Source organism: Triturus cristatus, chromosome 12, assembly GCF_964204655.1.
Source record: "Triturus cristatus chromosome 12, aTriCri1.1, whole genome shotgun sequence".
NCBI classification, from domain to species: domain Eukaryota; kingdom Metazoa; phylum Chordata; class Amphibia; order Caudata; family Salamandridae; genus Triturus; species Triturus cristatus.
In genome coordinates, this window is record NC_140595.1 from 372,002,487 (window position 1) to 372,074,575 (window position 72,089).

Sequence of the window (72,089 nt, forward strand, 5' to 3'; positions counted from 1 at the left end):
CAGGAAAGGGCCAGCTTGTTTTTTTCAACTGTGATGGATAGCATTGAGCAGAAATCACTATCTCACAAATGAGAGGCAAATGCTAACACATTTGAAATCAGCATGGTAGATTTTACTTCCACTCCCGCAATGGGTGAGGTAGTTTTTACATGTTGAAAATTCCAATTAACCTTTACCACACATGTACTCTTACATACATCTGTCTAGTCTTCATGCAGTTGTGCAAGCGCCCATGCAGATCTGTCTTGCACCAGACAATAATCGGTCTCCAGAAGCACGCTCTTAGCACACAGACAGGTGCTTCTCCTGCACTACCATGCGTACTACTCAGCTCTGTGTGGTATTTTAGATAGCAGTGTGTAATGCTAATACATTCAACGTCACCAAGGCTCATTTCCTTTGCTCTACTCTAATCATTCACCCTGTAACACATGCTGATGGTCTCAAGTACCTGTTAGGACATGTGCTCTTTTATGCCTCTCTAAAATATTAGGAAAATGTGTCAGGCTGCCATAGTAATTATCACTTACTCTACCACAGTAGTAAATGTGCTTTGAAATTGCCAAACAAAAATTGTTGTGTGCCTAGAATCACACCATGAGTCTGTGTGCACACAGGAATTGTTCTCAGAGATTTAATTTGTGTTGCTGTTGTTTTGTAAGATTTGCACTCGCAGGAAAGGGCCAGTTTGTTTTCTTCAACTGTGATGGATAGCATTGAGCAGAAATCATTATCTCACAAATGAGAGGCAAATGCTAACACATTTGAAATCAACATGGTAGATTTTACTTCCACTCCCGCAATGGGTGAGGTAGTTTTTACGTGTTCAAAATTCCAATTAACCTTTACCACACATGTACTCTTACATACATCTCTGCAGACTTCATGCAGTTGTGCAAGCGTCCATGCAGATCTGTCTTGCACCAGACAATAATCGGTCTCCAGAAGCACGCTCTTAGCACACAGACAGGTGCTTCTCCTGCACTCCCATGCTTACTACTCAGCTCTGTGTGGTATTTTAGATAGCAGTGTGTAATGCTAACACATTCAACATCACCAAGGCTCATTTCCTTTGCTGTACTCTAATCACTCACCCTGTAACACATGCTGATGGTCTCAAGTACCTGTTAGGACATGTGCTCTTTTCTGCCTCTCTAAAATATAAGGAAAATGTGTCAGGCTGCCATAGTAATTATCACTTACTCTACCACAGTAGTAAATGTGCTTTGAAATTGCCAAACAAAAATTGTTGTGTGCCTAGAATCACACCATGAGTCTGTGTGCACACAGGAATTGATGTTAGAGATTTAATACATGTTGGTATTGTTCTGTCAGACTTGCAGTTGTAGGAAAGGGACAGCTCATATGATAGGATTTGGAAAGCTCAAATAAAAAATCGTAATGTATTAAAATTACATAAAGGTATTTTTTTTTTAGTTTCTTTCAGGTATTGTTGAACAACAGTGAAATTAATTAAAGATGCCTATAAAGTCAAGAAAGAGAAAAGAACAGCAACAACATCTTCATTTGAAGAAAACTGGACAAAAAAAATTAGTTGAAGAACCTCATGTTGGAAAAAAGAAAAAGCCTTCTGGCAAGCAGACTAAGGATTTTTTTAAAAATATCTTCAAACAAAGAAAAAATGCTAAAAATATATCCACTGCAAATAGTGTTTCAAGTACAAAAGAGCAACAGAGTCGACAGAAAATACTAAAAGCTAATGTCGAATGAGAAGTAAGAAAGAGTGATTTAACACGAAAAATAGATTTTAAAAACATTTGTCAAAAAATGTTTCAGAGAAGAGTGATGTTAAATTTGCTAAAGGATGTGAAAAAATATAAGAAGAAAACCACATTTTATAAAAAAAAGAAATATATTGAAACAATTGTTGCAAAGGCTTTGGAAATAAAAAGAAAACTATTCATTTTAATTTTGAACAGGATGCGTAGATTAAAAAAATTAGTTAAAGCAATGAAGTCACAAAGCAAAAGAAAAAGAGTAGTGAAAAAAAAAAAACTTTTGTAAAGTGTTCTTAGGAGAATGGAAGCATAGTTCAAGCACTGAACCATTTTTTAATGAAGAGAGTTATCTTCAAAGTAATAGTTTGTTGCATGCAGTTGACACCAATGGTCGAGCTTATGAAGTAAAAGATGGTTGTATAATGGAAAAAGAGAAAATGGTTCCAAGAAATAATGAAGAAATGTTAGCTGATGAGGTTATGGGGAGACGTCCTAAAGCCCCAGTGTACACTTGGAATTGTAGTAGTATTTGCACTGTGCGACAGGAATCTATTGATAAATTATGTGACTTTCTAAGAGAATATAGTAAAAAGAGTGTTAAACAGAAGATTAAGGTGCTTCAAAGACTAGACCCATGCAGAGTGAGAGAGAATACTGGTTTGCAAGGACATTCTCTTGCTTGTCTATCTAGGAAAGTTTGCCAAAGTGTTTTTCACCATTTTAGGATGCTGGCTGTTCATCATACTGAAATGAGAAAGTTTGTGAGAACATTGTATTTTGTGAAAAGTCCAGCACTAAAGTTAAATGAGTTGAATAATGCTCTGTTCCGTGGATCTGTATCAGATGTAGTGAAGGTTACTGATGATATTCAGTTTTGTTTGGTCTAGAGCAAGAAAGTACAGGAAATGACACAGTTATGGAGGAAAATGTGGAAGAGAATGTAGAACTCACTGTTAGTAAAAATTTTGAAGATGAAATGACAAAATTTACTATCATCTCTAATGAAAGACCAAATATTACTTGTATTTGTTGCCGGAGAAGCCATTACAAAATTCAAACAAGGAATGTTGATCTCTATAAAAAAAAGTGAAAATGAAGATAATTATAAGTGGAAGGATTTTGCAACATATATATTTCTGGAAAATTGTTTTGATTTGGGTGAAGATCAGCGTATTTGTAAATACTGTTATAACAAGTTAGAAGAACATAGAATGCCAGCAAGAGCTGTACATAATAATTTAGAATTGGTTGATATTCCTGCAGAACTTTCTGATTTAAACACGTATGGGTCTATACTCATTCAATTTGTCCATCCATTTCAGACCATAAAGCGTATGGAGCCCAAAACAGGTAAATTACCTCCTTCGGATTTACAAAGAGGTTTAAAAGGAAGAGTTGTCTATTTGCCATTGGATTTGAAAAAAAATATGGAAACAATTGATGCATATAGATTGGAAACTGAACCATTAGTTATTCTGGTTATTGTTGTACCAACAAAGAATAAGAAAATTTGGCAGGAGATGGTAGATGTACGAAAAGTACAAAGAGCAAATTTATATTTGAAAAGAATTAATAAATGGTATGAAACAATTTATATGGATGAAGATGAAGAAGAATTACTAGCAGACACAGGAATACCAACTGGGCAAATTGAAAAAGTGGATAAGTCAAAAGAAGAAGAAATTTATGAACATTTCAGCATACATCCTCTTTATTCTAAAGAAGTTATGGGAAACACTATTGATCTGTTTCAGATGAAAAAAGCACAAGGAACTCCTGTGAGTGTATGGGAGGAGAGCTTGGAAGCTCGTTGTTTTCCCCAGCTGTTTCCTACAGGAAAAGGTGGATGATATGATGAACATCCAGTACAGATTCTTGCTTCTGAGTATCGGACTACAAGACTATATGCAGAAGATCCGAGATTTCGTCAAAGTATTCCTTATTTGTTCCATCTTTTATTTGAAAGTGACTTGTCTGCACTATCTTATGCAGTAAATCACATTTTGAAAACTGGAGTACATCTACATAATGTGTCTGCAAAGGATTTTATGAACAAAGTGCAACTGCGAGATGATCATTTGGAATCTCAATTGATTAATTTGATGGCTTGTCAGCGTGGGACTAATGAATATTGGTACCGACGCCATGGAGAATTGAAATGTATGTTACGGAATTTAGGAACTCCTACATGGTTCCTTACCCTAAGCTGTGCAGAGTACGCTTGGGATGATTTACTGGATTTTCTTCGAGAGGCAAATGCAAATATTGAAAACATCCAATACAAGACAGCAGGAGAATTGTGCTCATTGGATCCAGTTAATGTTTGCAGATATTTCAATCATAGATTTGAGGCTATGATGTCCTTCATCTGCAATAAAAAAATACACCTCTTGGAGAAGTTGTGGATTTCTTTTGGAGAAAAGAGTACCGAGCAGGAGGTGCTCCACATATTCATATGCTGTTGTGGATCAAGGATGCACCCAAATTTGGAACAGATGCTGATGAAGCAGTTTTATCTTTCATTGAAGGATATGCAACATGTGCTATACCTAAAAGCACAGAAGAAAAAAACTTAAAAGAGCAAGTTTTACGTTTCCAAAGTCATCGGTGTGGAAAATACTGTCGACGAAAGTACAAGAGTAAAGATAAATTCTACACAAAATGTCGATTTGGATTTCCACGACCTGTTCTTTCAAAAGGAAGAGTAAACAGTTTTATGTCAGCTGTGCGACATACTATTACAAGAATATCGCCTAGGAATAGCTACAACCTAAGAAGAAAAGAAGAGTCAAAATATATAAATGACTACAACCCAGTCATTTTATCCATGTGGAATGCTAACATGGATATACAGTATGTTGCTGACAATTCTATTGCTGTTGCTCGGTATGTCACATCTTACATCACTAAATCTGAGAAAACGGAATTGAAAGAAATGTGGGAAGAGATTTCTCACGAGAAGACTGGCAGTAAAAAGCTATACAGTTTCAGTTTAAAGATGTTATCGCATCGAGAAATTGGATCCTACGAATGCTCAGATAGGTTATCATCTGCAAGTCTGTACTCCAAATCCAGAAGAATAATTTGGGTAAGTTTAGGCCTTGCAGGAATGAGAAATCGGGTACTGAAATCTATTCGAGAAATTGAATATTTAGCAGAGTTCGAACCTGAAAGTACAGACATTTTAATAACAAACATGTTGGACACATATTACCCACAAAGAAGTCATCATCTTGAGAACATGTGTCTCTATGAAGTGCTGCAGAACTACATTTATAAACGGAATGCCACAGAAGACATCAACAATGGAAAATATAAAGTCACTGGTGAGGAAGGATGTTTGGTAAAACAAACAAAAGGAAGTTTGATTAATCATCGGAAGCTGAGTTGCGACACTACTGACAAAAAGGAATTTTACTACTTGGCACTTTTACAGCTCTTTAAACCATGGCGTTCAGAGGACAAACTACTTGGAGATTTTCAGAGCTATGAAGATTCCTTTACTGCTTGCAAAGATAGCATAGAATGCAGTACATTCACAAATTATGTTCAAATGTTAAATGAAGAAATTGAACAAGAAGCAACAATTGCAGCTGAAGTAGCTAGAGACAGTTCTCAAGACAGTCAAAGTTCTGGGACATTCAGTCAAGATCCTCTAGGACAACCAATCGTAGAAAATGAAGCTACAATAGCCATGACTGAAGTGGAAACAGCTATGAATCAAGCTCAGGAAGATTTAATAAACTTACCAAATATGGAACAACAACTGAATGATGAACAACAACAAATTTATGAGGAAGTCAGAAAAAAAATTGATCACGGATTACTACATGAAAATAAAGAGTGCTCATGCCTATCTTTTAAACCAATCAGAATGTATGTGAGTGGACAAGCAGGAACTGGAAAAAGTTTCTTAATTAAAATAATTAGAAGCTACCTACAGAACAAAATGGATTCAACTTTGTCTTGTGTTGTTACTGCTCCAACTGGGTTAGCAGCGTATAACATAAAATGAGTTACCTTACATCGTTTGCTAATGTTACCAGTAGAGCATGAGAACAAAATACAATACCACAAGCTAACAGGAGAAGCATGTTTTGAAGTTTCAAGAGTATTGAAGAAAATGAAAGTACTCATTATTGATGAGGTAAGCATGGTATCAAACTTAATGCTTGTCTTTGTGCATTTAAGAATGCAGCAAATTCTAAAGACAGACTATGACGTGTTATTCGGAGGAAAACACGTCATAGTTTTTGGGGATCTTTTGCAGCTCACTCCAGTTAAAGGACAACCAGTATTCCATACACTTACACATGAAGACACGAAAAAGTCGTTAGGAAGTATAGGTAATGTGAATATTTGGACATACTTTGAGTATAAAGAACTCATTACCAATATGAGACAAGCCAATGATGAGGATTATGCAAGTATTCTCAAAGATATCAGAATTGGACTACTCACAGAACATGGCAGAAAAGCTTTACAGAGTCGATTGCTATGTAATGTGTTTCCAACAGAACAAATAGTTCCAGAGAAAATATACAAGAAAATTGCTGAAAAAATTACTGTAATCTGCTTAATGCCAACACTACATGAATGCTCTATATTCAATCAAGAACTTTTGAAATTGGAAAATGAAGAGATTATAAAACTGGAAGCTGTGGATAAAATACAGCATGAAGGAATAACTATTATATTGACAAGCAAATTGACAAGTAAATTGGATTCTCTAGAGAAAAACATATCGAAAACAGCTGGTTTGGAAAAGAATCTTTATGTATGTATGAACTGTCGAGTAATTTTAAGACGTAATTTGGATGTTGAAAAAGGTTTAGTGAACGGAGCTATGGGTAAAGTTGTGGGTTTTGTAAAGTACCAGAAAAAAGATGGAATTGAATTTTTAAAAATAAAATTTGATCAGATTGAAGAGGTTAAAGACATTTGTCGTTGTTCAGTTCGTTTCTTGCTTGTGAAAGACTTATATGTACGTAGGAAGCAGTTTCAGTTTTCTCTAGCATATGCTGTAACTATTCACAAATCTCAAGGATTAACTGTAGATAGTGCTTTTGTAAATATTGGATCTAGTGTGTTTAAAGAAGGTATGGCATATGTTGCTTTGTCACGCGTGAAAAAAATATCTGGTTTATTCATGATAGACTTTGATGACTCAAAAGTTAGTGCTGATGCAAACTGTGTAAAGGAGTATAATAGATTAAGAAGAAGCTATGCTCCTCATTTAGGTCAGTATCCTGTGTTTGAAAAACGTGTTGTTTGTCGGAAAAGGAGAATTGAGAATATCTGTAATGAGGATGTACAGAAGAGAAAACAAAAGGAGAGTGATGTGATTCCAAGCAAAAAGAAAAAGGACAGTGTTGAAGAGGTTGTTGGTTGTCATTTTGAAAATAGCTCTGTGCTGAATGTTGTATTTTCTCTTGAAATTTTGCAAGAGCAGATAATAGTAAATCATGAAAAAAGATTCTGTTCTCTGCTGAGTCTCCTTTATGAGAAGCTGAGTAATGATAACACTAAAATAGAAAGTGCTTCTGATGTTAGAAATCTTTTAGATGTATGTTCAGGATGTACACAGTTTACTCAAAATGTCCAGCAAGATGCACAGGAATTCTTAATGTATATGCTTATGGTACTGGAAGATGAAGGGGTAGAAATAGAAAACATATTTGGTATCTCATATAAATGGGAACATTGTTGTGAAAACTGTATGAACACATGCAGCAGTAATGTTGATTCTGAAAGGTTTATATATTTAACATTACCAGACAGTAAATCAGTGACTTTTAGTAAATTAGTTAAAGATGCTAATCACAATATGGAATGTTCTCAATGTAAATCAGACATGTTATCAACGTTATTTTTTAAGAAATATGGACAGTATATAATTTTAATGATACAACGTTGTAGAGCAGATGGAACTAAAATGCAAACTTTACTAAAGAAGTTTGTAGGAAATCAATTATCAATATCAGGTAAAAAGTTTGTTGCAGTTGCAATAATTTTTCATGATGGACCTTCTATAACTTCTGGTCATTACACAGTTTATCTGAAATGTGAAAAAGGATGGACACTGTGTAATGATTCTCAATTGATTTTCAAGCAACGTTTGCCTTATGATTTACCAAATTGTTACTTAATTTTTCTGAAACCAAAATTTTAGATACAAATTCCAGCATCTGAAGAAACCACTATTTCAATTTTATAGGATTAACATTGGATATTTCATTTAAAAAGGATTTTACAATTACCATTTGGCCTCATGGAAAGGTAAAGGTAACAATTGTGGACTTCTTTGACAGATATTATTTTGGTGTACGTGCTTAAGCAGCAAGATTTTCAGACGTTATTTATTGCAAATAGTTATTGTTGTTAGAAGGTATTTTTAATATATTTGTGACATTTTTATCAAGGTCTGTTTTAGTGAGAAGAGTTTCAGGGCTTTTTTTAAACAATCTTTCAGATTGTTTTTTTTTTTGCCCGCTGTTAAATGATGAAAACAATTGATATCACTATTTTCAGTGAAATTCAATACATTCTGAAAACAGCAAAAAAAGGGCAAAAAATTGTTTTGTTAAATATGAAAAAACATGTACTGTTTAAGAAAATGTATTGTTGAATATTAATACTTTTTTTAGATCTTGAAACAAAATTTAGGAAATGTAATCCATTTTACTTGCAATTAAAAAAAACATTTAAAAATGTGTTTTAATTTAAAACAAAGGTGGAGAACATGGAAAGGGGGCAGGGTAGAGACTTCCTGACCCCCTAGTCTTTGTCAGGGAGTGTCAGGAACCCCTCACAGGGCTCCAATGTCCATCTCAGGAAATGTGTGCGCTTGCCTGCTATTAAATATCCACGCTGGAGAAGACTGACTCCTGGTGGGAGAGCCTCTCTCCGCTTGCTGCTATTGGAATTAAGGCATTCCGCCATTGAGGGACAAAACCGGATTGCGCCCACTTTCTGTGGAGGTGCGCGGTCTAGTTGTTCTCTCCAGGAACGGTGGTGAGCGACTAACGCGCCTGCGTGCCTTTCGCGCGGCGCACTTCAACTGCAGAGCTACTTCTGACAGGACGCGCTGTCCTTGTGCTTCGTGTCAACTTGACAAAATTCTTTGAGGAAATTATTCTTGGGTCACAGTTAATTCCGAGGGAAGCGAGAGAGTGTATTTTAGTAAAGATATTAAGATACAGTATGTTAATGAAGTAACCTTCCTTCAGCAGAAAAGTCTCTCGGCGAGCAGCATGAGGAGAAGTGACACTTACTACTAAGGTTCCTAGTATCCTGGTGAGGTAGTGAAGAAGTGGTATCCTGGGAGTGACTTCTGTCAAGAGAAGAACTCCACCTATTCCCAAGTAAGCGTGTCCAGTTGTTTATTTGCCGTGTTCAACGCTGAGGTTTCGAAAGTGTGCACATGAGACTTTAATTTTGGAAAAGATAGAAACTCTCCTGAAGAAAGTATTTGTCAAATGAACCTGGCTTAAAAGACTAAAGAACAGATTGAGAGTCACATCCTTAATAGAGAGACGATACAATACTTCAATGTTTTTTCTTGAATGGAACTCTTGAACTGCATATCCATGGTGGAGTAGTCTCTCTACTCAAGTTAGTAGTCTGGTAAAAAACCAAACTCTCTGACATTCAACTGAGCAGTGAGTCGGAAGTCCTGGCGAAGTTCTACCGGTCAATCAGATTAATTAGGTAATTACAGACAAGACAATATAGAGAGTAGCTAGCCGCATTCAGGACACAGGTAAAAGGGGAGGAGTTGGGTGAGAGCACATACAGGAAGTTAGTACTGGAAAGAGTAATTGTTGTATTTATCTTGCAGGATTCCTTCCAGAAGAAAAGAGGATTTTGTGTCCAGAGGCCTGTCTCTCTTTGTTTTGTCTTCCAATTCCCCTTTCCCCCTGACTGAAGTTAGTGACAGTTGTTATTCACCTGTCGCGGGCATTGGTTCGAGGGATTTGGGTCTAAGTCATCTGTTCCTGAGGGAATCGCCCCTGAGTCTCAGCTATTCTGACAGATTGAAGTGCCCGCCTCTTCATTGAGGATTGTAGATTCCCTCCTGGACAGCATGGCGGAAGGTTTCGATGTAAAGTCCTTAACCAATATTTTAAATAGTATGCAGGAGCAATTAAACAGCACCCTAGCAGAAAATAAATCTTTGAGAGAGGAGGTTAAAAGATTTAGTCAGGAGTCCATACAAACTAGACAGAGATTAGATGAGTTGGTAGCTTCAGGCTCAGGGTTTAAGGGGACATCATCCTTCTTAGGGAATCCCACCTCGTCTGACATCTCCACTCAGGTCATTCACTCCATTTCACCAATTGTTCCTTTGGCGCCACCAGAAAGATATGGTGGAGACCCTAACAAGGCTCAAATATTTATGACCCAGTGCTCATTGCATTTTTTGTGTCGCCCAGTAATCTTTGCTGAGGATCAAGCAAAAGTGGCATTTATTCTGTCGTATCTGAAGGGTGATGCCGCAGCCTGGTCAATGTCCTTGGTCACCCGAAATGATCCTGTTTTGTGCAATTTTGAAGCCTTTAAAGTGGAGTTTTCACAGATTTTCAATCGACGTTCTGCCTGTCAAGCAACTGATAATGAATTATTAGACATCAAGCAAGGGAATCGAGATTTGGTCGGATATTTGGCTCATTTTAACAAATTAGTGGCAGAAACGAATTGGCCAGAAGAAAAAAGAGGCTCCATTTTTTACAGAGGTTTAAAAGATGAGCTTAAAGATGCCTTAGCTCAAATTCCTCAGAGGCCTACAGAGATATCTGAACTTATTGATTTAGTGTTGCAACTTGATCATCATCTGGGTGAACGACGCAATGAGAGGAGAAAAGATTTTCGACCTCCGCCTCCTCGATTTGATCGCATGAAGACAGAAGGTTCCAAGGTTTCAGAAGGCGCTTCTTCAAAAGAACCTATGCAGATAGGCTCAGTCAGGGGGCCTTTGACCAAGGAGGAAAAAGAGCGTCGAAGAAGTGCTCAGCTTTGCTTATATTGTGGATTGGCTGGACATTTTGTGAAGGAGTGCCCAAAGAAGCCCAAGACTCCCCAGCAGGGAAAAGGACGGCTTCACCCGTAGATGGAGCTGCGCGGGACGAAGCAACGATTAAGACAGCTCAAGAATCACAGCAAATAATGAATACGTTACAGTCTGCAGCCCCTCATTTGGTGGTTTCCCTTACTGTGAAGTTTCGTGGCCAGGAAATTAGGAAGGTTTCTGTGATGATAGATTCTGGGGCCACTGGGAACTTTTGTGACATCAAGTACGCCCAGCGGATTGGAATAAAATTTGTGGAAAAGCAACTTATAGAAGCAGTTCGAGCAGTGGACGGAACCAATTTATCTTCCGGTCCAATCACTCATGAAACAGAATTGGTTCAGTTAACGGGACTAGGAGGCCATTCAGAACTAATAACGTTTAATTTAATCGATGCACCACAATTTCAGTTGATCCTTGGCCTTCCTTGGTTGACGGAACACAACCCCCGAATTGATTGGAGTAGGCGAACTGTGGTAATGGATTCTTCTTATTGTAAGGAAAACTGTTTTGGAGAGCAGACAAGACCAATTGCTGACACGCCAGTTCAAAATCTGGGTCATCATCAACCTGCTCAGATTTGCATGACGAACACCCAGGAAGTTCCCTTGGAATATGAGGATCTGTCTTCAGTTTTTGATAAGAAGGAAGCAGAAAAGTTGCCACCACATCGCCCTTATGATTGCAAGATTGAGATTGAGCCGGGAGCAGTTCTGCCTTGCAGTCGCATCTATGCACTCACGGAAACGGAGAATCAATTCTTAAAGGCTTATTTGGATAAACATCTAGCTAGCGGATTCATACGCCCCTCTCAATCTCCAGTTTCCTCTCCCCTATTTTTCATCCCTAAGAAAGATGGAGATCTCCGAGCTTGCATCGATTACAGGGCCATGAACCAGGTGACTGTCAAGAACCGCTACCCGCTTCCTCTGATTTCCGTGTTGTTGGATCAAGTAAAGGATGCCAAGATCTATACAAAACTGGATTTACGAGGAGCGTATCATTTAATCAGAGTGGCACCTGGTGATGAATGGAAAACTGCATTTCGAACCCGATAAGGATTGTTTGAATACCAGGTAATGCCTTACGGGTTGTGCAACGCTCCCGCTGCCTTTCAGCTTTTTGTAAATGACGTTTTGGGAGAATTCTTGGATAGAATAGCAGTTGTCTACATTGATGACATTTTGATCTTCTCGGACAGCGTGGAAGAACACCCGCTTCATGTGAGAGCTGTTTTGACAAAACTGTTAGAAAATCACTTATATGTTAAGTTGGAGAAATGTGCTTTTCACGTGGAAAAGGTAGAATTTTTGGGTTTTGTGCTATCTCCCGAAGGAGTTAGTATGGATTTTACGAAGGTTAAGGCAGTGGAAGAATGGCCTTTCCCAAGAAATGTGAAGGAGATCCAAAGTTTCATCGATTTCTCAAATTTCTACAGAAGATTTATTCCAGACTTCTCCCACAAGGTGGCACCCATTACTCGATTGTTGAAAAAAGGAGCCAGGTTTGTCTGGGGAGTGGAAGCAGAAGAAGCCTTCCAATTTTTGAAAAAATCCTTCACTCAAGCCCCTGTCCTGTTGCACCCAAGGATAGAAGATCCATTCTATGTTGAAGCAGACGCCTCGGATGTTGCCTTAGGGGGAATCTTTTCTCAGCGCCATCCAAGAACTGGTAAATTGCATCCAGTGGCATATTACTCTAGGAAGCTGACACCCCCTGAGTGCAACTATTCAATCGCTGATAAAGAGCTGTTGGCAGTGAAATGTGCTTTCTTTGAGTGGCGACAATATTTAATGGGGGCCAAACACAAAGTCACGGTGTTTACAGACCATCGGAATTTGCAATTTCTAAAATCTACTCGTACCTTGACTGCTCGCCAGCTAAGATGGTCTTTATTTTTTGCTGATTTTGATTTTGTGATAACCTTTCGTCCTGGAACAAGTAATGCCAAGGTAGATGCGCTTTCTAGAATCAGCTCAGATTCTCAGGAATACATTAGAGAGACACAAGCTATCATTCCGGAGGAAAAGATTGTCTCGGCCACCAACACTAGGGAATTCTCGACGGAGATCAAAAAGGCTATGACAACCTGCGAAATGATCAAGTGGACTCAAGAGGCAGAAGGTAGAGAAATAAAGGAGAACCTTCCTTACCAGGATGGTCGTCTATTTCTTCCTACAGTAGAACTTCAAGAAAAGGCTCTGAGATCTTGCCATGATAATTTACTTGCAGGACATAAAGTTATTCATAAAACAGTGGAACTGGTGGAAAGAAATTTTTGGTGGCCAGGGATGAGACCGCAGATACAACAGTTTGTGTCGACTTGTGAGAGGTGTTTAAGAGGGAAGTCAGATCGGAGGGCGCCTCAGGGACAGTTGATGCCAATGCCGACTCCACCAGATCCATGGCACACGGTCTCTATGGACCTAATAGTTGATCTTCCCTCAAGTCAAGGGTTCACTACCATTTTGGTTATGGTAGATGTGTTTTCCAAAATGGCACATTTTGTCCCCCTAAAAAAGATTCCAACTGCTTCTCAACTGGCTCAGTTGTTTTCCCAGCACATAGTAAGAATACATGGGGTACCGAAAGTCTTGATTTCAGACCGGGGCACTCAATTTGTTTCACATTTTTGGAGGGCCTTCACCAAGAAGTTAGGAATAGGTGCTCGCTATTCCACTAGTTTCCATCCTGAAACTGACGGTCAAACGGAAAGGGTCAACCAAGACTTAGAACAGTACCTTTGTCTCTATCTACTAGATCAAAGGTCAGAGTGGTCAGAGTTAGTTTGGGCAGCTGAATTCGCCTACAATAATGCAAAGCACTCCTCCACAGGGAACACCCCTTTCTACTTGAATTACGGTAGACACCCGAGTTTAATATTAGAGAAAGAGGAAAGTCCAGTCCCTGCGGTAGAAGAGTTTGTGTCGGGAGTGCAGGACTCTATAGCACGAGTTAAAGAGAATTTAACTAAGGCTAAGGCTTCCTATAAATTCCACGCAGATAAGAAAAGAAGAGTGAGTCCAGTGTTTAGTCCAGGAGATCAGGTCTGGTTATCTATTAAGAACCTAAAATTAAAAGAAAATCGTAAGTTTCAATCTCGATTCATTGGTCCTTTCAAGGTTGAAAAGATGTTAAAACCAGTAACAGTGAAGATTCACTTACCCTCCTATCTTAAGGTACATCCACCATTTCATGTCTCTTTGATTAAGAAGAGCCCACCTAATTTAAGAATTCGTCCTGTACCCAAGACAGTTTTAGTAGAGTCTGAAGAAGAATTCGAAGTACATAAAATCTTAGATTCTACCTTTAGGAAGGGTAAATTGTATTATCTGGTTGACTGGAAGAACTTTGGTCCAGAGGAAAGGTCGTGGGAGCCTCATACCAATATTCATGCTCCACGACTTATTCGAGAATTTCATCGAGTCCATCCATCAAAGCCTAGGTTGGAGGGACGTTTTTTGGTGGGGAGTACTGACAGGAACCCCTCACAGGGCTCCAATGGCCATCTCAGGAAATGTGTGAGCTTGCCTGCTATTAAATATCCACGCTGGAGAAGACTGACTCCTGGTGGGAGAGCCTCTCTCCGCTTGCTGCTATTGGAATTAAGGCGTTCCACCATTGAGGGACAAAACCGGATTGCGCCCACTTTCTGTGGAGGTGCGCGGTCTAGTTGTTCTCTCCAGGAACGGTGGTGAGCGACTAACGCACCTGCGCGCCTTTCGCGCGGCGCACTTCAACTGCAAAGCTACTTCTGACAGGACGCGCTGTCCTTGTGCTTCGTGTCAACTTGACAAAATTCTTTGAGGAAATTATTCTTGGGTCACAGTTAATTCCGAGGGAAGCGAGAGAGTGTATTTTAGTAAAGATATTAAGATACAGTATGTTAATGAAGTAACCTTCCTTCAGCAGAAAAGTCTCTCGGCGAGCAGCACGAGGAGGAGTGACACTTACTACAAAGGTTCCTAGTATCCTGGTGAGGTAGTGAAGAAGTGGTATCCTGGGAGTGACTTCTGTCAAGAGAAGAACTCCACCTATTCCCAAGTAAGCGTGTCCAGTTGTTTATTTGCCGTGTTCAACGCTGAGGTTTCGAAGGTGTGCACATGAGACTTTAATTTTGGAAAAGATAGAAACTCTCCTGAAGAAAGTATTTGTAAAATGAACCTGGCTTAAAAGACTAAAGAACAGATTGAGAGTCACATCCTTAATAGAGAGACGATACAATACTTCAATGTTTTTTCTTGAATGGAACTCTTGAACTGCATATCCATGGTGGAGTAGTCTCTCTACTCAAGTTAGTAGTCTGGTAAAAAACCAAACTCTCTGACATTTAACTGAGCAGCGAGTCGGAAGTCCTGGCGAAGTTCTACCGGTCAATCAGATTAATTAAGTAATTACAGACAAGACAATATAGAGAGTAGCTAGCCGCATTCAGGACACAGGTAAAAGGGGAGGAGTTGGGTGAGAGCACATACAGGAAGTTAGTACTGGAAAGAGTAATTGTTGTATTTATCTTGCAGGATTCCTTCCAGAAGAAAATAGGAGTTTGTGTCCAGAGGCCTGTCTCTCTTTGTTTTGTCTTCCAATTCCCCTTTCCCCCTGACTGAAGTTAGTGACAGTTGTTATTCACCTGTCGCGGGCATTGGTTCGAGGGATTTGGGTCTAAGTCATCTGTTCCTGAGGGAATCGCCCCTGAGTCTCAGCTATTCTGACAGGGAGTCCCTGAAGGATCACAAAGGGTGAAAAAAACGATTAATTAAAAAAAATAAAAAAAACGTGTGCGCACGGTGAAAAAAAAACGAAAAATAGATTTTAAAAACAAGTTTTTGTGTTTAGATTTTAGGTGGCTCTAAAAAGAGCCCCTGTGTTAATGTAGGGACAGAGGAACAGAAAAAGTAAAAAATGAAAAAAACTATGGCCGGGTGCATGAGTGCTGCTCTATCTTTCTCCCAATGAGATCAATACTGGTTTCACTAAGAGAAATAAGAGCATGACAGTCAATGCACCGTGTATACATCCTCCAAAAAGCAGGGCGTATATCAAGAGGTGCAGAAGTAGGTGATGGCGCCACCGCAGAAGAAGTGCTCGGCTGAGCTGCCAATGATGTGCTCGGCTGAGCTGCTGCGGATGTGCTCGGCTGAGCTGCTAAAGAGTTTTCACTAGCAGCTCGAGCAAAAGCCACAGGATGTACTCCTTCAACGTGCCTTAACATCGTGTGAATACTAAAAGAGTATTTCTTATTAGCATTTCCACGTGATAACGTCCGTTGACAAATAATGCAGGTGACTTTGGGAGCATTTACCTTCTTCTGCCCCTCAGGAAAAGTGAAAAACTGCCATATGAAAGACTCTTTCTGCTTCCTCTGTCTCTGTGGCACAGGAGTCTCCTGATCACTACTAGAAGATGGCTGCTGCTCTGCCATTGTATCACAAAAACAGATCAGCTCCTTCTCCCAGAGAATCAGAAGTAATAATGAGGGGAGTGGGTGTGGTATTGGAAGAATTTGGAAAGGAAAGTACTATGAACCAATGAAAAGTGTTGTTTCCTAATCACATGACTTGCCTGGGTGTGGTGTTGGAAGAATCTGGAACCGAAAGTACTATGAACCAATGAAAAGTGTTCTTTCTTAATCACATAACTTGCCTGGGTGTGTTATTGGAAGAATCTGAAAGTGAAAGTACTATGAACCAATGAAAAGTGTTCTTTCTTAATCACATGACTTGCCGTGCGCGCACCGTGCGCGCACGGCGCATGCGCGGTGCACAAGCGCATGCGTGGAGCACGCGCGCATGCGCGAACGAACCGCGCATGCGCCAACGTAGTGCGCTGTAGTACGCGCACATGCTCGAACGTGACGCACGGAGCACGCACGACGTGCGCATGCGCACACAAAGAACGTACGCATGCGTACGTAGTGCGTGCTCCGAGCGTGTAAAAAGCACGCGCGCATGCGCACACTCATCCACACAGTCACTCTCACAATCACACACTCTCACATGTACCCACTTATATACTCTTACACGCATATATACTGCCTTTCAAATATGTAGTTAGTCACAAATGTACCACTGAGATATATATTCACTCACTAACACACCCATACATACACTCACTCAACCATACAGTCCGTCAGAGATGTACTCTTAAAACCATGCACCCATAGAATCACCCACTCACACATCTAGTCACAGAGTAACACACACCCTACCCACACAAACACTCAGGAACCCTTACAGATACTGAGACAAGCAATCAATAACTCATATAGTCACTCATATAGCTATTCACAAAACCATGCAGCCACTTATACACCAACATACAGACACATACAGACATTTACACAGTTTAGTCACTAGTCTGCAGTTAGATATATTTAATGACTCACTTAAAGAATCAGTTACGCACCACTGGAAAACATCCATTTACACACTTGTACACCCACTCATTCTTCAACAGGCCTTTCCCTATATATATTAAACATATTAAAATTGTTCAGAAACACATACTCAATGAATGATGTCATCAGTGATGTCATCAGTGATGTCATTTGAGATGTCATCAGTGATGTCATGAGTGATGTCACTGACCATGTCATGAGTGATGTAATATGTGACGTCATCAGCAGTGGATTGCGAGCGCGCAAGTTATAGTTAGCTGAACTAACAATAACGGTGGAATTTCATTGCTTTGTACGAGTGAAATTTCCAGCTAACTATAACGTGTGTTTTTTTCAGTGAATATATATATATATATAAATATGTATGTGTGTGTAAAATATATATTATCTACTGGCAGTCACCAGTAGATAGTTATAGTTATAGATATATATATCAGTGATGTCATTTGAGATGTCATCAGTGATGTCATCAGTGATGTAATATGTGACACCATCACCAGTGTATTGTGGGCGCGTGAGTTATAGTTAGCTCAACTAATTATAACGGGCGAATTTCTCTGGTTTTACATGAGTCAAATGTGCAACTAACTATAACGTCCCTGAAACCTATGGTTTTTTCAGTGAATTTCTAAGGTTTTTTTAAATGCTAATTCCTAACTATAACGTCTGTAAAACCTATGTTTTTTTCTGTGAATTTCAAAGGTTTTTGAAATGTAAATTTCATATTTTAATATTTATAAAACCTATATTTTTTCTATTTTTTTGTAATATTTTGGAACTCTATTATCCTTTTTGTTTATAAATGTGAAAAATAAGTAATTTTTTATGTCTTCAAAAAAAAGTATGTATATGTATTTTTTTTTTATTAGAAAACGAGACTCCCGTACCGGTAGTGTACCAAGCTCCATCACCACGTGAATCCTATGCGCCATGTTGCGAAACTCGTTAAGGATGCGCATTTCGTATCTGACAGCTTCGTAGCACCATGTCCCGCCTAACATCATATATATATATATAAGGTCATGCCAGCTCCTAGTTTGGTATGCGACACCTGCGCGGTACCAATACGCGCGTTACGACATATAGGGTCGCACCGGCTGCACGTTCCGTATGCGACAAGTGCACACTGCCAGGCCCTGTGTTACGTCATAGACGTATGGTATCACGTCGGGTACGCCATTCCCTCATTTATTTTTTTATGTCTCAAAACTATATCTAAATAAGTTTAAAGTGTATATGAGAGTAAGCGATAATCTGTATTAAGCTTATATTATGGTAAATATATTTTCTCAAAATCACGTCGGGTGCGGCCTCCTTGCGCGATTGCCATGTGACCTTAAAAAAGCTTCTGATTGGTTCATAACATTTCCCATTGTAACAGTTGGAGGACCCCACCCATTTTAGTCATTCTCTCAACACCGTTTGATGAGAGACACCTCTTCTGCTTACAGAGCTTTTTTGAAAACTTTTTTGCTGTGTACACATATCTTATAGTACACACAACATTCAACGATCATCTTGATCAATAATCATGCTCTGTACAGTAGCCTTCCACGTGTGATAGCCATACATCTGAAACGTTACATCAAAAAACAAATGTGTGTTACTCGATGTCCCTGGTGTGTGTGTGCGTGCATTATGGTGCTGCCTTTCGGCCTGGGTATTGGTGGCTCGAAGGGGTATCATCAGCCACAGGCAGAGTGCACATCCTAGATCACATGTGACAAACAGTATACAGTAATGTGTACATTTGTATTGCTGTATTCTCTGTTGTCAGGCTTTACCAGTATAGTAGTGTGTCATATGTGAGACTTTCAGATTCACGTTTGACATGCATTGCTTCACTGTAATGAGCGTTATCACTGTGTATGACGTAGCCTCACTGCTGATCCTCCCTCCATCTGAGCACATTCACATGTGTGCACTTCGCGATAGCAACAGTTTCAATAATACCGCTCACCATTGACATGCATGTCTGCGCATATCCACAAGCTTGACAACTACATGTGATGTTGTCCATTCATTGTTTTCGGACAGCATCTCATTAGCGATAGTTGCCCCCCTCCCGGTACATGCTACATTAATGTAAATTGCGGATTGTGCGACATCAAAACTGCAACATGGATACACACATAAGTACACTTCCTAGCCAGGCAGGAACTGAACAACGCCCAGGTCCCCGGAATCATTATTCACACCCCCTATGCTGGCCTGCTGTATGCAAGCCCATCCCACTTTGCGTATAAATAGGATAACGATGACGACACATGTCCGAGTTCTTCCACACTGCTTCAGGTGATATGGCCGCATCCACCTCGCATATCACAATGTGGAATTAAAAAAAGGATCCGTGAGGTTTACATTAGGCCTGGGCGGTAAATTCCGTTCCGTTCGCGGAATTTGCGGAATTTGGGTAATTTCGCGTTCCGCGGAGAACGCGAAATTGCCCAAAAATCTGCGTTCCGCGACTTCGCGAAATTTTTTGCTTGTTCGCGTTCTCAATATGCGTGTTCGCGAGATATTTCACCCCGAGCACGCAAACAGCGATCGCGAACAGGAAAAAAGTATCGCGAACAAGCAATTCCGCGTGTTCGCGAAATTTTTGCGTGTTCGCGGAGATTTTATGCCGTTTCGCGGAGATTTGCGTAACGCGATTACGCAAATTCCGCCCACCCCTAGTTTACATCATCCTGGCAATCAAAACTAAATCTGAATTGTGAACCATGCTAGTCGTCGTGTTTGGACACACACCAATGACAGCAGGTGAGCAGTGGGGCCTGGTTGCACAGGGGCTGCAATTGAGCGCGGTGCGGCGGGAGGGGTGGGGTGCATCAGCCTGGGTGCACAGGTGCAAACAAGCGATGTTGCTGTGCATAATGATGTGATCTCTGGCCTCATTCAGTCACATCTCTGTCTTATTTTAAGGACCTGCTGGACCGTACTGTAGGCCTGAGCTAGCTGGAAGCACTGCCCTACAGACACGTGGCGTTGGCTTTTGGGGCACTGTAGTGAGCTCACTACTAAGTGTACATGCACACAGGCTTGCGCCACAGCATTGCACATGCCCATTATGCTTCTAGCATGCGCTCTGCTCCTTTGTATGTGAACGTTGGCATAGCATATTATTATTTACCCTTGTCTATTCTCGTGCACTCCAACTCCTCTTTGAACCACGATTACCACTAACAGTTGGTAGATCGTACTTCAAGAAGGAAGGATGCACTCAACTGTTGTTCTCTCTTAAGCTTGAAATAAACCTTCATTTACCTTAAGATGTTTCCACCATTATATTATTTCTCCCTTTTCAGACGCGGAGTTTTTTTTTTTTTTTTAAAACCTTTATTGTACCATCAAAGTGTACACCGCTGTTCAGCCAACAACCCGGAGGCAGGCAGTTTATGGTCGCAGCTCCACGCCGCTAGCTCAGATCAAAATCATACACTTGAGCAATGTTCAAACAACATTGTATCTTGGTTTTCCTCATTTTACTATATTAAAATATGAACTGAACAAACTACAACAACGGCTGCCATCAAGGTATGGAGGAGAGCAATCTAGCACCTGGACAATGTGTCTTGTAGGGGACACCCCGCAACCATGCGGTGACACTAGCGCAGCAGTCCAAGGGGTCCCCGCACTCACAGTTCCACGTCACCGCCACCCGCCAACCCCATCACAGTGCCACGCATCCTGCACTCACTCTCAGTCACTGTCAGTCACATCAGACGCTGCCAACCAGTCTACCAGTGGCTGCCAAATGTCCGCGGGCCGCGATCGCAGCGGCATTTGATCCCAGTAAGCATTCAATTGCTCCTTGCAGTATACCGCTGACCCCATCCATCCCGACACCCTCGGCGGAGCCTTTTTCTTCCAATGCAGTGCTATTTGACGCTTAGCAAGCAATAACAGAAGAGCCACCAACCTGCGCGACACACTAGGCACGTTCATCACAAAGCCCAAGAGGGCCACAAGGGGCTCCGGCGCAATTGTTAGTCCCACTATCCTCCCCACGGTGGCGAAGACTGCCTCCCAAAAGCCATATATCGGACCACACCCCCAGACCAGGTGATAGAATGTGGCCTCTCTTTCTCCACATCTCCAGCAATTCGCATCCGCCTGTAACCCCATTTTAAAGAGCTGCATGGGTGTACGATATACCCTATGAAGGAAATTAAAATGGATGAGTCTCAATCTATAGTTAGGAGACAACTGCTCAAGCTGGGCGCAGCAAAATTCCCATTGTTTCTCTGTAATTTTAATGCCTGCCTCCCTCTCCCACAGGGACCGCGAATCCGCATGGGCAATGGGCGTTGCATTTTGCGTAGCCCTATATATACGCGTTATCAGTTTACGCGAGGAGCTATTCGAGAGTACGTCTTCCAGCGCTGCCACCTCCGGTGGGGCCTTTGGGAACATAGGATACCTGTGCTTGCATGCCGCTCTCAGCTGGTAGTATAGTAGCAGCTCCGACGCCGTCGGTTCTGACGCCACAGCCAAATCCTGCATTGTAATGAACGTATCGTCTGGGTAGAGGTCGCCCGCTATTTTCAGGCCACAGTTACGAGCCCGTCGCGCCACCGCCACGTCAGTCAGCGGTCCCAGCAGCGGGTTGCCTTCCAATGGCATGCTCGAGGCATATAAGGCAGCCACTCCCGCTCGCTTCGCAATGTTCGACCAGGCCCAGCGCACCATCTCCACTGTGTTAATGTCGTCCTGGGTCCTCTGATATCTCTGGTAAACCGCCGTCCTGAGAGGGCAAGGTGCCGCCACGTCCATCTCTATTGCTACGTGGGGCTGGAAGGGTATCGGGTGATGCCAGAAATGCAGATATTGGGCTTGAGCACTATAAGCATATAATTCCATGTCCAGGGCCGCCAGGCCCCCTTGACGGAAAGGGAGGGTAAGGAGATTCCACGCCACCCTGGGCTGCCTACCAGCCCAAACCAGCTCTATCATGGCCGAGCGCAGCCGGCGAAAGAAAGCCTTGGTCAAGGGCATGGGGATGTTAATAAACAGATAGAGAAACTTAGGCACCACAACCATTTTGAGTATAGCTATGCGGCCCGTCAATGACAACGGCAGCGTTTTCCATCTTTTCACCTTACTTTCGAACCATTCCATAGCTACACCAAAGTTTGCCAGCCACAGCTCATGAGTAGTGCGCCCTATATTTATACCTGAATACTTGACCTCGTCTGTAGCCCAATCTATGGGGAATTCAGTGTGACATGCGGTTGTGCCATCCGTCAGTGGCAGCATCACCGATTTAGACCAGTTGATCTCTATGCCAGTTAGGCCGCCATAGCGCACCATTTCTCGCATAAGCGGGTCGAAGTTGTCCGATGGGTTAACCATATAGATTGTGATGTCATCGGCGTACATGGAGATTAGCAGCCCGCGCGACGTGAACCCAATGCCACGCTGAGCGTGATGTTGTCTCATGCGGGCCGCTAGTGGTTCTGTTGTGATAGCGAACAGTAACGGAGACAGGGGGCACCCCTGCCGTGTCCCTCTTGTGATGGGGATTGGGTCAGATGTGTGACCATTGACTCGCACCCGAGCCTTCGGGTCATTGTAAAGGATGCCAATGCTTCTGGCAAACAGCGGACTGAAACCCATGCGGGTGAAGAGCGTTAGCAGGAATTTCCACTCCAGTGAGTCGAATGCTTTGGTCGCATCCAACAGTGCAGCCGCAGCCTGCACCCCCGGGTCCAGGTAGTGAAGGAGCCCAAACAGCACTCGCAAGTTGTGCGAAGTGGAACGTCCCATCACAAAACCCGACTGATCAGAGAGCGCTATCTGCGGCATCATGTATTTTAAGCGATCCGCCAGCAACTTGGCATATATTTTGGCGTCGAGGTTTATTAAAGATAGTGGGCGATAGGATTCGGGGTTAGCGGGGTCCTTCCCTGGTTTGAGCAGGGCGATTATCATTGCTTCCCGCAACAATGGTGGGAGGACACCCGTCTCGATGGCCTCCTCGTACACCCCGTGGAGTCGGGGAACCAGGATATCCGCGTATTCTTTATAGAAAGCCACGGTCAATCCGTCAGGACCCGGAGCTTTATTAAGGGGCATACTCGCTATGACAGCCCGTATGTCATCTTTCGTGAATGGTAAGTCCATGTACTGGCGGGCTCTATTGTTAAACCATGCTAAAGCTATGGTGTCAAGGTATGCATTTAGCACCCGGTCTTCCGGAGTCACTCTGGTGGTATATAGGTCTCGATAATAGTCGGTCATGGTTTGAAGTATGGCTTGTGGCTCCCTGACCACCCCGCCCTCTTTCTCTCTAAGTTCCAGAATGTAATCCGACCCTCTGGGAGCCCTCAGCATGGCTGCTAGCGTGCGACCAGCCCGGTCCCCCTCCCCGTACCGTCTGGCCTGACTGTCTTTAGACAGGTAGGCCACTTCTCTGTCCGCTTCCTCTTGATACTCAGTAAGCTTCGCCCTAAATTCAGCTCGTATGCTGTCCGTCGGCGCCTCCAAAAACGCCGATTCCAGGTCAGCAAGTTCAGTTTCGAGCTTGCGCAGTGTGTCACGAATGGACCTCAGCACTCCCGTTTTCAGTGACATACAGTGGCCCCTTATCACCGCCTTGCAAGCCTCCCAGAGTGTGCCCGGCGAGTCCACCGTGCCCTCATTTATTTCAAAATACTCCTCTAACTTCTCGCGCAGCGCCTGTTGAAAGACTTGATCGCGGAGCGCCCTGGAGGGGAATCTCCAACTGAACGGTTGAACGTATTGTGCCGGTGTGGCTAGTGTCAGGCACACCGGGGCATGATCAGACAGTGATCTCGGCAGGTGCGCCACCTCCAGTACCAAAGTCTGCAAGTCACGTGAGAGCAACCAGTAGTCTAACCTAGACCATGCCGCTCTGTGCACCGTGACGCAGGTGCCAGCGCGAGTCCCAGGGTGTAGTCTCCTCCAGGAGTCCACCAAGTCCGCGTCTCATATGATATCGCCTAACGTCTCCGATGCCCTAGGGTGATGCATTCTGGCCGCGCCCTGCCTATTCATTGCATTTGAAAGTACAACGTTGTAGTCTCCTCCCCACATAATCGCTGCCGGGCCGCATGCCTGCACCCTATGCCAGAGATCGCAGTAAAAGCCCGGATTGTCATCATTCAGGCCATAGACATTCAACACCACCATCCTCATACCACATAGCGTGGCCACCAACACGAGGTATCTGCCTCCAGTATCCTTGATTTCTTCATGTGTCGTCCATTGTAGCCCTTTTCTGATCAGTATCGCCACCCCTCTGGAATAGTTAGTATACGCAGAATGCACTATCTCACCCCACCTGCCATGACGGAGCAGTGACTCAGATTTGCCAGTCAAGTGTGTTTCCTGCAGGAGGCAGACATCTACGTCTTTTCTGAGCAAGTATGCCTGAACCAGCCTGGCTTTATGCCTGTCATTCATACCCCGCACATTCCAGGTGAGACATTTAATTTGCTTCACGGCTGCAGTAGTAGCAATAAACCCTTTTCCGGCCAAACGCCGTCAGTTCGCCACCCATCACTCCTCCAACCCCTCAAATATCGCGCAGCATGTCCCGTCAGCCTAGCCCATTCATGTGCAGTTATAAATCCGTACCAATGTGCGCGGTGTCCTAGCCTACTAGGTATTGTATATCGCACAATAGGCGAATCAACACAGTGCCTCCCTCCATCCAACCATTCGACGACAGCCAAACAATCAACCACAAAACCCCTCCCGCTCCAACCCCCCAATCAGGTTGTGCATACATCCACCAGAACCCCCACCCCCTCCCAACGTCTTCAACTTTGCACAAGTGCGGTATCCAGTGACTGGGAAGCATCCCGTGGGGAACGCAGGTCAGCCGCCAACCAACCCTGTACTCTTGACAGGGTGATCGAGCGCCGGCCCAGCATGACAGCTCAAAGACCACCCGCCCCCTACCACCCGCACTCCTCATCGACCCCTCATTCGAGTTCAGTCCTCAACAAATGCCACAGGCAGGTTGTCCATCCTGATCTGGCCCAGGCAGATATATCAACTGGAACTGATAAACCCCCAGCCCCCACAGTCACTCAACGTCGCTCAGTCTGTCACTCGGGACCAACCCCTGCGCGCGGTGTAGTCTTCTGATCTTTTACCAGTTTCTGAGCATACTTCAAAGCCGCCTTTGCGTCCAGAAAAAAGGTTGGTTTTCCTGGGCCCTGCACTCGTAGCTTAGCTGGGTAGATGAGGGAATATTTCGTGCCCGTTTGTTGAAAGACTTTTTTCGCTGGCATAAATTCTCTACGTGTGGCCTGGACCTGCATGGTGAAGTCCGGGTATATGGCGATATGGTTGCCCTTATACTGTACATCCTGCATTTCTCTCGCCATTCGAAGGATCGTGTCTCGGTCTCTGTAATTTAATACCCGTGCAATAATGGGCCGTGGCGGCGCCCCCGGCTTAGGCCTTGGCCCCAGTGTCCTGTGCGCCCTCTCCACCAGGAACATCTGTGACAGTCCCGCACCAAAGAGGTCTCTAAACATCTGCTCGACGTATTGTGCCATGTTGGCGATGTCTGGGGATTCTGCCACCCCTGTTACCCGAACGTTATTTCGCCTCGAGCGAGCTTCCAAGTCCTCATTTTTTTGCTGAATCAGCGCCAGAACCTTTTCCATGCCACTCATTCTTTTGTCTATGTCCGTGTGGCTTTCTTCAATGTCAGAAACACGCGATTCCAACGCCTCTGCTCTGCCCTCTTGCTTATCCATCCGAGCCGTGATGTTATCCATGCGTGCCGCCAGTGCATCCATTTTAGTGTCTATGCCCTGCAGGCCCACCTTCAACTCTTGGAACATCAGTTTAATGTCTGCATCACGGGAGCCGCCCTGCTCCGCCACTTCCGCGCCCGTGTCCCTGTGTTCCTGCTCCGACTGCTTTTGCCTGGTTTTGTCGAAGGTAAGCTTCGGCTGTCTCGTGTCCGGCTTACCCATCGCTGCCGCCTAGCCGCGGGCTGCCGAGGCCCAGAATTAATATGTCCCGTCAGGCCTCCCCCACCGGGTGCCCAGCGCAGATATATGCAGCCGACTCTCCAGGCCAGCGGCTCCAGGACACAACCCGGCAGCAGGTGATCCACACCAGGACCAGACAGACGCAGCGTGATTATCCGGGGCAGCAGCACCCCTTCAGAATCTCCTCTTAAAGCTGCGCGGCTTCTCAGCGCCTCCACGACTGCATCAGCGGTCAAGTATCCCCCGGTGAGTCAATGCGCCCTCATCGGCTTAAGCGCTGCTCCGCAGGTCGTCCCCACAGCCCACGACGGACACGAACGTAGACACGGGGCAGTCCACCCACACCACAGCAGATCGCCTCCTCCAGTGTTCACCACCCTATACCGCCACGGAGCCCGATGGCGCCCCCGGCCAATATGGCCGCCCTCCGTACTCTCTGCCAGGCACGGGCCAACCAGCGCCGATCGTCAGGGGCCACCTGTCCCTCGTGGATGAGGCCGCAGGCGCTCCAGGTGGCACGGGCGTTGTAATCACAGGCGCTACCCCCCAGTGTGATTAGGCGCTTCACTCACCGGCCGCCAAGCTCCGCATCAGCTGCAAACTCGGGTATGCGTCGGGACCTCCAGGCCCCCCGACTCCTCCGAGCAAGCAATCTCCGGCAGTGCCCGAACCTTCTCCAGTGCTCCCAGCCAGCGCCCGACTGAGGGGAAACCAGAGATCCCGCCGCTTCAAATTGGCAAGGCGAGGCAGCAGTCCGCGCACGTCAGCGCCGCACTTCCCCGGGCTCGGCTCTACGCGAGCCCCCGGCTCTCACAGGCGAAGCAGGCCACTCCGTCGCAGTCCGCCCGCCGGTTCTATTGTCAGAGCGGCTCCAGCCACGGGTCTCGGGGTATCGTCCGGCAGCACCCAAGCATTGAATTCTGTGCGGGGGAGGTCGAGTGGTCCGAGTCCAGCACCCGGAATGCAGATTAATGACGGATTGATTCGCTCGATCAGCGGAGCTGCGGTCTCAAGCAGCCATTCCGCTTCGCAGCCAGGCCACGCCCCCAGACGCGGAGTTAGTTGCATGAAAAACCACGCAGCAGGTGCTCAACCAGTGCATATGCACTGGACTTTCTGACGCATTCCATCGTGGTATCAAGACACCATTCCAGACCAGAGACCTGCTGTGCCACCCTGAGAGGCACCCCATGGAGTCGGAGCTCGCACTGGCACGTCGTTGGACACACCGGTTGTGACAGGTGAACAGTGAAGCCTCGGTGCGCAGGAGCTGCATTTGAGCACAGTGCGGGGGAAGGCCCTGGGGTCCAGCAGCCTGAGTGCACAGATGCAGGCAAGCGATGTTGCTGCAGATAATAATATAATCTCTGGCCTCATTCATATCTCTGTTTCATTTTAAAGACATGCTGGACCGCAGTGTTTCTCGCGGACCCCATCATCCCAGACACACGGGAGATGGGAGGTGAAAAGTGAGGGCTGGGTGCAGTAGGCCGACGCTCTGTCTCCTCCTCCCTCTGTTCTTTTGTCTCTCCCTCCCCTTCTCCCTTCCACCCACTCGCTCTCTGTCCCATTCTCACTTTCTTCCTTTCATTCTGACTACCTTTCTTTTTCTCTTGGACATGACACACATACTTATGTTTCTTTTTTCTCTTGCAGGTTTTGTACGCTGCTTCCGGAGGAGTCTCACCCACTTCTTTCATGTTTTACTGTTGTATGCTCGAATAAAATTACGTTTCCATTTATTTGTCTTGTTTTAATAAAAGTTATTTTTCTTACCAATAAATGAGTGAATGTATGGGTCTTCTTTTTCTGACAACACTTGTCTGTAGTTTATTGTGAAAATCGGCGATTGATAGGAGGTTATGAGGGAAAACATTTGCAATTTTGCGGTGCGCCTACCAAATATAAACCAACAGACTGTTACATAAATGAAGCCTGGGTAATTCTACAACAAGGCAAGAGTTCTATGAGTGTATCACTTTATAACACCATAAGTTCTGCCCGTGTGATTACAGAACCAATAAGGCACTGCCTAGGGCCACCGAGGCTTCAAGGACTGCCGAGGCCCACCCTGGATATTTAAGTAAAGACCCGGAGGTTGCCAATCCCCGGTCTTGAGTTGGCCTCGAAGCCTCCGACCAATTCGTAAACAATACCCGGGGAGGTATCGATCCCCTAGTCTGCGAAACGTATCTGTGCCCTCCCGTGCCTAATTTACATATGAGATTAAGGTCCCCAGTGCTGCAGAGACCCTGCAATATAATAATAGGATTGGCCCCAGAACACTACCCACCAGTGGGCTCATTTAAATGAATGGGTGAGACCCCGCTTCATTTTTTTTCTCCATTTTTACCATCCGGATCCGCTTTGTTGAAGCGATACGAGGTTTTACTCCTCTCGATTCAATGAGGCAAACAAGAATTTACTATCACAGGGTGGAAGCAATGCTAGCGCCCTGTAATAGCAAACATAAACGTCCCACGGATGCACACCCTGGGACATTGTATGACCTGCGCATGGGAGGTGGTGCTCCATAGGGCCATGATGCATTGGTAAATGCATAACTACAGAATTAGTATAAACACATACTAACATTATTTGCACACGTGTAGTACAGCAACCAGTGTGAAGTGAAGAGGCAGAGGAAGCCCGAAATAAAAAAATATAAATCCTACCCGAGGTAGGATCACATACTTTGATGAGCCGATGACCCTGGGATGAGTAGAAACAGCTTCACCAAGAAAACGGGTCTTCAGCAGAACACAAGCAAGCTCAAAATCTTGATGAGTGCTGCCTTCTTTTTACCTTCTCCCGCTCGTCGCCAAATGTATGTATTGAAGAGAAAGACAGCAGTGGATCCGATAAGTAGATTTATTGCAGGAAAAGAAGACAGTTTAAACAGCCACCAACAGGACCAGACAGCAAGGCAACCGTCTTCTCCAGCACCGTGTACAAACTCCCCAAGATTCCCCTCATGACAGCACTACATTCTAACATTACATACTTACATTATAGTAGCATTATATACTAACATTCTACCATGACTTACATTGGAATACTACACAGAGCACATGACTTTACAGCAATGGGCTCTGTATTGTATTAACGTAAACTAACACTACTTCCACAGGTATGATACAGCGCCCATAGCACATCACTTTACAGCAATGAGCTCATGATTTAATCCCCGAGTCTTAAGACCAGTAGGGGTGAGTAGTTTGCTTCCCACTCCCTGTGTAGTATAAACACATACTAACACTACTTGCACAGTTATACTACAGCGGCCAGTATGCTACAGCGCTCAGAGCCCATCTCTTTATAACAACCAGCTCGGTTTGATCCCCGAGTCTTCACATCGGTAGGCGTGAGTACTTCGCTTCCCACTTTCGGTATAGTATAAACACACAGTAGAGGTCAGTAGTTTGCTTCCCACTCCCTGTATGGTATAAACGCCTACTAACACTACTTCCACAGGAATACTACAAAGACCAGAGCACGTCACTTTACAGTAATGACCTCATGGTTTAAGCTCTCGGTTTCATACCCGAGTGTTGCAGCATCTCATCTCAGCACCATGTCACTCTAAGCAACACCACACTTTCAGTCCGGTAGGAGTGACTACTTCGCTTCGCATTCCCCCACAGAGGTTACAGTGCTCCTATCCTCCTGTTTCCTACTCTTTTTGCCCTTTTTCCCCCTTACTCATTTCAACAGAATCACAAATTGGCTGCCAACACTTCCTACATGCAACTGCTCGCACCGCTCGCAGCCAATAAGCATCAAGCTTGTGCTCATAACGCCTCAGCCATTCAGATGACAGAATTTCCAAATATCGATATCTGCAAATTTAAATATTTCTCCAAAACTACTGAATGGATTTACACCAAATAAACAAAAATGTGCTTTCTAGACCAAGACCCTTCTCCCTGCCAAATTTGCGGTAATACCGTTCACCCGTTCGACCTGTAGCCTTGTCTAAAGTTTCCTATGGAAATTGCATGGAGAAAACATGTTTTGGGACCCCCCTTTTTTTCTCTGCCCCCCTTGACGAATCACCCCCAAACTTTCAACATAGGAGCTGATATTAACTAGGCCTGGGCGTAGTTCGCGAAGTAGCACTTCACGAAGCTACGCAAAGTGAAGTTCGCACTACGCGAGCTACGTGTAGCACTTCGCGAACTGCGTAGTACCTTGTTCGCACTGTGCCAGATGTCGTTTTCAATGATTGCACAGTGCGGACAAGCAACCGGCACTGTGCAATCATTGAAAATGGCATCTTGCACAGTGCGAGCTGTAGTTTCTGCTGCTCGAGTAGATTTTTACTCGAGCTTCAGCTTTCTCAACGCGAACTGGTAGTTTCTCATCGCGAGCGGTCGCCAGCATACGCGACCACTCGCAATGAGAAACCTGACCTCCTCGCGTTGGGAATCTCGCCGGGAGGTTTATTTTCCATGCTCGCGATCACCAACTTGAAGTTGCTGATCGCGAACAAGGAAAAAGTCTCGCCGGGATGTCATTTTGCTTGCTCGCGGTCGCCAACTTGACGTTGAGGACCGCGAGCAAGCAAAAAATGACCGCAGCACTACGCAACACTACGCTACGCGTGTTCGCACTGTGCTACGTGCAGTTCGCATAGCGCGAACTTCGCAAACTACGTGAGCGTAGCGTAGTGCTTTGCCCAGGCTTAATATTAACAAACAACTAGTTTGGAAAATTTCATGAAGATTCATCAAACGATGCCAAAGTTATAAGCAAAACAATAAATGCTCTTCCTATGGAAACTTGGTCCTAACTATAACTACCTACTGGCGACTGCCAGTAGGTAATATATTTATACATTATCTACTGGCGGTCGCCAGTAGATAGTTATAGTTAGGACCATGTTTCCATAGGAAATCCGCAACATTCTATTCGGAATAACTTTGGCGCCAGTTGACAAATCCTCGCGAAATTTTCAAAATAGGTGGGGCGCTCCGCTCCGCTCCTACCCGAAAGTCTCGGGGGGATTCGTCAAGCGGGGGCTGAGAAAAAAGGGGGGTCCCAAAACGCATTTTCCCCATGCAATTTTCCATAGGGACCTTTAGTCCAAGGTACAGCTCGAACGGCTGAACAGAATTACTTGAAATTTGGCAGAGAGGTAGTCCTCAGCTCAGGGAAGTGCCTTTTGCAGGTCTGGTGTCAATCTGTTCAGTAGTTCCTGAGAAAATCAAAAGTAAAATCATATATATATGTGGGTGGAGCCTAACCGCACATCTCATCCTGAGATCTGATAGGCTGTCAGCACTTCATCCAAGAAGTGTTGGCAGCCATCTTGGGACCAATATACATGATAGCACCTCATTAAAAAGCATTGCAGTTAATAGAAGGTTTTAAGACTTTAGTTACATTATAAATCATTTGTTGATGGTACCATACTCATTTTAGGAATTGTGGTATGTTCTAAGGTGATTTCACCATGTGAAAAAGCCGTCTGCTGGGATATCATGATTGAGAGAAAAATATTTTCTCATGCTTTTCCCACAGAGGTTTGGAAGGTGATCTATAAGCTAAACTGAGAGCTTATTTTCTGTAAATTCACATTATCTTTCTCAGTCATGTGAGAATGAAGTCTGACATTCTCAGTGAAACATGTACATCCAACAAGGGCAGAGACTGTCAGTTGATTCCTTTGTGTTCTACTGCAGCTTCCCAGAGTGTTCCAAAGAACAACTAGAGCGCTAACAGTCCTACTTATGATAAACGTATGGCACACCTGAAGCCATCTTGCTTGGATTAAAGTGGTAACTCTTAAAACATTTAATTTAAAAAGGAACAAAATGAGGGGGTTCATTTTTCCATAACAAGTATGATTAGTGCTGCAGACAGAAAAACTAGGGCACATTTTGACTTCTGAAATCCTCTTTTATTTCATTAAAAAATTCTGACATGCAGACTGAAACATGCACTTTCAATACCAGCAGCAGTTTTCCCTGGTGAGCAGTAGATTACCTACAGTGATCTAATGAGCAAAAGGAGTGCTAACATTCTGAATTTATGGCAAATGTGTGACACATCTGAATGCCTTCTTGATGGAATCAAAGTAAAAAAGTGAAAGCATTTCCTACTGAGGAGACTGCAGTACATGAGGAAATTAGGAAACTTCATAACAAATAAATCTCCCAAGATGGCCACCGGAGACAAAAGAGCCCAAATGTAGCCCAAAATCACCCAGATGTAGCCCAAATATAGCCCAATGACAGAAGTGTGCAAAACACTTATTATTTTGTGTTTTTGCAGTGTTATATAGTGCAGACTTGTCAGGTATTGGAGTGCTTTACATGAGCATTGGTTACATCACACAAGAACAAATTCATTTTGGTTGTAGACATGGGTAGACTAAGTGATTTGACCAGAATCACAGAATGTCGAGCTGAAGCAGAAACTCCAACCTGGTTCCCCAGTTGCAAAGTCTGCAGTTCTGGAAGTAACACCACATCCTCTCCCCTAAGTGCAACATTTAATCAAGTGGTCAACTGGATAAAAAAACAAAGATAACAAATAATTTAAAAGTGCTTTGTCACTATATGAAAACTCAGAAAATATGTCCTTATTTTAGTCTTTTAGAGCACTAACCATAATTTTGATGCCAATAAGACCCTCTCATATATGTAATTTCTAAAGGAAATACTCTAGGTATTACAGTTCTGATTACATCAAGATGACGTCAGGCGTTCCACACTTTTGTAATAAATATAGAATGTTAGCAATCTAGTTGTTCATTAGGATACTGTTGAGAGGCAGAGGCCAGGGGCACGGACTCTGAAAATTGAAGGCAGGTAGGAGGGTGCAAAGGCAACAATTTAACCACACTGAGCAGGCAGGAAGGGCCGTGGCAGCACAACAGACCATGGAGGGCAGTGGAAAGGGGGGCAGGGGCAACAAACCAACAATGCAGGACTGGCAAGAGAGGCTGTGGCAATATAATAGACCATTGTGGGCAGAAAGAAGAGGCAGTGGTAGTACAACCATACATGCCAACAGACCCGTTTTAGCCAGGAAACATCCAATGTTTTTAAGCTCAAATGGGCTTTATTTGATCTGTCTCCTGTCTACAATCTCCTCTTTTTCAATGTAACTCAAAGGGGAAAATCAATACCCCAGTTTTTTTTCAAAATCTCCCTCTTACCAAGTTCAAAATGTTCGTAAGTATGGTACATTGGATCATGGTAGGCAGGAGGAATTGGGGTAGGGACATGGACTTGGATAACAGAGGACAGGAGGGACATGGAGAGGTGCACCAAACTGACCCTGCAGGGCAGGCATCAGGGTTTGCAGCAGCACAATACACCACCCAGGGCATGTGGGACGGGAGTGCAGCACAACAATCCATAGAAAGCAAGAGGGAGGGGACAGGACCATGCACATGGACAACAGAGAACAGAGGGGCAAGTGGCAATGGTAGCTAGCTGACCATAATGGAAAGACAGGAGAGAAAGCTGCAGCATAACAGACCATAAAGGGCAGGAGGGACGGATCAGGGGCATTACAATGGAACAGACAAGCCAGGAGGGAGGGAGTAGGGGTCTGCACATGTAAACAGAGGGCTGGGGGCAAGGGGGCAGGGCAGGAGCAGCAAGATAGCCATGGAAGTCAGGCAGGATGGGCACTAGAAGCAAGACACACCATGAAGAGCAACAGTGAGACTGTGATGGCATACACACAGGCCATGGAGGGAAGGTGGGAGGGGGTCAGGGGCAGCTAACTGACCACACTGGGAAGGTGGGAGGGGCCATGGCAGCACAGAAGACCGTGCATGGCAAGTGGGAGGGTTAGTGGCAGCACAATGGCTATGATGGGCAAGAAGGAGGGTGCAGGGGCATGCACAAAGGACGATGGAGGATAGAAGGGAGGGTCAGGACCTGTGCACAGACAAAAAAGTTCAGGGGAAGGGGCCTCACAACAGACCGCACGGGGCAGGCAGGAGGAGCAGTTGCAGCACAACAGACCAGGGAGGGCAGAAGGGTGTGGCAGTACAATGGACCATGTAGGACAGGAGGAAGAGGATAGGGGCATGGCATGTGGACAGGCAGGGTGGAGGTGGCAGGGACAGGTTACAGTCATCTGACAATGCTAGGCAGGTGGGAGGGGAGTGGCAGCTCAACAGAACACTCAGAGTATATAGGAGTGGCAGGTCCATGGAACATGGTGGGCAAAAAGGATGGAGCAGGGGCATGCACAAAGACATCGGAGGGCAGGGGGAAGGAGAATAGGGGCAGCACGCTAAGCACAGAGTTTAAGCAGGAGGTCAATGATGGGGCATAGAATTGGGCAATGGAGGGCAGGAGGAGGGGACTGGTACATCATACTAAATTGAGGGCAGTGGCAGCACATCAGACCATGCATGGCAGGAGGGAGGAGGCTAGTCCATTGATTCACACAACAGAGGATAGGGAGGAGGGGGATGGGGCAGCAAGCTAACTGTTCAGAGAAGGCAGGTATTAGGAACTTTATTGTTTTTAAAACGTGTGTCTGTGCGAACTACTTAAAATATGAACAAGTATGCAGCATAATCTCACTTTTATTCAGGAAGAAGAGGACGTTTGTGACTGTGACTCCGGGCTCACTTGGCAGAAACACCCCCTGACCCTCCACCCCCTATCGCAAAATGTAATGCCCGTGAAAAGGGTAGGTGAACACAGTGTTATATAGAACATAGTCCTGAGAGCGCGATTGAAAATGAAAACTAGATATAGTGTATGGTATAAAGTATGCACCAAAAAGTGTGATATAAGATGAACCGGGCGTGAAATATAATATGCAATACATTGTGCGCAATGACAGATTCATTGGAGAGCGCGAGATAGCACAGGCACTAGCGCGTGCTATGCGATGTGCGCCTTGGAGTGTAATATGCACAGGGCAGTGTTGTGTAACCTAACTAGTCTCTAAAGTTGCAATATAAAATATGTGCTGGGGAGTGTAACGTTGCATATGCACTGTGACAAAGATATGGATCCCAGATTGTAATATGTATGGCATAGCACTGTGCGTTATAACATAGGCATCGAGGAAGGCACGTTAGATGGGGCAATATAACCCGTGCGAAGACAAGTGTGGCGTGACATATTCAAGGGGTGGTGTTACAGTGCACATGGGCTAGAGAGTGTCATAGCATATGCACTAGCTGGTGGAATACAACACAGGGGTGTGTGGCACTCGGCAGGCAATGGTGGGTGTAACACAGCATTGGGCTCTGCCAGGAGCGCGCTGTGACTCTCAAGTGATGTTCGTCCCCTTTCCAGAGAGTAAAATAAAAAGTATTACACATCCAGCAGTGGATGTGTGTTTTATTTGGTCGAATTTTTGTCGAATCCCCTTTGAATGGCTTGGTGTGCATGTGTATTAAATGTGCCCGTCAATAGCTACCCATGTTTGTATAAATAAACGACAAGGGTGTCTACCAGGATTAGGCACGGTAGGGCATCAGACATGTCAGAGCTTCACTAGTGGTGTAAATACATTCCACGTGGATTCATTGTATGCATAATCTCCTTTTAATGAATATCACGCAAATCGTCATGGTGATAGGTACGTACGGTTTGTCCAGCATGTCCTAGGTGTGTCTATAAATATATATTTTTAAAAAATAATAAAAAACAGTGGCCGGCCCTGGGGATTGGGGTCAAAAAAATATAATTAGGAGACAGGCCCTGGGGGATGGGGTCATCAGGGCCAATAAATTAGAAGAAGAAGGGGAACCACACAGCCCCCCTTCTTAAAAAATTAAAATAAATAAAAGACTGGCATCGTGCCGGAGGCGACGCCCCCTCCTTGCAGCACTCTGCAAACGTGCCCCCTGGCGAGTTGTAAGTTGGGGAATTAATTCCTCTTCAATACTGAGGGTGCCTGAGGGCCAACTAGCCCAACAGGCATCTCCAGTATGCGCCAGGGAGCTGCGCTGCAGACAGGTGTTCTGAGGCCAAGCCCCTTTTTACACCTCTTTGCAACGCAGCTCTGTGGCGCTTACTGGAGGTACCTAGTGGTCTAGTTTGACCCTAGGGACCCTTAGGATTCAAGGGGACTTAATCTCTCAACTTAGAACAGCCACAGGGCGCGTTTACACAGTGGTGAAGGGAGGGGACGGGGCCTGAGGTGACGTGTGCAAACACGCACTATGGCACGTTTTAAATTGGGGATATAATTTCCTTTCAATACTGAGGGCCCCTGGGGGCTAACTAGCCCACCAAGTGCTTCCAGTAAGCGCCACTGAGCTGCATTGCAGAGAGGTGGTCCAGGCCGTGCCACTTTTTACACCTCTCTGCAACGCAGCTCTGTGGCACTTACTGGAGGTACCTAGTGGGCTAGTTGGACCCTAGGGACCCTCAGGATTCAAATGAACTTAATCTCCCAACTAAAATACAGGGCGTGTTTACACAGTGGTGAAGGGAGGGGACGGGGCCTGAGTTAACGTGTGCAAAAACGCCCTGTGGCCTGTTTTAAGAGGTAGTTTTAATCCCCCTGCCCTATTATATACTAGGGGCTCACAGAGGAGGTCATGCTAATCACAGGGGGACCCCAACGCATAATGTTCCCTAGTGTATGTAGGTGTTTTCACTATATTCTAAGTGTCTTTTAACATAGCACTGGCTCTAGGACTGGTTAGTCAGACTCAGTTACCACCAGTATCCGTCTGAAAAAGTTGAGGGTACAGGATGATTTTACAACCAGGCTTCTTTCTGCTCTTCTTTTTGCTCTTTCTGCACGTTATCCTTCTTCCTGCACTTTTCTTCGTCTTTGAGGACTTCTGTTGCTTCTTTATGCACTTCTTTTTTTTCTTTCTGTGTATTTTTTCTTCTTTCTTCACATGTCCTATCTCTGTAGGCATAGTTAGAAATTAGCATTTAAAAAACCTTTGAAATTCACAGAAAAAAACATAGGTTTCAGGCACGTTATAGTTAGGAATTAGCATTTAAAAAACCTCAGAAATCCACTGAAAAAACCATAGGTTTCAGGGGTGTTATAATTAGCTGGACTTTTCACTTGTACAAAACCATTGAAATTCCCCCGTTATAGTTAGTTCAGCTAACTATAACTCGCGCGCCCGCAATGCACTGCTGATGACGTCACATATTACATCACTCATGACATGGTCAGTGACATCACTCATGACATCACTCATGACATCTCAAATGACATCACTGATGACATCTCGGCACTCAGCGGGGCTTCAAATTCACAGGATGTGATGTAATTTCATCAAAGAAAGTATCGGTAAAAGCGCTTAAGCATTTGGGCACAGAACCCTTGTCACTACGCTGACAACATGTTACGGGGCAACATATAAACGTAAAATTCATAGACATAGAAAATGGGTGACTATTCTGATACATTCATGGATATTTACCTATGGCGGTCATCTTATAGTACCAGAGGTTACCAATCTTAGGTTGTTTAAAAAAACATCATTAACAGAGAAGGTAATAAGAAAGTTTATATAAGTTAATTAAAGTGAGTCAATTAAATACAAGAACACAGTTTGCATAGTGTATACAAATGACTCTCGGCTTATTATGTTGGCCCTGCCACAAAGCAACTTATTTTCACAATAAACTCAAGAATAGTATAAGATACCAAATCTTGCCATTCACCAATTGTCGCTAGATATATGTGAATTACCCATTGGAATCACATAGTTGTACAACTGTTTAAATTAAAAAAAGAAATGCAGCAAAAAACTATTTAGGAGAATGCACACTCCATATTTCCATTAAACATAATCAAAACATTTGCACAATTTAGCAACAACTTGGCACTTAAACTTTCAATTCTTTAAAGTGAAACGTGCATGAATATTACAGTACGTACCTTGTTTCTCAGGATATTGTGCAAAGATAGAAATACATACATCATTATCGAAGCTCCATATAACTCAGTAGAATACTGTGTCCAGCTAGGATACTGCCCCATTGGGCAATGACTATTCATCAAAGCAAATGTATACCACAATAACGAAGTTAGAACATAATAGCTTGCTCCCGGCACTAAGTTTGAAACAAAAAACAGAAACAGAAAAACAAGAGAGAGGTCAGCTATTTTGCTCTCCCCTCGATGGACCGGAACTCAGACGCCTGTGGAACAGGAACATCTGATCAGGCCCTGAAAAAAATACATAAAAAGAGAAATGATAAGGAATACAATGATGTATGGAAGAGTATGCCACCTATTTACAAATACTCTCTATACTGAAATCATTCACAGCCATAGTAGCCATGTGAGTTAAAAACCGTTAAAATATCAGGAACATAGAAAACAAGGACCAATATTAATATCTTTACAGGTAGCTATAGATCTCTTCATCAACATTCAACCCTACCGGTTCTTTTGTATTTAGGCGGAGGATATATCTACATTCTAACTGTTGGAGTGCCCTCTCTCTGTCACCACCTCTCTTATTGGTTTCTATCTGATCAATTACCGTCGTAGTGTGGAATTGCAGTTATGTTGTTGTTGAAAATGCCTTGCTACAGGGTATGTTTAATCCACGTTCTTAATTGCCCTGATGTGTTGTAGAATTCTCTTATGCACATGCAAAATAGTGCTGCCAACATACTTTTTGTTGCAAGGGTATATGATAACGTACACCACATATTCTGACCCACAATTCAGAGATTTGTATATGGAAACCTTTTTTCCTAGGTCTGTACATATATCGGTCGCACTCAGACCTTGTGAGCAGGCTTTACTCCTATATATATGAATAAATCATCTGTACCCTGCTGTGTTCTACTTTCAAAACTAAGACAATCGTGCTGTTAGAGTGCACTGCAAGAAGGGGCCATAGCAATCTTTAAACTTAATGAAACTCGTGTTAAGTTAAATACATCACATGGTCCATCAAACTATTTCTAAAGGCAATGTACTTAGAGTTTTGGGCAATTTTTTTGCCCATATAATACAAATGAGCATCCATTCTCCTCTGTGGGCAGGAAAAATACAGCACATTTTGCTTGTTTTAAAATGTGGCCTAATGTTTGCTCAGCCCCACAAGTAGAGGAGTAAACCTAAGAGTGTAAGGTCAAAACTATTTATGTCTTTAAAGACTGTTCACATGAGCACAGAATAGCTTAGGCTTGAGATGCTCAGCTTTACTGTACTTCTCTTGTAAATCAGCAGCCAAGTGTAGCCCCAGCTACTTCGATTTTGGATCGTTGAAGACTTTTTCAAAATAGGTTAATAATAACGATTTTACAAACTTAAAAATGAAGGGATACAATAATACATACATATATAGACATGCTGTCTTTGCAGAAGTAACATGCCCTCTAGGAAATTGTAAGTGAGGCACTTAAATCAATAGATACACATAGAGCAAAGTGTTTCGGACCTGAACTGGGGTAGGAAAGCACCATATAAATAAAAATAGAATACAGTACAAGATACTAATATGGCTTGTCATATACTTGAACATTTGCAATAAATGTAACATGAGCTATCTTCACAGCCTCGGGCTTACACTTTTATTGCATACTTTGTTAAAGCGCATGCTGACAAAAAAAGACAGACTATCTACTTCAAATACCTAGTTACAAGCAGCACTATCTTTTATGTCTATTGCAAGGTTATATGTGTATTGACTTCCCATCCTCAGTTCCTTGTTACACTTTTTTAATGTTTGTAGTAATTAATAAGAGGTGTCACATTCCATAGACAAAGCCATCAAATTGACTGACTTAATAGTTTGCGTGCAGATATCTTTGTTTTGAAGCACGGTGCAGTAAAAGTTCAAATATGAAGACAGTTGTAATAAAACTCAGTAAGAAAAGACAGATTTTGACAGTTAAAATTGAGGTATTCAAGTATGCCACCATTTCAGCAGGTAGGCCTCAGAACTTTTGTATTTCAATCCACAGCAAGGGTGAAAAATTGTATTCGTTAGATAACCTTCAACATACAATTTTGTAATCTGGGGCTTTTTTGCTTGTGACTAGTATGAGGTCCTTTGTTGCTTTCAGCGATTCACCATTTTTTTTCTGGACGAATTTATCTTTTGCTGTGCTGCACCATTTCAAAAGCTATAAAAAGGATACAGAACACAACAATAGTGCACTGGTTGATACACACTAATGGAAAAACTGCTGAAAGAAAACATTATAGCAGCTCAAAATAATTGTAGACTATTTTAAAGTATGGGGCTAGAAAACCTATCCATTCCATAGATGGATGGATGGATGAATGGATGGATGGATTGATGGATGGATTGATATCTTTAGTTAGTGTATTCTTTTGGGAAATTCTTACACTTATTTAAAACATTTATTTTAAAGAAATATATCATTTTGTTGGGTTCATGATTTTTGTATGTTTTTGGGTTGGTGTATTAAAAATATTCTTTATTAAAATATAATTAATTTGAATTTAATTTTTGAACTTAATAATTTGTGTTTAATTTGAAATAGTTTTAATGATGTTTTTTGGTAGTATGGGGTTTTGGGGGTATTGTTTTAAATTTGTTTTTATTATTGTTATTCTTTTATTCGTTTATTGGTTTGTTTGAGTTTTTCTATGGACAGTATATATTTTTGAAAATAATTATATTGACTATGGATATTTTAGTTTATTTGGGGTTTTTGTAGGGATTTTCGGTCAGTAGTTTGTTAAAATATTTGTACGGCTATCAGTTTAACTAATTTTTAAATAGATAAACTTTTTGTAATACAGTAATTCATCTTACTTTTTTGTGTTTTTGTGTTTGATATGTGTTTATGGTAATTTGAGCTGTCATCAGTGATGTCATCAATGATGTCATTGAACTTTATGAGTGATGTAATATTTGAGATTTAAAAGCAGAGAACGGCAGGGGTGCAAGTTATTGTTAGCTTAGTAAACTTCTGTATTTCCGTGTTTTTTTAGTTTTAAAAGGTAATTTTAACATTCATTACCGCCTAATCATAACGTCACTTTTGATTTTTTCAGTGAATTTCTAAGTTTTTGTTTTTTTATGTAAAATAAGCTACTATTACCAGACCTTATTGTAACATTACTTTAACCTTTAATTTTTCCAGTGATTTTTAGAGTTCATATGACATAAAGTAAGAAACTACTGCCAGACCTAACTATAATGTCACTGGTCTGTAGCATCACAATATAAAGTGGTGTCATTTTAAATAGTACAGATCTCCAGGCTTTCTCAAGGTCTTGCTATATCAATATATAAAAGGAAGGCCTATTGGCTTTGTCAAGAGGTGACCTCATCAATGTGCAAGCATGCCTAATGGCTTAGTCAAGGGGTCACCACATGATTAAATGAAGGCAAACCTATTGGCTTTGTCAAAGGATGACCTCATCAATTTATAAGGCAAGCATATTAGTTTTGTCAAGGGGTCACCGCATCATTATATTAAGGCACACCTATTTGCTTTTTGAAGCACTCACTACCGCATTATACAAGACAAGGCAATTGACATTGTCAAAGAGTCACCACATAAACATTTGAAGACAACATTATTGGTTTAATCAACAATATTAAACATGTTAGCATCTTTCTTTTACACACCTCAAGTCACACAATGCAGCCATAATACTAACAAGGGGTCCCTGAACTCCTCAGCTGAAGAGACAAAACTCCTGCTCTAGGAATGCTAAGAAAAGTGATACACTTTTCCTGGGGTCACATTAATACAACGCTTGAAATATAGGGTTGCGTTTAATAAAGATTTTATTGGATGGGCTACTGCTCTCTTTGTAGATCTACCAACACTGTTGTAACATGTTGGCAGTGCCCCTGGTTCAGAATTGCGCACCACAAAGCAGAAAGAAAATACGCAAATAAGCCCACAAAGAGCTTTAAGGGGAGCTCCTTGCTGGCAGCAGCCAATAATAAATGAGCTGCTCCAGTGCCTGATTTATTATTAATTATTTTCTACCTTTTTAAACGTACAGTTTTATTTGCATGGGTGGAATTTGCGACATTCACTTTCGCAAACTATCGCGAAAATGTTGAAAATCTCCGCAAACACAGCGGAAATATCGCAAAGACGCAGAAGTTTTTTCCCCGCCTGTTCGCGGTATTTTTTGCGTGATCGGGGCTCGCCAACTTACCCATGCAGTTGCTCATGGGCGCGGCCATCTTGTTTTCACTTGTCCCGCCCTCCCACGATGATTACTTCCTGTTCAGGGTCGCTCAATGCATGCTCACGCCCGTTCGCGGTACGTATTTCCTGTTCGCGAACGCTTTAACTTGTTCGCGTTGCTTTTTGCTTGCTCGGGGAGAAAATATCGCGCGAACTTGCGCACTTGGTCGCAATGGGCGCGGCCATCTTGTTTTTCACTCTATTGCATGGTTCTGGGGCCTGATTTTCAATCCTCCCTGCATGTTTTCAATCCTTTGTTTGAAGCCACTTTTTTAAATCTTTTTTATTTATTATTTCCCTAACTATTTTCCTGCTTCTATATTTTTGGTTTTTGTCTACTTTTTTTTTGTTTTTCAGCTACTTTTTCACTCTTTCTATTGCCTGCTGTTTATTTACTTTACTTACTTTTTAAATTTTATTACCTTTTCTTTCCCGCCCCGTCCCAGAACCATGTCAAAGGGTAGGGCTCGTCGCAGCCAGAGCCGCAACCGCCTTCCTTTCGGAAGGTGACGCCCACAAGGGGTGCAGCCACGGGCCTTATATGGGGAGGTGGAGTTGGCTGTTCTCATTTTCTTTGTGCAGCGCCACCTCCCCTCAACCCTGGCAGCAGGTGGCAGGCCTGGGTCCCGGTACGGCCTCCGGGAGCGTCGACAGCGGTGGGGGAAGGTGCGCCGGGCAGTGTTGCACTGCTCTGGGGTCCGGCGCACCCAGGCGCAGTTGACGCACCAGTGGTCCGACATGCTGGACCGTGAGCAGGAACTGCTGGACCTGCTAGGAGTGGAGGTCCCGGGTCTTGGTGAGTAACTATTTAATTATTACTACTTTGTGTCTGTTCTTCTGCTCTGTGTTATATTGCGAATATCTTTTTTTTCTTCCAACCAGCTAGAATGTTGCTACTTACATTCCAGGTTAATTACGTTTAAAAGTCTTCTGTGATTGTTATGACACAGGTGCTCCTCTGCGCTACTACTAATCTTACTTGTTTGCAACTTTGCGTTTGCGCTCGCTTAGTGTGATTCGGTAAGAGTTTATTTTAGAGAAATTAAGTTACGTAATGCTACAGTGACTCTAGTCCTTACTTTGTCCTGTCACTAAGAGATAGGGCGGATTGATACTTAGGTTTAGGTACTTTGTATGAGTTTGCAATTTTTTAGTGGTATGCATGATGCCCCCTCAGTTACGTCACGTGCTGCTAGTACGCCAGTCTTTATTAGAACCTTTTCTAGTTTGTTCAATGAGTGGTGGTAATTGGCTCTAAGAAATTGTAAGTGAGGCACTTAAATCAATAGATACACATAGAACAAAGTGTTTCGGACCTGACATGGGGTAGGAAAGCACCATATAAATAAAAATAGAATACAGTACAAGATACTAATATGGCTTGTCATATACTTGAACATTTGCAATAAATGTAACATGAGCTATCTTCACAGCCTCGGGCTTACACTTTTATTGAACACTTTGTTAAAGCGCATGCTGACAAAAAAGACAGGCGATCTACTTCAAATACCTAGTTACAACCAGCACTATCTTTTATGTCTATTGCAAGGTTATATGTGTATTGACTTCCCATCCTCAGTTCCTTGTTACACTTGTTTAATGTTTGTAGTAATTAATAAGAGGTGTCACATTCTATAGACAAAACCATCAAATTGACTGACTTAATAGTTTGTGTGCAGATATCTTTGTTTTGAAGCACGGTGCAGCAAAAGTTCAAATATGAAAACAGTTGTAATAAAACTCAGTAAGAAAAGACAGATGTTGACAGTTAAGATTGAGGTATTCAAGTATGCCACCATTTCAGCAGGTTGGCATCAGAACCTTTGTATTTCAATCCACAGCATTAGTGAAAAATTGTATTCGTTAGATAAACTTCAATATACATTTTTGTAATCTGGGGCTTTTTTGCTTGTGACTAGTATGAGGTCCTTTGTTGCTTTCAGCGATTCACCATTTTTTTTCTGGACGAATTTATCTTTTGCTGTACTGCACCATTTCAAAAGCTATAAAAAGGATACAGAACACAACAATAGTGCACTGGTTGATACACACTAATGGAATAACTGCTGAAAGAAAACATTATAGCAGCTCAAAATAATTGTAGACTATTTTAAAGTATGGGGCTAGAAAACCTATCCATTCCATAGATGGATGGATGGATGGATGGATGGATGGATGGATGAATGGATGGATTGATGGATGGATTGATATCTTTAGTTAGTGTATTCTTTTGGGAAATTCTTACACTTATTTAAAACATTTATTTTAAAGAAATATATCATTTTGTTGGGTTCATGATTTTTGTATGTTTTTGGGTTGGTGTATTAAAAATATTCTTTATTAAAATATAATTAATTTGAATTTAATTTTTGAACTTAATAATTTGTGTTTAATTTGAAATGGTTTTAATGATGTTTTTTGGTAGTATGGGGTTTTGGGGGTATTGTTTTAAATTTCTTTTTATTATTGTTATTCTTTTATTCGTTTATTGGTTTGTTTGAGTTTTGCTATGGACAGTGTATATTTTTTATAATAATTATATTGACTATGGATATTTTAATTTATTTGGGGTTTTGTAGGGATTTTCGGTTGGTAGTTTGTTAAAATATTTGTACGGCTATCAGTTTAACTAATTTTTAAATAGTTAAACTTTTTGTAATACAGTAATTCATCTTACTTTTTTGTGTTTTTGTGTTTGATATGTGTTTATGGTAATTTGAGCTGTCATCAGTGATGTCATCAATGATGTCATTGAACTTTATGAGTGATGTAATATTTGAGATTTAAAAGCAGAGAACGGCAGGGGTGCAAGTTATTGTTAGCTTAGTAAACTTCTGTATTTCCGTGTTTTTTTAGTTTTAAAAGGTAATTTTAACATTCATTAGCGCATAATCTTAATGTCACTTTTGTTTTTTTCAGTGAATTTCTAAGTTTTAGTTTTTTTATGTAAAATAAGCTACTATTACCAGACCTTATTGTAACATTACTTTAACCTTTAATTTTTCCCATGATTTTTCGAGTTCATATGGCATAAAGTAAGAAACTACTGCCAGACCTAACTATAATGTCACTGGGCTGTGGTATCACAATATAAAGTGGTGTCATTTTAAATAGTACAGGTCTCCTGGCTTTCTCAAGGTCTTGCTATATCAATATATAAAAGGCAGGCCTATTGGCTTTGTCAAGAGGTGACCTCATCAATGTGCAAGCATGCCTAATGGCTTAGTCAAGGGGTCACCACATGATTAAATGAAGGCAAACCTATTGGCTTTGTCAAAGGATGACCTCATCAATTTATAAGGCAAGCATATTAGTTTTGTCAAGGGGTCACCGCATCATTATATTAAGGCACACCTATTTGCTTTTTGAAGCACTCACTACCGCATTATACAAGACAAGGCAATTGACATTGTCAAAAAGTTACCACATAAACATTTGAAGACAACATTATTGGTTTAATCAACAATAATAAACATGTTAGCATCTTTCTTTTACACACCTCAAGTCACACAATGCAGCCATAATACTAACGACAAGGGGTCCCTGAACTCCTTAGCTGAAGAGACAAAACTCCTGCTCTAGGAATGCTTAGAAAAGTGATGCACTTTTCCTGGGGTCACATTAATACAACGCTTGAAATATAGGGTTGCGTTTAATAAAGATTTTATTGGGTGGGCTACTGCTCTCTTTGTAGATCTACCAACACTGTTGTAACATGTTGGCAGTGCCCCTGGTTCAGAATTGCGCACCACAAAGCAGAAAGAAAATACGCAAATAAGCCCACAAAGAGCATTAAGGGGAGCTCCTTGCTGCCAGCAGTCAATAATAAATGAGCTGCTCCAGTGCCGGATTTATTATTAATTATCTTCTACCTTTTTAAACTTACAATTTTATTTGCATGGGTGGAATTTGCGACATTCACTTTCGCAAACTATCGTGAAAATGTTTAAAATCTCCGCAAACACGGCGGAAATATTGCAAAGACTCAGAAGTTTTTTTCCCGCCTGTTCGCGGTATTTTTTGCGTGATCGGGGCTCGCCAACTTACCCATGCGGTTGCTCATGGGCGCGGCCATCTTGTTTTCACTTGTCCCACCCTCCCACGATGATTACTTCCTGTTACGGGTCGCGCAATGCATGCTCACGCCCGTTCGCGGTACGTATTTCCTGTTCGCGAACGCTTTTACTTGTTCGCATTGCTTTTTGCTTGCTCGGGGAGAAAATATCGCGCAAACTTGCGCACTTGGTCGCAATGGGCGTGGCCATCTTGTTTTTCACTCTATTGCATGGTTCTGGGGCCTGATTTTCAATCCTCCCTGCATGTTTTCAACCTTTGTTTGAAGCCACTTTTTTAAAATCTTTTTTATTTATTAATTCTCTAACTATTTTCCTGCTTCTATATTTTAGGTTTTTGTCTACTTTTATTTTGTTTTTTAGCTACTTTTTCACTCTTTCTATTGCCTGCCATTTATTTCCTTTCCTTACTTTTTACATTTTTTTACCTTTTCTTTCCCGCCCCGTCCCAGAACCATGTCAAAGGGTAGGGCTTGTTGCAGCCAGAGCCCAACCGCCTTACTTGCGGAAGGCGACGCCCACAAGGGGTGCAGGCACGGGCCTTATTTGGGGAGGTGGAGTCAGCTGCACTCATTTTCTTTCTGCAGCGCCACCTCCCCTCAACCTTGGCAGCAGGTGGCAGGCCTGGGTCCCAGTACGGCCTCCGGGAGCGTCAACAGCAGTGGGGGAAGGTGCGCCGGGCAGTGTTGTGCTGCTCTGGGGTCCGGCGCACCCAGGCGCAGTTGACGCACCAGTGGTCTGACATCCTGGACCGTGAGCAGGAATTGCTGGACCTGCTAGGAGTGGAGGTCCCGGGTCTTGGTGAGTAACTATTTAATTATTACTACTTTGTGTCTGTTCTTTTGCTCTGTGTTATATTGCGAATATCTTTTTTTTCTTCCAACCAGCTAGAATGTTGCTACTTACATTCCAGGTTAATTACGTTTAAAAGTCTTCTGTGATTGTTATGACACAGATGCTCCTCTGCGCTACTACTAATCTTACTTGTTTGCAACTTTGCGTTTGCGCTCGCTTAGCGTGATTCTGTAAGAGTTTATTTTAGAGAAATTAAGTTACGTAATGCTACAGTGACTCTAGTCCTTACTTTGTCCTGTCACTAAGAGATAGGGGCGGATTGATACTTAGGTTTAGGTACTTTGTATGAGTTTGTTAGTTTTTTAGTGGTATGCATGATGCCCCCTCAGTTACGTCACGTGCTGCTAGTACGCCAGTCTTTATTAGAACCTTTTCTAGTTTGTTCAATGAGTGGTGGTAATTGGCTTAGAAGCACTAGCAGAACATCAGCATCAATCAATCAACCCAAAATTTGGTGTATACAACAAATGTAGTCATGTGTCCTCCATTTGACCATATGCATTGTTGACGACTAAAAGAAGTGGAAATGCATACTTAATGTACAATTGGCACGCCTGGAATAGGTGGGCTAGGTCGGGTGGTACATCGTACTTAGGCTTAGTTGTAACTTAGTATTCTGGAATCAGAATGGAAGACTGGATTACTGTTGATAAATAGTAACTTAAGTAGTCGATCCGCGAATCCCGCGATACTACTTGTTGACCAGATGAGATCGGTCAATTTAGTTATTGCAATTGTTGTTTACATAAGTGTTTTTTGACCGTTGTTGAAAAATATTGTATTTGTTTGACACCATCCATCAATGTTTGACTCTTTCTTATATCTTTTCTGTTCATCAGCACCCAGGGGCAGGCAGACAAGGAGTGGGCAGTCGGCGGGAGAACACCACCACCAGGAGGACACCAACGAGGGCTCCTGTGCTGGCCCCAGTAAGTCCTCTTGTTTTTAATAATATTTCTTATTCCATAACTTTTACTGCACCATATTTTTCACAAACTATTGTTTCAGTTTCCCAATGCTAGTTTTTACCAACAATTATCCTTCGATCTGTACGGTTTCAAAAATCTTGTTATCCCTGCCTCTGCTATGATGACTCTCTGTACTACTACTACTATCAGTCTGTCTGTACTGTAGTAGCTAAGCTTGCCCAGTTGGCCACTCTTTATTTGAAAGGTTGTAAATAAAACTCAGATTCACCAGTAGCTCTAGCCATTGAGTCCAGTCCTTTGGGTCGTCCTCTTGTACTACTTCTAGTCTTATTGATCTTGAGCCTTTGTTAATCTTGAGGCTTTGACAATTCACACCAACAAATACCCAACCAGATTTATTACTATTTTGATATGATAGCCTATAGGACATACTACTACTGTTGTAGGGATCTTGCACATACAGACCTTTGCACAAGAAAATAGGATGTTGGTGATGGTAGGTTGGACCTTCCTCACACACCTCAATCAGAAATTCAGAACCCATCACAATCCCCTGCCCGACTATAGTAGTGTCTTGTCATAACTATTAGGTCTCCAAATCCTCCCCCCAAGATACCCAAAAAGTAGACAACCCAGAACATAACACACCCAACCTCTCAGTTGTGGAAGCAATGCACATGCACACCCTTCCTTTAATTTGCTCACTCGTGTAAGTCCACACCAAATACCACCAAGTCTATGTAAGTTCAAAATGTTTATTTTGAATTGAGAAACTCTGTACATTGTTCTATTATATAATGCAGCACCAACCGGAAAATCAATAACATTAAAACAATAAACATTGTTACACTTACTTACAGTTGGGAATTTAATCATCATAACTGAAGAGTGGTGGAAGGCAGCACCACCATCCCCATGGCATTTAGTTTATATAAATGTATAAATGAAGATATCTGAGTGAAGGGACCCCTCACCATAGAAGAACCTAGTACTGGTAGTTGTTGCATCATTCATAAGCTCTGCAAAGCTCTGGTTCGTAGAAGGGAATCTTTTGTCTGTAACGCGAAAAATGAAATGGTGTGCGTTAGTATATTGCAACTTGCAAGCATTTCTCAGCCGTGCCAAAAAGTGTAGCATTTATGGATAAGCAATATGGACTAACAGTACACCAGTACTTCATAAAAAAGTGGCTTGTTAATGTTTTTGTTGACCGCTTGTACGCAGCGCGTAGACAGTAGCAGTGTGAGGCAGGTCATGTGGGCTCAAAGGTGTCTTATACAACAAGCTGCAAGGTAACGTCACATGTGCAAAAATAAAAGACACAAAGGTAAAATGGTTGCATGGCTCGGGCTAACTAAGCAAAGGCTAGAATGACCCTAGGGGGGACCATATATAACTATTAGTGTCTACTCTACTTCTACCTGATTTGTACTAGTGATGTATGTTATATTATTAACTCATTTTTCAATCTTGCTACTCACCAATAGGGGGAGGTGTATATGACGCCTAATAAATGTGTAATGTTTTCTAGGCGCACTACCGACCACCATTGCCGGGGCCAACAAAGGTGACGCAGAGGGAGAGGATGCGGCAGTTGCTGTCGATACCGACGATGGAGCGGTAGGGGGAGTGCCAGCACCAGTGTCGGGCGGTGGTAAGTTATATTCATAATCCTTAACTATTGTTGACAGTACAATCACTGCAAGGGTGTACTGTATGTATACTGTACTGTTGAGACTTAGGGCCCCATTAGGATGGCGGGCGGAATACCCCCGCCGGGCCGGCGGTAGTCACCGTCGACCCCGCAGGGGCAAACCTCCCGCCATCCCTGTAGAAAAGAGTCAGACCCCCCACATGTCGACCTGGCGGAAAAGGGTTCAATATGGTGGTGGTGTCTCTCTGAACACACTGCCAGCCATATAATCTGCATTTTGGAATGCCTTTATGTGGCGGCATTGCCGGCTGCCACGGAAAGGCATGCAGAGTATGCTTGGTGGCCCCCATGGAGGGTACCTATGCTATGGTACCCCCCTGCCTTTTAAAGAAAAACGTGACAGGCTCCACGCGTTGCCTGTCATGTTGTGCTTGGAAAAGCAAAACATGTATTTTTAGCATTGCTTTCGGCACCGCCCACCAGAATGTAAAAAAAAACAGGATGCGCCCGCCACTGTGGCGGGCGCATACTAATTGTCCCCACGAGACCCCCACCCTTTTTAGCGTGAGGATGGCGGGTGGACAAAGTCCGCCCGCCATCCGATGTCCAAGTAAGTATGAGTTGTTGTGAACGTTTGAAGAGTGAACTAGACTAGACACCCTTTAATTGGCATAGGGGCGGGAGTATTGAGCAACCAATGGCCTCATCTATCTGATTTCAACTGCGCTTTGAAAGTTTTATGGAGAAGACTAAAAGTCAGACCAGATCACCTGGTGCACTGTTCAACTAAAAAGTGAAAGACGGGTGGAAGGAAGAAGGACGAGCGAGATTTACAATGTTATGTACTGTGCTTTATAGTGCTACTCTACCATACCACTATGTGTATAATTGACTTGTCTTACTGTTTTTCTAAGAGTATATTTTAAAATTGTCTTGTTTTTTTCTTTTTGATACACAGCTACTCCTTCCAAAGTCAATCGGAGTTGGCCGCCAAGGAACGGCGCCGGAAGCTGGAGGCAATCCAGCAGGAATATCGGCGGCTGGTGGTCTTGGCAGAGGAGGAGGAGGAGACTGCAGCAGCACTTCAGACCTCCTCCAGTGCCCCGGGCCCCAGCCACCGCCCTCCAGCGCCGCGTCGCCCGTCTAGAGGAGCAGATGAGTGTCCTCCTGCAATCCCGCCCCATACCTTAGTCCCTGTCTTCTGCCCCTTTTTTAATTCTTGTTTGGGTGGGTGGGAACTGGTTTGGGCGTTGGGTTTTTGGACTATTTTCTGGACTTTCTTACGGACATTGGGAGGGGGGTGGGTCAGCTTTTGTGGGTTTTTAGTTTATTTTTGTTAGGGTCAATTAAATCTATGTTTCTACATTACATGCAATGTTGTTAATGTTTTGTAGGTGAGGTTACTGTTTTACATCACACTGTTTCTTTGCTGGTGCAGGCCCACCCATAGCCAGTGTTTAATTTAAAGAATTGGCTGACTGTGTAAGACACAAACAGATAGATGCGACACCCCTCACTGATTGACTTGTCCTACTAGTACTTTCAGTCTCTTCTCTAGTCTATGCATTCTTTATCTGGACTCAAAGGGGTGTGTGAAATTGAATTCATTGAAAACATGTCCATTATTAATTCTGCCTCCCCCAAACTTCTCTTACCTTTGCTTGATGTTTAACTTAGGCACAGCAATGGCTGCATGGTGAAGATGGTTTCCTTTTTCTAACATGCCATGATTGGGGTGGTGGTGGTAGTATAGTAGTAGTAGTAGACACTGGCAGGGCAGCAGCATTTGCAAAAAAAGAAAATGAGACAGGCAATCGCCTTTGAGAGACTGTTCGTGGAGTAGTAGAATGAAGTACAGTACAGCACTTACCGAGAAACAAAACATAATGGTGGTTGGGATAGCCTCCTAGACAGAGTTACAAACTATAGTTGTGTCGAGTCACTTGACTAGGCCTACAGTGTAACAGTTAGTGCTGTGTATGAGGAATGACAACAAATCCAATCAATGCCGGCAATTAATGCTGAGGTATATCTTCCTTTGTTAAATAAATTCACCTCTAAAATATACTACTCATGGGTGAGCAAGCAGAAGAAGATCATCTCTCTGCCTTGGAATTGAAGTAATGTTGCTTTCGCCACATCCGTCCCAGCAAGCGTGTGATTAAGTATTGGTGTACATTTAATTTAGTCACACCTCGACAATAAGTCACACAGCCCGTTGGGGAAAGGTTTGACAGTGAAAAACAGTATGCATGGGCAAATAAACGACAATCTTTGAAGACTACCATTGCATACACCGGATTACATACAATTATTGTTCTGTTGTTCCGGCCTTAATACTTTTACAGATAGCAAATAGAAATTTTAAATATTGGTCGGGAAGAATCGTAAACGGAGAGCAAACCTAATAATGATAATAACAACAACAAGAACACACTGTTGTAAAGATTGTAGACAAAAAAATGAATCAAATTATTTAAAAGAAGATGAAAGTTGATACTGTTACTGTGTTATCCTGGTCAAAAATGTGGACTGGATTTACATCTCGGCATTCCTCTTGGTCCTCTCGTCCATCAATATTGGGTGTCGCCACTCGCCACTGCCCGGCTGGAAAAAAATGTCGATTTATTGGTAAGGTAATTGTGCATTGTAATGTTTTCCCAAGTATAGGGCAAGGCCCGTCCTGTAATTGTAGATGGAAAAACAAAGGGGATATTGAGAAACAAAGTTGAAACAAATGCACAAGTTATGGTGCAGTGCAACAAGAACACTTTCCGAGGCGGCATGTATGCATCATCTCTACTCTAGTCTGTTTCCAGCATTGATCTTCAACAATAACAGGAGAGAGCAGGCCCACAGTGACAGGCCTGACGGCACATTGCTTAGTAGTGGCACATCCTACGTTTAGAGTACTTTTTTATTTTTTTAAAGAGTTGAACAAAGGCAAAGCACATTATCCATTCCAAACATAGCATTTTACAGTTTAAGTTAGTAAATCAATGCACCGCAGTCATCCCACCGCTACACTCGACTCTACTTCTACACAGACATTTGGGTCAGCTGTGGTTGTTTTTGACGTGTTTATCTTTAGGCTTTTATGCCACTCATGAAACATCCTCCTGACTTGTTATTATTCCATCAATCATCTCCGATACTTGTACTGACTGACTGTGAAGATCGGCCTGCAGTAGAAGTAAAATTTTGTTATTACACAACAAGAGTAGAAATATTGTTGACTTGAGTCACTCTTTAGTGTGTACAGTAAGACTACTAGTACACTTTGACTTCACTTTGTTCACAACAAACAAACAACGAAAACACAAACACCAATCGCTCAGAGTCAGGTGTCCAAAGCATGCCATTAATTGTCATTACCTGTTCCTTCTCATCTTAAGTTAACGGGCCGTCTATTTCGCCATCATCATCATGGACGGTGCTGTTGTCAATCATACTCAGTGCGCAGATCGAGTCCCCTTCCTGTATTCAATTAAAAGCAATGTATCAAGCTGCAGGAGATGTACAAATTTCTTATTTGCAAGAAGGGGAAAATTTACCTTGAGTTACGTTTAGTGTGCACTGTAGAGAGATGATTAGTGCACAATGACATAACTTCATGCACAACAAACACAACAAAATCACTCTGTCTGCGACTCTGCATCCAATGCATGGCATCAATCATTACCTGTTCCATCTCATTTTCAGTTAATGGGCAGTCTCTCTCGGCTCTGAAAGGAGGATAGCTATAGTAGTCATCTGATTCATGCTCCACTTCTTTTGGCGGGACTAGGAAAGTTTTAATTTTTTCTTCTATTTTCCATAATCCAATCATCATTCATGAGGGCAATGGATTTAGGTGGGAGATTCAGTATGATGGAGCGGAGGAGCTGGATTCGGAGGACTGTACTGTCAAATTGCAGACACCTGAAACTTGTATATTAAATAAGAAGAACAGAAGATGGTGGTAATGGATTTGTTGTGATTCACAAGGTTGTAACCGGAACGACAGACACACAAATAAAGGGGAAATAAAAGGGAGGATGACAATAAGTGCAAGCCTAATTTTCAGGGTAGTATAGCTTGTCCTCAAACTCTGGACTGGTCCTTCTCAATGTTATAATGGAACCAGCAGCACTGAAAACATGTTCAGAAGAGACACTTGCGACAGGGCAATCCAGATAGCTTATCGCCAGCCTGCTGAGCAGTGGCCATTCAGACCTTTTCCTGTACCAATACTGCAATGGGTTTTGATCAATGTACACCTCTGTTGGGTCGTCCAGATAGGCCTGGACCATCCGCTCAATGTTCAGGGGTGCTGCTGGTAAGCTTTCAGGCTCTTTTCTCTGTGCATCAGCACTGTGCTTATTAATGCCTAACTGTACATACCAATCGTCTAACGATTCTACTGGGCCTAATGATCCAGTTATTGTTGCTGTTGTCGATAGTGATGGTGAGTGTTGTGATCCAAACGCACTGCCCTCAGCCGACGAAGTTGCACTTGATCCTTCATGCCCTGCTGCAGTACTTCTTGTGGGTTGATCTTGCAGGCTTTTAATTAGCAGACGTTCGTTTTCCAACTTACTGGCTGCCTCAGCTATACAAGTTTTGTAGCGGGCAACATCAATCTCTGAAAAACCAAAGAATGTCTTCAGTCCAAATTTTGCACGTGGATCCAGAATTGTGGTACAAATGTAATGTTCTTGGGACAAAATTTTATTTTCTATCCTTGTATTTTCAGCTAAGCGACGGGCTAAGCTCTCCACCAAGTCATAGGCTTTGTATGATTCAGACACCTTCTTCAGCTGATGCTCTAGCAATTGCAATAATGGGATAGCTTGGCCCATTGTACAGTCCTCCTTGCTGACTTCATGTGTGAAGACCTCAAAAGGACGAAGCATCTCAGTCAGGCATTTAATTAGGCTCCATTGCTCCATCTGAAGGTTCATGCCTTTAACAGTGGCATCCCCTCTTTTCCAGACATATTCATGGAGTGGCCTGTACTGCTCAAACAGATGATCAAGCATGTAATACGTTGAGTTCCAATGTGTTGCCACCTCCTGGATGAGTGCTTTGACTGGCATCCTATATTCACGTTGAATGATCCTCAGCTGCTTCTGAGCTTTAATAGAATGGCTAAAATGAGTGCATATTCTTCGGCAGATGGCCAGTAAGTTGCTGACTATGGGTTCTTTTTTCAGAAAGTCTGGAACTATAATGTTAATGTTAATGGAACCCTGAAATAGGAACCAAGATCCATGGCCTTAAGTACATTACTGCCATTGTCTGTGGCAACAAAACCAATACTAAGTCCTCTTGGGCGCAGCCATTCAAAAACCTTGCTTTGAAACTCTTGCAAAATGTTTAAAGCCGTATGAGATTTCTCCATGGCGAGCATGGCTACAGTTGCATGTTTCCGAGTACCTTTAAAAATCGCAGCTGTGTCAACAGCACCTCGTGCAGATAGCTTATCTCTAACCCCCACAAAAGAGACCCAGTGTGCAGTGATGCACATGTAATCTGTGACTTGGCAACTGGTCCACATGTCTGTTGTCAGGTGGATATTGTAAACAGCACTCTGTTGCAAAGCTTGTCCAACCAATTCCAGCATATCATGATGTAGTGCCGGAACAGCAATTCTTGCGAAATAGGACCGACTGGGAACCTTCCATTTAGGGCAGATGGCTGACACAAATTCAAGGAAACCCACCCCTTCCACTAATGAAAAAGGGAGAAGGTCCACCGCTAACATTTTAGCCAGCTTTGCATTATGCAACCGTGCCGTTGGGTGTAGGCCTGGGCGAAAATTTTGTTCCATTTGCGGAAATTGCGATAATTTGACATTTTCGCATTCTGCGGAGAGCGCAAAAATGTCAAAATTTCCGGTTTCCGCAGCTTGGCGATAATTTGTTTCTTGCTCGCGCTGTAAAATAATACATTCTCGCGCGCGCGCGATCGCCTTACCTGAATCCCTGCGTTCGCCGACAAGTTGTCTTGATCCGGTCGCGTTCTCCATGAGATGTTGTATTGTTTTTAGCCATTTGCGCTATCTCGCGACAGTTCGCGCCCGCAGTGACGTCATGCGTCGTGCGATCACGTCTTTCTTCTCACGATGATGCACCGCGAGACAACTCAAAACAAGATGGCCGCGCCCGCAAGCAACCACATGGGTAAGTTGGCGACCCGCAACCACGCAGAAAATCTCGCAAACATGCGGGAAAAAAACTTCTGCATTTTCGCGATATTTCCGCTTGTTTGCGATAATTTTAAACATTTTCGCGATAATTTGCGAAAGTTAGTTTCGCAAATTCCGCCCACCCCTGGTTGGGTGGTTGTGTTGGAACTGCCCCTCCAACCTAAGCATGCTCTCAATGGTAGGCTGGATTACTTTCCTTTGTGGTGCTGTTGTTATCATTAACCCACTTAGGCTCAACGACACAGTTTTTCTCATTGTGGTACTCGGTCGCCTTCCACCTTCCACCGCAATAATATCGTTCCCTGATTCTTCCTGACCAACTTCAATGGGTTGAGTTTTTCTACTTTCTTTTAACTGAAGTAGGTGATTCTCCCACACGATAGTGTGGTGTATTCTGAGATGACTTGCTTGGCCTCCAGTACCATAGTTTGTACCAAGCTTACCCCACCGAACACCGTGTCGACAAATTGAGCATATAGCAACGTTCTCCTCCTTGGTGCTAACAGAAAAGAAGTCCCAAACTGGGGAGGTGAACTTTCTGGCACTGCTGGATGTGCCACTTTCAATACCAGATGAACTGGAAAGTGTGCTTGGAATGTGACCCTGTGCAGCTAAACTGTGACTTTTACTACCACTACCTACTGAGATGGTTGAGCTGGATGAAGGTCCCTGCCGGGCCTTGGAAAATATGGCAGCTGGAGTTAGTGGTGGTGTAACCTGTGTTGGTGATATCCGTGCTACATCCCGCTCAGTAGCAGCTTTCTGGATAGGGTGAGAATGTTGGTCTCCCATCCCTTTGGGGCGGGAGTGATGTGCGTGATGACTGGCTCATCTTCATCAACATCACCCCCTCTTCTACATCTACCTCCATAACTCTAAGTTTTTCTGAGAGCTTCCTTTTCAGAAGCATTGTCTTGTGCCGTGCATAACTCTCAGACTGAGCTGGTGGATGCCAAGTGGCATCACGATCATCAGAAGCGGGGCTTGAAGAAGAAGATGATGGACTAAGCCTCCTTTTCCTTGCTGGTGGTCTGGAAGAAAAGAGATCATCTGAAACAGTGGTTTGCTCCACTTTGTCTGCAGGAAGCTTGATTTCCTGAAATGCCCCTACGTCAGGAGCAACAACTACTATGGTGGGCTCTTGTTGCGGCTGCTGCTGTTCTTGTTGCGGCTGCTGCTGTTCTTGTTGCGGCTGCACACTTATCTGCTGAGTTTCCGCCTGCGTTGATTGTGTACTACTTTGCGATAATAACATTTCAACATCGCTGCTCGTTAGTAGACTGGCTACCTCTGCGACACTAAAACCCTTGGGCCTAGGTTGGTGGGGTTGGACCGCCGGTGCTGAGGTGCTGCTCCCAGCTTGGTTCCCGGACAACGCTGCTGCAGGCGTAACTTTTTTGGTGCCAAAAAAAACATTGGCCGGCACACCAGTCGTGGTTAATGGCACTTCATTTTTCTGTTCCTTCTTCTCACCGGCAACTTTCTTGGTACTGGACCTGATACCTTTCTTTGGGGCTACCTTCTTCAGATGTCAGGCAGGATGCAGATGCACAACAAGTTCTGGTCACACGTGGACGTGATGTGCAGCAGGACTTCTGTCTGGCTGGCAGTACAACGGGTAGCCGGGTGATGCTGATGACACCTCCTCCTCTGGCTTTTTGTGCACCTAAAAGCAAATAAGCCAGGAGAAGAACATCAGTGAAATGTTGCATTTGCTGTTGTGGTTCAATTACTTACTACTGTACTAGTGCAAACAAAGGATATAGTCTAGCCATTTATGACCTTTTTTCAACAAGGGCTATGTTATACTACTGTGTACAGTCACACACTACACTCTCAGGAAGGATAGGAAAGATAATAAGAACCACCAAAATAAAAATGTAATGGAAGTGGGGTGGACCCTATTTGCCATTAAATTATTTGCGCATCTCAGCATCCATGGAGCTGCTGTTGGCAAAGGGGGTGGATGGATGGAAGCAGTAAGCCAATAGGAAAACCATGCAGGCCTATATGGCAAAAGCAGGACACTAATAACTCCCAACACAAAAAAAGGCCACCAGCCACATGGACACTCACAAATCACAAACAAGCAGGGGGCCTGGGAAACACCAGGAGCTGAAAAAAGGCCTATAAAAGCCAGGTAAAGGATACATGCTAAAGCACACAGCCCTGCCTTTTTAATGCAACAAAATGCAAATATGAACATTCACAGGCCTCAAAAGGGTCTGCAGGGTGCATGCATTGCACACCAACAAACACCAGACACACACAACAAAAGCATGTCTTTAAGACAACCAACATCAGAAAGCCCAACCCAAAAAAATACACTTGCCAACTCAATCCAATGCCATTTATGCCCTAAATGATGTGTAAATTCAACAGACCACACAGAAACACTTGATTAATAAAGCTGTGGCTACCTGCTCTGATCCTACTGGATGAAAGCAGGCTTGTTGGCAGACAAGGCCAGGCAAGCTTGCAGGCCTAGGCTTCAAAATGGCCATCAGCCACATGGCCAGGCCCAACAACATCAGAAAGCCCACCCCAAAAAACACACTTCCCCATTTCAATCTAATGCCATCCATGCCCTAAATGATGTCTAAATTGAACAGATCACACAGAAACACTTGATTAACACAGCTGTGGCTACCTGCTCAGCCTCTGAGCCTATTGGATGAAAGCAGGCCTGTTGTTGGCAGACAAGGCCAGACAAGCTTGCAGGTCTAGGCTTCAAAATGGCCACCAGCCACATGGCCAGGCCCAACAACATCAGAAAGCCCACCCCAAAAAAAAAACACTTCCCAACTCAATCCAATGCCATCCATGCACCAAATGATGTCTAAATTCAACAGACCACACAGAAAAACTTGATTAATACAGCTGTGGCTACCTGCTCAGCCTCTGAGCCTAGTGGATGAAAGCAGGCCTGTTGTTGGCAGACAAGGCAAGACAAGCTTGCAGGCCTAGGCTTCAAAATGGCCACCAGCCACATGGCCATGCCCAACATCAGAAAGCCCACCCCAAAAAACACACTTCCCAAACTCAATCCAATGCCATCCATGCCCTAAATGATGTCTAAATTCAACAGACCACACAGAAACACTTGATTAATACAGCTGTGGCTACCTGCTCAGCCTCTGATCTTACTGGATGAAAGCAGGCCTGTTGGCAGACAAGGTCAGACAAGCTTGCAGGCCTAGGCTTCTAAATGGCCACCAGCCACATGGCCAGGCCCAACAACATCAGAAAGCCCACCCCAAAAAAACACACTTCCCAACTCAATCCAATGCCATCCATGCACTAAATGATGTCTAAATTCAACAGACCACACAGAAACACTTGATTAATAAAGCTGTGGCTACCTGCTCTGATCCTACTGGATAAAAGCAGGCCTGTTGGCAGACAAGGCCAGGCAAGCTTGCAGGCCTAGGCTTCAAAATGGCCACCAGCCACCTGGCCAGGCCCAACAACATCAGAAAGCCCACCCCCAAAAAACACACTTCCCCATCTCAATCTAATGCCATCCATGCCCTAAATGATGTTTAAATTCAACAGACCACACAGAAACACATGATTAATACAGCTGTGGCTACCTGCTCAGCCTCTGAGCCTACTGGATGAAAGCAGGCCTGTTGTTGGCAGACAAGGCCAGGCAAGCTTGCAGGCCTCGGCTTCAAAATGACCACCAGCCACATGGCCAGGCCCAACAACATCAGAAAGCCCACCCCAAAAAAACACACTTCCCGACTCAATCCAATGCCATCCATGCCCTAAATGATGTCTAAATTGAACAGACCACACAGAAACACTTGATTAATACAGCAGTGGCTACCTGCTCAGCCTCTGAGCCTATTGGATGAAAGCAGGCCTGTTGTTGGCAGACAAGGCCAGACAAGCTTGCAGGCCTAGGCTTCAAAATGGCCACCAGCCACATGGCCAGGCCCAACAACATCAGAAAGCCCACCCTAAAAAAACACACTTCCCCAACTCAATCCAATGCCATCCATGCCCTAAATGATGTCTAAATTCAACAGAACACACAGAAACACTTGATAAATACAGCTGTGGCTACCTGCTCAGCCTCTGATCTTATTTGATGAATGCAGGCCTGTTGGCAGACAAGGCCAGACAAGCTTGCAGGCCTAGGCTTCTAAATGGCCACCAGCCACAAGGCCAGGCCCAACAACAGAAAACCCACCCCAAAAAAACACATTTACCAACTAAATCCAATGCCATCCAGGCCCTAAATGATGCTTGAAAATGAAATATATTAAAAAAACACCAAAGGAACAGTTGCTTCATCATGCACACACCCATGAGGCCACGACTAGCTCGGGCCTACTACTGACTACTACTACCCACAACATTTAAAAAAAAAAGGAATGATGATAGTTACCAAAAATAAATTGTAGTTACAACAACTTCAATGCCCCCAATCAAACAGACACAACAACCACTTACTTGTAAAATATCCAATTAAAAAATCCTCAAATCCAATTGCAATGATGCAGCAGACAAAAAGAGTGATCTTCCCAGCTCAAAATCCAAAGGCAGAGTGAGCAGGAGATGGACAAAGCACTGGGAGGAGCTTGCTGGACAGGAACAGGAAGTTGGAGATTCTGTGGCACTTCCTCCCTCTCGCCACCTTTTTAGAAAAGGACTCCTTGCACAAAAAACGACAGCCAAATGTCAATCTGAGGAGTTGTTTACATCCAAATCATCATTTGCAGAAGGTTTCATGCTGATAGAGCTGATATTCTTCTCCAAATTGAAAATTTTACATGTTCGAGGTCTCGAGCTCCACATTACTTCCGCCGGATGTCCATGGCGTGTCCAAAATGACTTGATCACGTTCTCTCGTTCCCTGTCGCGTTGGATATGACGTGTTCGGGGTCTCTTTCTCCTTTTCGCGTTCGATATGACGTGCCCGCGTCCTCACGCTCTCGCTCGCAGTCGAGAATGACGTGTTCGAGATCTCAATCTTCTCATACTTTCGTGGTGCATGATCGCGAGAAGAAAGACGTGATCGCACGATAAATGACGTGATCGCGCGACAAATGACGTTAATGCGGGCGTGAACTGTCGCGAGACAGCGCAAAATGGCTACCAACAATCCAACATCTCGTGGAGAACGCGACCGGGTCGAGAAAACTTGTCGGTGAACGCGGGGATTCAGGTAAGGCGATCGCGTGCACGCGAGAATGTATTTTTTTACAGCGTGAGCAAGAAAAAAATTACCGGTAAGATGCGGATTGCGGAAATTTTGACATTTTCGCGCTTTCCGCGGAACGCAAAAATGCCAAATTATCGCAATTTCCACGAGCGGAACGGAATTTTGGCCCAGGCCTGATTTAAATACAGTGTATACATATCCATCATACATATAAAAACTTTGTCAACCTTGCTTTAATGTCCTAACTCTGATCTAAGTAGGGTCCTATTACTCCCTGCACCCCGATGGGGTCATGGACACTAGGGGATATATTCACAAGAACGTGTGATAACACACAAAAATGTTAATGCAACTTTACACATCACAGCCTATCGCGGGAAAATAACTCCGTTTCAACGTGGATATCACAACAAGGAGGTACCATGAGATAGTGTGCTGACACCGTGCACAATGGCCACGATACAACCACCTCAATGGAGATAAAAAAACAAACCACAACACAAAAAAAACCTGCGATCGGCCAAAGCGTGATAAGAAAACAGTGACAACCAGTGCGAGGGCAGCAATACTCAAGCGTAATGCGGGAAAAAGCACACAAACAGCCTACAGAAAATGCCACAGAAATATAAGCCATCAAATGCGGAGTATCACAGATGCACCCTGTCTGACTGCACAGGACAACATGTACCCCACATGTACCCCACAACATCCAAGCACCGTGGAAGAACTGAACCGACAGGCACACTGCATGAAAGAGACCGGTGGCAGACAAATCAGAGGACACAACTGGTTCCACAAATGTGCACAACATGGCAAATCACATATGTAAAGGCAGGAAAATGTAACAAGACAATGTACAAGTACAACCTGTAACCTGCAAATATGTTTTAATCAACACACAACATGCAACGATCATCTTGAAACACGATGTCCGGGCTGTACAGGAGCTTTCCACCTGTGCCGTCCAGGCACCTGAAACGTGACTTCAACATGCCAAATGTGTGTTCAACGATTCCCCTGGTGCGTATGTGGGCCGCATTGTACTGTCTCTGGGCAGGTGTGTTCGGGTCTCGGAGGGGTGTCATCATCCAAGGGCAGAATGCATATCCTTGATCACCTGGGAGAAAAGAGTCAATACTTGGTTCGGCAGGATGTGATGGCAGGCCCATTAATCCAGTGACGCCTGTGCTGGCTGTGTGTGGGGTGAGTGTAAGCCAGCCCTCAGGGAGTAGCTGGTGCTGGCAACAACTCCAACAGTCATCAGGCACCCAGAAATGCAATGTCCGGACCACAAGGGGGAAAGACTCGAGTCGCACAGGGTTAGTGGCCCCGGATGCACATTGGCTGACATTGGCCCACCGCCACGTGACGCTGACCTGCTGGAGACTGGTGTAGGGTCATGAGGGCAGAGCAGGGCCTCGCATGTGTCATAGGTGCCTTCTACGGAGTGTCACGGGGGAGAATGGGAGGTCTACCCCAGGGCATGATGCAGAGGGCACATGCCAGCAGTGCCCGGCAGCATGGCGGATACGAATGCCACAGACCCATGCCAGCAACCAAGTCCGTACCTGCCCATTGCCGATGACAACCCCTAGGCCACAGGCTCAGACACCAACGATGTCCCACCGGAGGATGATGGTCACTCATTGCGCACAGGGATAGTGGCACCCCGTGTCGCCGGCTTGCATTGGACAGGGTTAGTGGCACCACATGTCGCAGGCCTGCGATATGGAATTATACCTCATTGATCGAAGGGAGTCTGGTGCTGACAGACTTGGGGTCACTGCCATTCAAGACTCAGGACACAGTTCCACATGTGGGACCTACTGGGCCGAAGAGGACGCAGGTGAAGTATGTTAATAAGAAAGGAGTGATGTGGGCCAGCATCGGGGGGGCCATCGATGGTCTGCGGAGGCTGCAGAGGTCACAGAACTGGGGTTTGGAGCTTGCACCGGCATGTGGTGGGCCCTCTTTGACACACAACGGTGTCGGCAGGTGAGCAGTGTGGCCTTGGTGCACTGGGGTGGGCAGGCCTGGTATGCGTCCTGGGGTGCAGCAGGAGCACAGGGTCGCAGGCCCCACTGCTCACAGCATTGGCCTCGTGGCAGGCCGCGAGGCGCAGCATTGTCAGTGATGTTGGCCTTCCCGAGAGTGAACCACGCTCTGCGCTATGGGGGTTTTTACCACACCCCTGTGCAGCCCTGGCATACACAGGGCCGACCCACTACGCTCACGCACACAGTGGGGGACGCAGAGTGCGACACTTCCGCTATCTGAACCACGACCTGGGGTGACATGGTTGCATCCACTGCTCACTACTCTCCAGTCACCAGCAGTTGTTGTCTGCATGGACATGTCTGTGGTACACATACCCATGTCTGCCCTGCATATCCATGCCTCACTTGTTGTTATGTACATTCCCATGGACGGGTCACTTGCATCCTCCGCACATGGCTGCATTCCGCATCTCCACACGTTCAGCTGTTGTGTGGCAGTGGTGCCATGATATGTCTGTATTGCATGCTGGTGTAGCCCAGGATGACCATGGTGTGGTGTTGTCATGTCTAGTAAGTGCTCGTGTTGTTTGACATGTATGTGGTTTAGTCACGTGTGCATTCCCACATTTGTGCGTTGTGTGTTGGTGGCTTTGGGGTGTGTGATGTGTTGATTTGACACTTACCAATGAGCAGTCCAGTTCCATATCTGTTATCCTGGAAGTGCTGGTTGATGATGGACTGTCGGAAGATGTAGGAATCGTGCACACTGCCAGGGTAGTTTGCGACGACATTGGTGAAGAGTCCAAGGTGGTCCACTATTGCCTGCACATTGATGGAATGTGTGTGCTTTCTGTTGCGGGAGTGGTGTGCAGTATCCGCAGGGGGCACAAGTGGAATATGTGTGCAGTCAATTGCCCCCAACACGGCCAGGAATCCGGCTATGGTGTATAAGCCTTGCTTTGTCTCCAGCTGTTCCTGCGCAGTGTTGGGGAAGTGAAGGTACTGGGGTATGAAGCGGAGGATGGCATCCAGGACAGGTGTGATGAACTTTAATAGGGCTGGCTGTGAGACCCCTCCGACTCTGGCAGTTGTTGGTTGGAAGGTACAAGAGGCCAACAGGTGCAGCACAGCCAGGAGCTTTGTCTGCGGAGGGATGTTGGTTCTCCGCTGTGTTGGGACCATCATTGCCTGTGGGCAATGTGAGTCATTGCGTGGAGGATGGTTGTCCTTTTGAGCCTGTAGTAGGCAATGACTTCCTCGGGCATTAGGTCTGTGAGAGTGGTGTGATTTTGGTAGGTCCGCTCTCTTACTCTGCGCTGCCTCTGTGGTGGTCTGGGGGGGTGGGTCTGGGTCCTGGGGGGGTGGCGGTCCTGGGGGTGGTGGCGGTGAGTGTTGTGGCCCTGTTGGGGCTCCGAGCCACATGATGAGTAGCTCCATGGCGTCGTTTGGTCTTCGGGTGTGGCTGTGTGATGGGCTCTGTTGCCTACTGCAGGTAGTCATCCGACTTTACGCCTGCTTGAGGCAGGTGTTAAATACCTGAGGCTAACACGGCTTATCGCGTGTTTTTGGTTTGCATCGCGGATTTGGCATTTCGTTGTGAAAGTGGTGTTGTGTTTTTTTCATGTGTTTTTGCATGGGAACGCATACTCTGCATCTCATTAGGGTTAGTTGGTGGTGTCCACCGTGGAGATAGATTTTGCACCAGCTTGTGAATGGGGTGTTAGATCTATCTCCACTTTTGATGTGTTAAGGTGGAGTTAATTCGTAGGTAAGTCCTTGTTAATATGCCGTTTAGGTGTGAAGTCCTCCTCATATCTGTGAGGCCACAAAACCCCATGCATGAGAGAACTGGAAGTGCCTAATAGACTGCCCTGTGTCTTTCATCCCCCAGCAGGTTCTCAGTGCAAGAATGTGATGCTGTCCAAAATGTTGGCCTATACTAGCCTGTGTGTGCCTATTATATAGACGTCTCCTGTGTTAGTTTGCTAAGCTGCCCGAAACAAACTATAAACTTTGAACTGTGTCCGAGGGGAAGTCACTACTAATGCTGAACAGGGTGCGGGCAGTAAACTTGCATCCAAATGTCACACATGTGGAGGGAAAAACCAAGACATGAGAATAAAAGAGGGGGGAGAAGACTCCAAGGCCCGCTAGTCCAGACTACTCAACCCACATCTACGCATCACCCCTGTGATAGGTCCCCATGAACAGTCTCAGTCCATTCCATGTCCTCGTCCTCCCCCCAGGGACCCTGTCGCAGCGTCTGTTTCTGAAGGGTGCTCTCACTTGTCTACCACTTTCAACCACAAATTCCCTATGGGACCTCAGCGGACTCCATGGACGTCTTCCCTCTGCAACATCCTCTCCTCATCCCTGGCCCAAAGCATCATGCCCCTGGCCCATGCCTCAACTCTAGGCCCCCCACTGACTTCCAGACCATTGCAATTCTCCTTTTAACCAGTATCAGGGGGCAGATCTATAAACCTAGTTCCCACTTTTTCAGGCTTTGTCCCAGAGAATGCTTCCAAAAGGCAGATCTCTATTGAATTCACCATAAGGACTGCCCCCTTGAACACCTGCAGATGAGTGCATCAGCACATCATGTGGATGAAATTTGCATCTAATGTTGCACATCTGGAGAAGAGTCTGGGCTTGCCCCCTTAAATCAACCCACACCTACGTGGTGTCAAATATGGTCTGTGCATATAGTTATACTGAATATACTGTAGCTAGGCATTAAAGGACACTTTCTGGGGGTATGCCAGAAGTCACCCTCATTCAGCATCTGATAAGTTATGGCCTAGGTCAGCAGTCCAGCATCTATGAAGGGTCTCTAGAGGTTTCCCTGCCATTGTGTTCAGAGCCTTATAAAACCACATGATTAAGTGGCTCTCTGTACCCATCATCATCAGTTGCTGTAAGACTAGGTGAGGAAGTAACCTGGTGCCAGGGACGTCCACTCTATCAGACCTGGCAATGAGATGAGAGTGCCCAGATAGTAGCAGTAACTCCCTGTTACAATCCTCACCTCTGTCCAGGGGCTCAGCTGTACCGCTCTGAAAAATGTGAGCGGTTCTCCATGTAGCAGGCCTACCAGTGGCAGCTCAGGGGCATATAGTCCCTCCCTCCTGTCCACTTATAACAATGGTACCAGCAGCTCAGGGCGATCACCAGGAGGAGTCCTGGTTTGTGGGATCTGCAATGCAGCCTGGAGCCGCTTCGCGAGCATTGACCCCGGGTTAGGTTTGGTGCCTAATCAGCCAAACTCTGGAAATCCCACCCTGTCCAGCCATCGTGTGATTAACTGCGGTTGTGCCACCAGATGGTAGAGTTCAAAATCAGGGATGCCAAGTCCCCCTTCCAGGCATGGGTGGCAAATGGTTTCAAGCAAAACCCTCTGACATCCACCGTCCCAAATGAGTTCCCCCAGGAGGGAGTCCAATTTTCAAAACCACAACACCAAGACACGCACCGGCAGGTTCACAAAATAATAAAGGAGCATTGGGAGCAGGAACATTTTGCACAGCACTATTCGCACCATTACGAGGAGCCTTAGAGAGCACCAGAAAGGGACACAAGATTTTAGGGACCATATTGCCTTGTCCAATTACCCTTCTGCAAATCAGCAGTTTCATGGTAGATGTGAATACCTCAGTATTTAAAAGCTTGGGGCACACAGAGGATGTCCAGGGGCAGTCAACAAATCGAGTAGCCTCCTGAAGAACAGGGTAGACACACATTTTGGCTCTATTTACCCATAAACCAGAGAAAGTCCCACATTCCTCGAGGAATCGCAAAGCCAATATCCTCTTTACCATTCTGCAAATAAATCAGCAGATCATGAAAGTAAAGAGAGATATTGTGTTCAACCTCCTCCACAGTGGATCCTTTATCCTGACATTCTGTCTGGAAGTAGTCTGACAGCGGTTTGATAGCCGGGGCAAAGAGCAGTGAGAAAAGTAGACATCCTTGTCATGAACCATGGAAGATGTCATAAGAATCAGAGATAGTTTGTCCCGTCTTCAGCCTGGCCATGGGATTTGAATTCAACAACCGCAGACAGTTGGCCCATTCCTCACCCAAACCCATGTGGAGCATGACCTCCTCCCAGGAAGTCCCACCTCATGGTGTCAAAGGCCTTTTTCAGGTCCACTGACATGATCATTACCTATGGGTGGCCCGACCACTCCAGGTTGTACATGATGTTATACAGTCATCTGAGATTAAGGGATGTATTACGTGCAGGTATACACCCATTCAGATGGGTGTGAATTAGATCAGGCATGTGCAGCCCCAGTCTGGAGGTCAAGGACTTGCTGCTAAACTTCAAGCCTGTATTAAGCATAGAGGGAGCCTGAAATCTGCTATACCGGCCTCAGGCGAGCTGGTCTAGGGTAATGGTGCCACTTGGGTCTCCCTCGTCCAGTCTGGGAACTACTCTAACTCAGACATTTCTCTATTAAGGGCATTCAGTTTCAGGCCAATACCTCCACATACATTGCATATAACTCCAAGGGCAGTCTGACCGTCCCCAGGGATTTACCGATGACCATACTCTTAATAGCAGCCTGAATTTCTTGGACAGTGATTGGCCCCGCCAACTCCTCAGCCACCCCGCCAGGAGAGTCTGAGGCTCTATTTGATCCAAACGGGTCTCAGGGGCCCTTAGCTGGTCCACCCCAGTGTACTATAAAGGGATATATAGTATACCCAAAATGCTGAATTGGTGTCTGTGGGGGAGTAGAGCGTAGTCCTTTCCAGAAACATTACATAGGTGATGGCTTTACCCCTGCCCTGTGGACGGACCAACCAGGCCAGTAGCCTCCCTGGCTTCCCCTCCTCTTTATGGGTGTGGGTAATATATTCCCGTTAATTATGCCACCGAACACATTCCAGTGCCAAATTGTACTAATCCCTAGCCTCAAGCAACCTAGGGAGATCTTCCAGACATCACCCAGTGTTTATCTTGCCCATGGACTAGTGACATTGAGATGCAACAACTCCAGGTCAAGTTCATGGCTTATCCCCACTGTCTGGCCCAGACTGTGCCCCCTGAAGACATCCTTAAAGGCCTCCCATTTCTCAGGCTATTCGATGCTGTGCCAGAGTTTTTAGTAAACTATTGGGCAATCCAACCAATCAATGTGTCCCAAAATACTGCGTCCTCTAGCGGCACCATGTGCAAGTGTCAAGTTTGTATTCTAGGGCGCTCATCCACCATTTGAAAGGACAATAGTAGTAGGCTCTGATCAGATGACATCCAGACAAGATACTCAGTTTGCATCACATAGTGACACATCCCGCTGGAGCAGATTAATCTATCCAGTCTGGTGTGCACCTTATATATAGTGAAGTAATATGAGTAGCTCCTGTCCAAGGCATGCTGTATGTGCCAAACATCCTCTATATCTCAATGCATCATCCAGTCCCTCATGCCCTCTGCTGTTCTATGTGTCATCGCCCAGGGCATTGGCGGTGTCGAGCAGTCTAGTTCAGTGTCTAGACCACAATTAAAATTTCCTCCGAGAAGCAGGACCCCCTCCACTAGATGACCCAGCTGCGTCAAAGGGGAGCTCACAAATGGGGCATGGTCCTGGTTTGGGGCATAGACACTCCCCAGTACCACCAGCGTACCACATAACTGACCCTCCACTACTACATCTCTATACTCTTTGTCATATGAGTGCCACAAGAAAATGCTGGGTATGTGGAAGCATGTATCTGTCTTCACCAGTGATGCTGCAGTCTGTCCACCTCCACTCTTGTGAGGTGGGTCTCCTGCAGCATGGCAATATGCACCCCTCACCTTTTAAAGTACTTGTGGTTTTTGTGGCACTTGGCTATCGCTCACAACCCCCTTATGGTCCATGCCATTAGTTTGAATGCATGTAATGATGCTGTCATGTCTGTAGCCCTGTCCTGCCCCCAATCACCACCCACCCCTGTGCCCATTCCCCTGATACTGTGGAAAGTAAAAGAAAAATAACAAGAGAAACATGGATTCCAACTCCCAGCCCTAGAGCAGCCCAGCAATGGCTGGCTACCTAAACAATAGGCACCACAACTACATTCATAACATTCATCCTCCATTCCAACACACTGGGTTGAGAGATATGGTAGGCTGAAACTCCAATTCAGGTCTCTGCCTCTGTCTTACAGCCCCCACCTCTGCGTTGACCACAGCATACCCACTGGAGTCTCTGGAGGAAAATCCCCATAACGCTCTCAAGGCACTCCCCTGCCTCTGTTTAAATGGTCTTATCTGGTTTCTTGGGACTGATGTCCAGGGGGTGCTGTCCACCAATTGCAGCCCCTCAGACTCCAACTCCCCACAGACAGGTCCTGAGGCCGATTGTACCTCCACTTCTGTGACTTTGGTCTCAGTGAGCTTCGCTGCTACTTGCAAGGCGGCCGCCTTATCTCTGCTGGATGTGTTCTGGAGGCAACATCATGTGGCCCCATGAATGCCATCGGCTTCACTGGTCCCCTTGGGACCCCCGGCCGGAGAAGGTCTTTTTTCTCCTGCCCTATATGCCTTGATCCAGGACCATGCTTTCTGCAGGTTCAGGTAGAAGTAGGAGTTGATTTTCAGCTTGGCTACATACTTGAGGGAGTAACACAGCCCTTCATCTCACAGTTCACTCTTGACCTCCAAGAAAGAGGCCCTTTTAGCTTGGGCAGCCACCGTATATTCTGGGAATAGAGTCACCTGCCTATCATACACTCTGAAAAAGGGTGTCCTGGTCTCTGTAGTCTAGCAGTGCAATGAAGGATGTAACTTATTTCGGGGCCACCATTGCCTGCATCCATGACTCCAGATATCCCACCATGTCTGAGCCCACGGTTCCCTCTTTAAGGCCCACCACATGCACATTATTACTTTAATTGCATCCCTTTGCATTCTCTGCTCGTTGATCAATTTTGCTCACCCAGTCCGTCAGGCCCCTCATTTTCTCACTCAGTGCCTTCTATACTGGTTGCAGATCAGTTATTTCATCTCTGATTCTTTGACTCTCTCTGCCAGTTTAAAGTTGTCGGCTCACAACAGGATCATCTCCACCACCATTGAGCCGATCTCTTGCAGGTTTGTGGGCTTTGCATCAGTAATGGCATCTAGGATTTTGTCTAGGGTGCTCTGTATCGGTTAGGGAGAGGATGCAGCCTAACAGCTAGGGCAGTCGACCTTAAATCTGGGGAATCGGATTCGAGTCTCGGCAACGGTGCTGAACATCTGGTGATTCTGGGCAAATCACTGAATCTCCCCGTGCCTTACAAAAATGTATGTGTCCTTGTGAAACGCAACTGGGGCTCATGTAAAGCGCTCTGATACTTGATACCTTCGGGTCAAGTTCGCGCAATATAAAGGGTAAAGACTCCAGGGCCATCTCCACCTATGTAGGGTCTTTATCAACCTCACATCATGGTCCTTGGTTTACCCATCGCTGCGACCTATCACCAGGTCCGTGCCCACTTTGAAGTCCCTGGCGCCATCTCCTCATCCAGGACACCCAGCTATTTGGATGCACATTGTCCCAAACTCCACTTAGGTGTCCCTTTGCCAACGGCTTTCTTCTACCAGTCTGTCTTGTAATGCTGGGGCCAGCAAACCCCTCACCCGCAACTGTATCTCCCGATCATCGATGTTTCGGCATTCCCAAGTGAGCACCCTGGAAGGCAGGTGGGCAAATTGTCTCCAGTAACCATATTGTGCAGATAACAGAATCTGGTTCTCCATTGCCCACTTTCCCAAGCGAACTAGCAAAATTCTACCCAGTGACTTCACAGTCAAGTCTAATAATAATATAGGACAACCCCTATCTCCCTTTTTGACGATAAGGACAAATGTTGCCTGTGACCAAGATTTAGATAGGGTGTCCTAGCTCGCACTCCTGAGGACATTCACCAAAATCAGGGCCCCCAAATGCCAAATTGCCTTTAAATAGATCAGGACAGGTCCCAGTGCTTTAAGATTTTGAGATCTATTTATCACAGAAATGACATCCCCAAGGTAGATTTTAGGATCTTTTGCACTAACTAGGATTCCTATATCGTTCAAAGTACAACATGCACTATGGGCTTACTTGTTGGAGTCATAAAGTCTTTCAAAGTGCGCAACCCATTTGTGTTCGGGGATGGTAACCTCAATGCCAATTCTGGGTTGTGTTCAGAAAAAGGGAGCATTAACTAATATCTTCCAGAATTGGGCAGTGTTGTTTCTGGCTGAAGTATTGACTAGCTGCTGCCACGCTTCCTCTCTAATTTAATTTTTCCAATGGATAACTGCTGCAACTTTGACCGCTCCAGCAGTCTCATCAAGACCACGTGGCTTAGGCCCAATCACCGTCGCTGCCAGGGCCTCTTACCGTCTCGGCCTTCCTGGGTCACTGAATACTGTTTCACCCTCCGCTGCACCACCAGTGCAGGTGAAGGTATCAGCAAAGATGGTCCTCACTGCGCCATCGTCCCGTTGTTGACCACGTGGATGGCATCTGGTTCAAGACGCGACCAGGATCTCAACACTGTACCACACATCTAGGCCTCAAGACACCGTCCCGGCTCAACAGTAGTATGCAGGAAGGCCTCCTCCTTACCATCACTCAACTGTGGTCCTAACGCACTCCATAGCACAGGGTAAAGATGCCTCTCCCTAGGCCATTCAGCCACCACCTCCTGCCAGCAGTCTCGCCCCTGCCTCACCACTCTGCAGATCACTGTTGCTCCAGGCCCCACCTTCATCACAACACCTCTCCATGAGCAGCTCAATGGCCCCTAAACACTCAAAAGGGTTGCAGGAGTCCCGATAAGGCCCACAGGTGCATTGCAGTCACAGGATTATGTCAGGCCGGTGCGGAGCCTCAGGTTTAGGCATCCATCACAGTCTTCATGACAATGTCCCTCTTATTTTCAGCCTTTTTTTTTCTTTTGGAA